The sequence below is a fragment of the Nelumbo lutea genome, chromosome 2 (genome assembly GCF_056320005.1).
Source record: "Nelumbo lutea isolate HS-2025 chromosome 2, American lotus-T2T, whole genome shotgun sequence".
NCBI classification, from domain to species: Eukaryota; Viridiplantae; Streptophyta; class Magnoliopsida; order Proteales; family Nelumbonaceae; genus Nelumbo; species Nelumbo lutea.
In genome coordinates, this window is record NC_142685.1 from 16,207,198 (window position 1) to 16,279,286 (window position 72,089).

Sequence of the window (72,089 nt, forward strand, 5' to 3'; positions counted from 1 at the left end):
ATGTATACCGATTGGTTCAATTAACCACTAGTTTTTTATATTGGTTACCAAAACCAAATTGGTACCTTCTAATTTTTTAAAATATCAAACTGAAATCGAACCAACCAGTTCAATTAACTAGATTTTCGGTTTAATTTCAATCGGTTTTTCAGTTTTTCTTGCTCACCCTTAGGCTGTTTTATAAGCCCAAAAGATTCCAATATTTCAATTAAATTAACTAAAAGACTTCAATGTAAAGCTAAGCATATGTTTGGCATCGATGCTGCAGATACAACACTATTTTCTGTGTGGGTTAGAAGCACCACTTTCTAAGAAAATTGTCTTTTTTTGTTTGAAAACGTTGGTGCTAAGTGAACATTTCCCAGAGAAAGAGCAACATTTTCTGTTTGATACCAATGTTCTAAGAAACATTTTCAACACCGGTACTTATTATCCAATGCCACATCATGTCTTTGTCACTGCCACCTCATGTCTCTATTGGCAACGACAAGTTGCAACTCCAGGAAACGCCAAATTCGGCATTGCTCCAAGCCAAACAAACGCTAAATAAGCAAAGTTGTCATCTATGATTAGGCAACATAGGGGACTGTATATGGATTGATCCCACCTGAGCGTTTGAGATCTGGGCGATGAAGATTCAAAAACAACGAACCTCCTTTGTCAACTTGTTTCGATGCTAGTGAAGTTTCTTTGGTTTTTTATCCAATTTATCAAATAGATGCTAACTTAGGTTTTTTTTTTTATACAATTTCAGATATTCTCTTGCTTGTACCTTCTTCAGGTTTGTACAAATTGGAATGCATGTGTATATTTATACTGGTCAAATATGTATTTACACTGTATATATTTAGGTATTTCAATAATACCCGAAAATCTAAGGCTAGACCCGACATTTAACCCAATTATCTTGGACTCATGTGATGTATTTATGTAATTTGATCGGATTGGAATGTTATAATCTATTAATCGGATTAAGATTGGATTCAAATTTGACCCCATCATATCCGATTAAAATCCGAATATGATTATATTATAATATTTATTAATTTCAATATATAAATTTCATACAATTATATTTAAAATTATAAAAATAATATATATATATATATTTAGTTTGTTATGTTTATATTAATTTATTATATATAGAAATTGAAAAATAAATAAATTTTTAATTTTTTGTATTTTAGAAAATTTATAGCGGAGCCGGGTTAAATTTGAATATGATCCGAGTCTATCAGGATTCAAATTCGAATATGAGAATTTAAGTCAAACTGGATTTGGATGTAAGTTCTCATTAATCGGATCGAATGCAAATTTATATATATATATATATATATATATATATATATATATATATATATATTACACAAATATAGATTTCCCTTTTCCTTCAAACCAAACATAACATAAGTGTAAATTCCATATACCTTATACCCGTTTGGTTCACAGTTAGAATCGGAATCAGAACGGAAATCTTTCGGAATTGAAATCGGAATAATCTATTCCCATAGTCTGTTTGGTTCAAACAGGAATGAGAATGAGAATTGGAATAAGCTGGAATAAGAGTTCATTCTCAAAGGAGGAGTAGGGAATAGCCATTCTCTCAAATGGGGGAATGCCATTCCAGCAAGAATGGGATTGAGATTCCAATTCTACTCTACCCAACCAAACAGTTGGAATGGGAATAACCCATTCCGATTCCAATTCCAGACTCCTATTCCTGTAACCAAACGGGGCCTTAAACTTCATTTTGTGCTAGATTCCGGGATTTTCCACCTAAAGTATCTCAAATTGAGCAAGTAAAACCTCCTTTTGTATTTTGTTTTGTAAAATGGGTGGAAAATGCCACATTTTAAATGCCCAACTTACTCTTCTTAGATGATTTTGTCCTCATCATCTTCATTTCATATTTCAAGAAAAAAACACAATTCTAACAAAAGGTGTTTATTTGCTTAACTTGTGATAGTTGGAGCACTAATATGCTACTTGTGATGTGTGTAATAACCTATTAACCCATCGCTAGCGAACACTGCATCTTTCATCATGCTTGGTTATTTGGCATATTATAACATATTGTGAGCAGCAAATGGATACTCTTGTATGAAGTTTGTCCACCTTTTAAATAAGTTTGTTCTAATTTATCTTGATTTGTTGAAACTTGACTTGTAGATATTGGTTGAAATGCGCTAATCACAATCCTCACTAGACACTACAGGGTTTCAGTCCCATACACAAGATTTTCATCTGTTCTATTTGGTGTAGACAGTTCGTATCCGCAAAATATGATGGAAAGGGAAATCCACATAGCAAATGTAGTGCTTGGGGCCGGTCTATGGTGTGGACAACCGTGGATATGATTCGGTGCAATCCATCATTATTACAACACCTCAATTATGAACCCTAAAACTCTTAATTTCAGTTTTTTTAGCTTATTTTGAATATTTTATCATCATTTTTGTTAATTAGGGCTGTTCAAGGGTCGGGTTGGGTCAGTTTATTGAGGTTTTTCCAATCGACCCGATCTGGTCGGGTTATTTGAACTTGAAACCGAAACCGACTTAGTGTTAAGCAAAACCGACCTACTCGGTTTGAGTCAGGTTGGGTTGATTTGGGTCGGTTTTGGCTCCAAGTTCAACCATGGTTGACAGAAATTCAACTGCAATATATATGTGGGGACTGTGGCACCACATTATGTGAGGTAGTGAATGCAGAAAAAGCCTTGTTTTTTATAAACAGGATATACCTCTAGTCCACAGTTTGGACTTTGGAGAGGAGAAGAAGAGCAAAACCGATATATAATAATAATGCCTATTATAGAGGTATATATGTTATATATCTTTTCAGTAATTAAGTTTTTATGTTTTATCTCCAAAACGACCAACCTATCCCTTTGATTATATATTCATTTTGAATTTTAATTGTCTTAATTGGGATTTGGGTGAATTCTGTAGGGAGACTTCAAGACAATTAATTACAATCATTAATCTAGCCAATGTAATAGATTTGAAGAGGGACAATTAGTTATGGGGGCTTAATTAATTTAAACTTCATAAAGGGACAATTAATCGGTTCGGTTCAGGTCGGTTTCAATTTTCACACAAGAAAATCGAATCCGACATGAACCATCGGTTTATGATGTTTTACAACCCGAAATGGACCGGTGCTGAAGATAACCCAACCGACTCGGGTTGGGTCAATCTGGGTTAGTCGGTTTGATCGGGTTGGGCCTTCTTATGAACAAACCTATTGTTAATAAAATTTATTTTATATTAGTACATTAATTTCATATTCTATACATTTTATCCTCTAATATTTGACATATATGGTAAAAATATTTTTTGATAAATTGTTTGAAACCTCCCCTAAGATTTGGTAATTGCGTTCATCTCCCCCGAACTCAGTTTCAAGTGGACCCCTTTTCGTCAGAATCCTCTAACAAGAGACATAAAAAATGTCCAAAATACGCATGTAGTTGAGACATATTTCCATAAAGAAAAAACAATACACACTTTATGAAAAACTAAAAATAGAGTTTAAAATTGCAAATTTACCATTAAGCGATTGATATAAAGGGTGAAATTGGAAAATAAATCAATTTTGGAAAAGGGATTAGAAGGGCTTGCCGCAACAATCGAAACAAAGAAAAATGTTGAGGATTTAATCAGTTCTGTGTAGATTTAGTAGTAATCTTTTATATGTATATTGTTTAGATAAGAAGTAGGGACCATAGCACTCTTGTTGGGTCCTTTATTGATTGCCTTTTAAGAGTTTTATGTACTTTTGGATGCTTGCAGCCCTATAAGGGCATATTTGTCATTTTACTCCACTTTATACTTTTAATATAAATACTAGTGAAGGGGGCTTTTCTCTCTTAAACCTCTTCCTCTTCTTCTTTTTATTCTCTCCTCTTCTTCAAGAAAACATATTTTCTTTTACAATTTTTTTAATTGACCAAGATTTCTACTTGGTATCAAACTGTCTAGTTCTTAGATTTTTTGGTGTATTTCAGTCATTAAGAAGGTGATCTATGTTTTGGCATCAAAAATAGGAAGAACAAGAGTGTGGAGAAGAATCCTAGAAAAGTTGGACTCTTCATTCTTGTTCCGACCTTGGGTGCTTGGACCTTGTTGGACTTTTTAAAGGTTTTTAGAGTAGGCGGTTGGGTATTTTGTACTTTTAAGCTTTCTAGAGTGATCAAATCACTCTTCTCTCCAGTGGGAGACGGTGGGAGAAGAGGGTTTTCTCCTTCCAAAAAGATCAGCCGCCACTGTGAGTGAAATCGATATGATCTTAGAGACTTTCTACCTAAGAGTTTTGCTTGTTTTGAGTTGCTTGAAGACAAGATGGAGGGCTAGAGTACTGAGTAGAAGTCCATCGGTAACATGGTTTAGGTGTTGGAGGTACAAGTGATATGTTTGGGTTTGGAATTATTATCACAGTTAAATAAGATGTACAATTTATTTAGAATGGGCACAATCAGCCAAAATGGCCATTGGTGCACGTAGAAAATAGGGTACATAAATGGGGAGGAAAATAAACCTATTACATATTCCTCGTAGAAGGTACAAGAGAATCAGATGATGGTGGTGTCTCGATTATGTAATTATATGTTACCCCACATTGACAAAAAATTTTTATGGACTAATACAGAAAAGGAGATTTGGGATGGAGTAACTGAAATCTATTCGTATAAATAGAATGAAGCCAGAAGGTAGAAGCCAGATCCTATTAGTTAAGGAATCATATGATTAGTATAAAATAGGGAGATAAACCTCTTGCCATGTATTTCTCCATATTGAAAACCCTTTGGTAGGAGTTAGATCACTTATAAATTGTTGTTTGGAAAAATGTGAATGAGCAGCAACCTATCAGAAGTTGGTAGAGAAGAATAGGTTTTTTAGTTTTTGGTTAGGTTAGACCCTGAATTCAACATATCAGGCAACATATCTTTTCTAGTGAAGGTGTAACACTTTTTTCAAGCCTATGCCTTTGTTTCTGGAGAGGAGAGTACGAAGAATGTCATGTTTAGATAACCTGTGATTGATCATTCTAATATGGTTAGTAAAACCAGACCCAAGCCAAATAGAGATAGGGGAGTAGTGAGACTAAGATGGAGGACAAGAAGGACTTGGTGTGTAATTATTGTAAGAAGACTAAGCATATTAGAGACACTTGTTGGAAGCTCTATCCACACTTCATACCAACTTGGGTCAATAACAAGAAAGGAAATGCAAATGTGGCAATTACAGATGATTCTTTAGGACCCCTTACCCAAGCTGATTGGGAGACCATTAAAATAACAGCAATCAGAACCAAATTGGAGAAGTTTGGATAGTTTATGAGTAAGAAGGATTCAACTGGTTCTAGTTTTTCAAATGGATAGTAAAGTGCAGAAGTCGCTAACCACACCACCTCTTTTATTCATACATGTAGTTCATATGAAGCTGCAAATTATGCGTCCACCTCAGGTAATGAGGGACTTCCCTGGATTATAGACTCAAGAGCATCTAAGCATGTGACTAATATACTTACCATTTTCATCTCTTAGCAGTTGTTCTTCGATAAAGATAGAGTTTCTACAATAGACGATTCACATATTTCCAATGCTGTGAAAGGGATAGTTAGAGTGACCAATAATATTACTTTATCTTCTGTCTTACATGTCCTTAGACTTCATACTAACCTTCTTTATATTAGTTCTTTGACAAAAAATTCAAACTATTCAGTGACCTTTCTCCCTATTAATAGTGTTTTGCAAGATCTGGAGTCAAAGAGAACGATTGGGAGTGGTCATGAGGTGAATGGAGGTGTACCTTTTGGGCAAGATACCAAGACGTCGAAACCACCATCTTAGTATCAGTAGTAGTAGTGGATCAAAGTCAATAAGTCGGATTATGCTTTGGCATAATCAGACGGGTCATTAAAGTTATTGTTTCCAAAGTTGTTTGAGATTGTCCAATTATCTAGTTTAGAGTGTGAAAATTTTCAGCCGGGAATGCATTGTAGACATTCTTTTAGAAAAAGTAATAAAAGTAGTACATTTGCTTTTGATGTTGTTCACACTAATGTATGGGGGTTGTATCATATTCCTTTCATGGGTGATTCATTATTTCCTCTTGTTTTTGGATGATTACACACAGTTTTGTTGGACATATTTGATGAGATCTCGTGATGAGGTACCTAATTTGGTATGTTAGTTCTAGCAGATGGTTCTTACACAACTTGGAGTGAGAACTGAGATATTCAGATCAGATAATGCCAAAGAATACTTTGATAAGGATTTGGCCACATACTTTTTGAGCAAGGTGTAATTCATTAGAATAGTTGTGCATATAAACCACAATATATTAGAGTAGCACATAAGGAAAAATAGACAAATTGTGGAGGTGGCTAGAAGTCTTATGGTGTGTGATTTAGTTTCTATTCGTTTTGTGTTTTTTTTTGGGGGGGTGGGGGGGGATGTAGTTGTCACAGCTGTGCATTTGATTAATCATGTTCCTTCACGTACTTTAGGGTTTAAGGTGACATTCAATCTTCTTTTTTTATATAGGGAGGTGTTTCATATGCTTTTGAGGGGTTTTGGGTGTGTTTCCTTTGTTCACATTCTTGGCCCTCATCGCAAAAAATTGGATCATAAGGCCAAGAAATGTGTTTTCCTTGGGTTTGCTCAAAACCAAAAGGGGTGTGTTTTCTTTGTTCACATTTTTTAGTATACTTTCTTTTTTTTTTTTCTATTGTAGTTCTCCTCAGGGGGAGAGTCTTAGGGAGAACTCACAGTAAGTTCCTCATCCTATTCCATTTGTGCCTCCTCCATCAGTTTTATCATCAGCACCTCAGTTACTTCCATTACCTGATCCATTACAAGCAGCAACACAACATTATTAGCGCCACAAGGAGAGGGTTGACGCCACACATGCTCAACTAGAAGAACCTACACCACTCTCTATTAGTCCTTCTGAGGTTCCAGATTCGGCAAATACAATTCTAAGTTTTCCCCTTGAGCCTGAACCTGCTATTTTTTCAGGACGATAATGCTCATGTTCCTAACACTATTGTTGTAGCCGATCCTATTGACTTTGATCTCTCATTGCACTTCTCAAAGGGAAGAGAAAGTGCATTGCCCATTGCATCTCACACCATTTCTCCTATAATGCTTTATCATCCTCCCATCGAGCCTTTTCTTTCTTCCTTGTATTATGTGTCTTTACCAAGGAATGTTATTGATGTTGTCTCCAAACCCGAGTGGAAAATAGCTATGCAAGAGGAAATGGAAGCCTTGGTTAAGAATCAGACTTGGGAGATAATTGATCTTCCTCCAAACAAGGAGACAGTCAGATGTAGATTGGTGTTCACTGTAAAGTACATGACTAATGGCAGTATAGATACATACAAGGCAAGGTTGGTTGCAAAAGGATATACATAGACCTATGGTGTTGATTACCTGGAGACCTTTGCACCAGTTGTTAAGATGAATTCCGTTCAAATACTCTTGTCTCTAGCAGCCACCTATTCATCACCCCTATTTTCAGCTTGATGTTAAAAATGCATTCTTTAATGGTGATTTGTAGGAGGTATATATGGACATCTCAACTGATTTTTTATGAAAATGTTGGTAAAGGAATGATTTGTAAGCTGAAAAAAATCATTGTAAGCTCTGAAACAGTCACCTATGGGCTGATCACACTCTCTTTGTGAAAAGGAGAGATGCACTTGTGTTCATTTTGATAATGTATGTGGATGATATAGTAATTACAGGATATGATCTGAATGAGATTGATGCTCTTAATAAATCATTACAATAAGAGTTTGGCATCAAAGATCTTGGTGAGCTAAAAAACTTCTTGGGGATTGAGGTTGCAAGATCCAAGCATGGGATTTTCATCTCTCAGAGAAATTATATATTGGACCTACTATATGAGACTGAGAAGTTAGGAACCAAACCAACTGATACTCCTATTGAGCCAAATCATAGAATTACTGTTGTGGATGGAGTTGGTTAAGGATATGGGGAGATATGAGAGAATGGTAGGTCAACTATTATATTTGTGTATGACATGTCCAGATATCTCCTATACTATCAGTGTTGCGAGTAAGTATATGCATGCACATTAGGTTCAACACTGAAAAGCCATTGAAAGAATACTTGCATACCCGAATAAGCACCACGGTAGAGGTATTTTTTTTTTCTCAAACCATCAAAATTTGACACTGGAGTCCTATACATCTATAGATAGGGAAGGTTGTTTAGATAAAGGTTTTTAAAAACGACTCAGAAACAAAACCGATCAGGGGTCAAGTTTCCGGTTAAGCGGTTTAATCATCCGAGTCGAACGGTTCGGCCCGTGATATCATAAATAAATTAAAAATAAAAAATCTATTTATAAATAATAAAAAATAGCATAAAACTAAATAAAAAACAAAAAAAATAAAACAATCTAAATACAATAATAATACAATACAAAGAACAAAGAAAATATATAAATAAAATACATAAAATTTCTAAAAAATATAGAAAAAGAAAAACACAAAAAATTCAAAAAATACAAAAAAAAAATAAAACTATCTAAATACAAAAGTAAAAAAGTATATAACAAATAGAAAATACAAAAAAAAAAACTACAGAAACATTCTAAAAAATACAAAAAAATAAATAAAAATTAGGAGGCATTTAGTCATGCTCATACATGTGCGGAAAATACAAAAAAAATTAAAAAAAAAACTACATAAAAACAAAGAAATTTTTAAAAAATAGAAAAAAATAGAAATTTGTAAATAAATACAGAAAAAAGTACAAAAGAAAAGTGCAATTAAATGCAGAAAAATACAAAAAAAAAGAAATTTGCAAATAAATACACAAAAATACAAAAAATTGCAAATAAATACAGAAAATTACAATAAAAATACAGAAAAGTAAAATAGAATAGTGCAAATAAATACAGAAAAGTGCAAGTAGATACAAAAAATATACAGAAACAAAAATAGAAAAATAAAACAAAAACTACAAATAAATACAGAAAATTGCAAATAAATACAAAAAAAAATAATGTAAAGAAAAAACATAAAAGTGCAAATAAATACAGAAAAATAGAAAAATAAAACAAAAATTGCAAATAAGTACAGAAAATACTGAAAATTACAAAAACAAAAATAGAAAAGTGCAAATAATTAATCAAATAACTAAGTAATTTTTATGAACCATGATAATCTACATATGAAAATCAATCATGATGGTGTTGTTTTATCATATTAAGTTTTCCAATAAAAATTAAGCAAATTTCTTGAATCATGATAATCTCCGTAAAAAATCCAATATGATGTTGGTTTATCATATGAAAACCAATATGATAATTTGCATATGAAAATTTTTATCATATTGAGTTTTGCAATAAAAATTAAGCAATATTAGTTATTTAATTAAACAAAAAATAAAAAGCTCACTGCCAGCCGTTGCTACAAATTTGTCAACCGCTACTACAAAATCGCCAACCGTCGTTGCTCCTTGTTGCTCCTTCTTGCTGTTGATTACAAGAAGAAATCCGTTGTAGATGAAGCCCTTCTGTGAGCAAGGTAGGCTATAATCGCAAGTTGCGTTGCTGGTCACCATAGATGAAGCCCTTCTGTGAGGAAGGAAGGTCGTAGTTGCCTGTCACCATAGATGAAGCCCTTTTGAGGAAGGTAATCCGTCGTAGTTGCCGATCGTCGTGGTTCAACATTGGTCGACGTCGGTCGTGGCTGCCGCAGGTCATCGGTCATGTCGTCGGAGTATGAGGTCTGAGAGGAAGGAATGTTGGAAGGGTAAGGATGGAATCAGGGGACATGAATGCCATTTTTTTTGTTTTTTTAGTTGAATGAAATTGAATTTTGCTACATGTGAACTATTGCCCGGGTTGAACAGTTTAGTGGTTCGATCGCATGGGTCAGCGATTTTTTAACCTTTTTAAGAAATAGCAGTTACAATATAACCGGTTCGGCCCGTATAGATACATGACTAATGGCAGTATAGATACATACAAGGCAAGGTTGGTTGCAAAAGGATATACATAGACCTATGGTGTTGATTACCTGGAGACCTTTGCACCAGTTGTTAAGATGAATTCCGTTCAAATACTCTTGTCTCTAGCAGCCACCTATTCATCACCCCTATTTTCAGCTTGATGTTAAAAATGCATTCTTTAATGGTGATTTGTAGGAGGTATATATGGACATCTCAACTGATTTTTTATGAAAATGTTGGTAAAGGAATGATTTGTAAGCTGAAAAAAATCATTGTAAGCTCTGAAACAGTCACCTATGGGCTGATCACACTCTCTTTGTGAAAAGGAGAGATGCACTTGTGTTCATTTTGATAATGTATGTGGATGATATAGTAATTACAGGATATGATCTGAATGAGATTGATGCTCTTAATAAATCATTACAATAAGAGTTTGGCATCAAAGATCTTGGTGAGCTAAAAAACTTCTTGGGGATTGAGGTTGCAAGATCCAAGCATGGGATTTTCATCTCTCAGAGAAATTATATATTGGACCTACTATATGAGACTGAGAAGTTAGGAACCAAACCAACTGATACTCCTATTGAGCCAAATCATAGAATTACTGTTGTGGATGGAGTTGGTTAAGGATATGGGGAGATATGAGAGAATGGTAGGTCAACTATTATATTTGTGTATGACATGTCCAGATATCTCCTATACTATCAGTGTTGCGAGTAAGTATATGCATGCACATTAGGTTCAACACTGAAAAGCCATTGAAAGAATACTTGCATACCCGAATAAGCACCACGGTAGAGGTATTTTTTTTTTCTCAAACCATCAAAATTTGACACTGGAGTCCTATACATCTATAGATAGGGAAGGTTGTTTAGATAAAGGTTTTTAAAAACGACTCAGAAACAAAACCGATCAGGGGTCTAGTTTCCGGTTAAGCGGTTTAATCATCCGAGTCGAACGGTTCGGCCCGTGATATCATAAATAAATTAAAAATAAAAAATCTATTTATAAATAATAAAAAATAGCACAAAACTAAATAAAAAACAAAAAAAAATAAAACAATCTAAATACAATAATAATACAATACAAAGAACAAAGAAAATATATAAATAAAATACATAAAATTTCTAAAAAAATATAGAAAAAGAAAAACACAAAAAATTCAAAAAATACAAAAAAAAAATAAAACTATCTAAATACAAAAGTAAAAAAGTATATAACAAATAGAAAATACAAAAAAAAAACTACAGAAACATTCTAAAAAATACAAAAAAATAAAGAAAAATTAGGAGGCATTTAGTCATGCTCATACATGTGCAGAAAATACAAAAAATTAAAAAAAAACTACATAAAAACAAAGAAATTTTTAAAAAATAGAAAAAGCATAGAAATTTGTAAATAAATACAGAAAAAGTACAAAAAAAGTGCAATTAAATGCAGAAAAATACAAAAAAAAAAGAAATTTGCAAATAAATAAACAAAAATACAAAAAATTGCAAATAAATACAGAAAATTACGATAAAAATACAGAAAAGTAAAATAGAATAGTGCAAATAAATACAGAAAAGTGCAAGTAGATACAAAAAATATACAGAAACAAAAATAGAAAAATAAAACAAAAACTACAAATAAATACAGAAAATTGCAAATAAATACAAAAAAAAATAATGTAAAGAAAAAACATAAAAGTGCAAATAAATACAGAAAAATAGAAAAATAAAACAAAAATTGCAAATAAGTACAGAAAATACTGAAAATTACAAAAACAAAAATAGAAAAGTGCAAATAATTAATCAAATAACTAAGTAATTTTTATGAATCATGATAATCTACATATGAAAATCAATCAGGATGGTGTTGTTTTATCATATTAAGTTTTCCAAAAAAAATTAAGCAAATTTCTTGAATCATGATAATCTGCGTAAAATATCCAATATGATGTTGGTTTATCATATGAAAACCAATATGATAATTTGCATATGAAAATTTTTATCATATTGAGTTTTCCAATAAAAATTAAGCAATATTAGTTATTTAATTAAACAAAAAATAAAAAGCTCACTGCCAGCCGTTGCTACAAAATTGTCTACCGCTACTACAAAATCGCCAACCGTCGTTGCTCCTTCTTGCTGCTGATTACAAGAAGAAATCCGTCGTAGATGAAGCCCTTCTGTGAGCAAGGTAGGCTATAATCGCAAATTGCGTTGTTGGTCACCATAGATGAAGCCCTTCTGTGAGGAAGGAAGGTCGTAGTTGCCTATCACCATAGATGAAGCCCTTTTGAGGAAGGTAATCCGTCGTAGTTGCCGATCGTCGTGGTTCAACATTGGTCGACGTCGGTCGTGGCTGCCGCAGGTCATCGGTCATGTCGTCGGAGTATGAGGTCTGAGAGGAAGGAATGTTGGAAGGGTAAGGATGGAATCAGGGGACATGAATGCCATTTTTTTTTGTTTTTTTAGTTGAATGAAATTGAATTTTGCTACATGTGAACTATTGCCCGGGTTGAACAGTTTAGTGGTTCGACCGCATGGGTCAGCAATTTTTTAACCTTTTTAAGAAATAGCAGTTACAATATAACCGGACCCGGGGGCTGAACGGTTACCAGTTTTTTCGGTCTGATCGTCCGGTCTGGTCCAGTTTCGAAAACCATTGTTTAGATGATAGGAGATCTACATTAGGTGTATGTACTTTTGTGGGTGGAAACTAGATTTAATGAAAGAGTAAAGACAGACAATTGTGGTTATATCAAGTGCAAAGGCTAAAAATAGATCTATGGGTCATGGTGTCTGATAACTACTTTGGATTAAGTCCCTATTGAGTGAGATTGGGATAGAAGAAGAGGAACCTATGATGATATATTGTGACAACCAAGTCACAATTAATATTGCCCACAATCCAATTCAGCATGACAAGACAAAACACATTGAAATTTATAAGCATTTTCATAAGAGAAAGGCTTACAACCGGAGAAATTTGCTTGCCTTATGTCTCTTTGGAATTGCAGTTGGCTGTTGTCTTCACTAAAAGGGTTGCAAAGAACATGTTTGAAAATAATCTATGCAAATTGGGAATGTGTGACATTACTCCCAACTTGAGGGGGGTGTTGAGGATTTAATCAGTTTTTTGCAGATTTAGTAGTAATCTTTTTTATGTTTATTGTTTGGATTGGAAGTGGAGACCACAACACTCTTGTTGGGTCCTTTGTTGATGGTATTTTAAGTGTTTTATACAGTTTTAGATGCTTGCCACCGTATAAGGGAATATTTATCATTTTACTCCACTTTCTATTTTAATATAAATACTAGTGAAGGGGGCGGCCAAATTATGAGCTCTCTTTTCTCTTTTAAACCTCTTCCTGATCTTCTTTCTTCTCTTCTTGAAGAAAAAATCTTTTCTTTTACAGATTTTTTAATTCAGCAAGATTTCTACTAAAAAAGTTGGAAAATAAGCATTTTGGTCAAATGTTGTTGCATGGGTATTTTGGATATTTTCATTCCTCAATGTTTAAGGATTCTTAGAGGAAGGGTTTACTTGCATCTGTGTCAAAACGTTTGAGGGAGGTGATTGCAATTACCAAACTTCAAGGGAGGTTTTGGCAATTTACCGTATATATTTTTATGTTTATTGGTAGTTATGTATTTGTGTTTTATTTTTACCCATTATTAATTTGTATTATAGTTCCAAATTATTTTGGGCTCAAAGTAAAATAAATTTCATATATGATTGAATGTATAGATTATCTCACAAGATATATTTGAGATGTATGGAATTAATAGGTACCAAATCTACAAATGCCCCTTGTAGGTGTGGACAGTTTAGTTAGGGATGGAATCAAATTGGGCTTTTTATGAGCTATTCGAGCTCAACTCGTAAAAAGATCAATTCAACTTGGTTTAAATCGAGCTTTGAGTCGAGATTGAGCCCAGTATGTAGCTCATTTGCTAATTTAGCTAAGCTTGACTCGTAAGGCTCGCGAACCTAATTAAGCTTAATACGTACGTACGTACATACATACATAAATACATACATACAAACATACATACATACATACATACATACATACATACATATTGTTCGGGTCATGGCTAAGCTAGTCCTGAAAGAGACATGGACGCCCATTCATTGCCCGGTCAGCCCGGTCGCGTTGACAAAGCTCGGCTAGTTCCGAGGCATACATGGCCTCCGTGACCTAGGTCGGGCTATGCTATTACTGTAGCCCCCCATCTTATCCTCTCAGCCACGTCAGCTACATGCCACACGGATGAGCATAACTACTGATGAAGGAATATTTGGCCCGACCTCGCAAATCACGCCACATGGCAAAAAACAAGTAGCTCGGCACTTAAAACAGCGTACTGAGGGTACAAACAGCAAAGGGGGGAGACCAGCGGTCCGAACTCCCTACAAGGTGCCGAAACTCCATACTTAGAGCTCGAACTCCCTACGAGGAGCCCGAACTCCCTGCAAGGTGCCCGAACTCCCTACTTAGAGTTCGAACTCCCCACGAGGAGCCCAAACTCTCCCTTTGGCCCCGAGTCACACAAAGCAGAGACCCGAATTGCCCCGTCTTATGACAGTTCCGAACCTCCCCCCTTATCCGAACTCAAGACCGCCTCACGCACCGCTCCAGGCACTTCGCTTCCAGAGCATTGAACTGGACGAACCACACCGTACCTAACACCGAAGGAGTCCGTATCCAGGGGCTGCGCACCTGATTGACTTGGGATCTGACGCTTGACGGCCACACTACAAACGACCACTTGCCACCGTCACCTGTCACCGCTACCTCCAGTTACAGAGACGGCTCCGACAAAAAGAGCAGTGATGGTTCTACCCCAGCAGAGGCGAGGACGCCCGAACTGGTAGAAGCACGGAAATAATCATTCCCGACCTGACAGGAGTCTAGGAGTGAGTGCGCGAGGTGGTTATAAAAGGCTTTCCACTCCCCCAAAGAGGAGGTATGCAAACTTTGCGCTATCTGGTTTCATCTTGCCTTTGAAGGATTCTAACTTAAGCTTCAGAGCCTTTACACCGGGTTCCCCCCGAAGCTTCCTCATCTCCTCCGTTTTAGGTTCCCTGCTACTCAGTTCAGAAGCAAGGTCGTTGACAGCTAAGACCGGCTGGATTACGCATCATCAATTAGCGCCGTCTGTGGGAACGCTTCAAAAAGCCTCCCTCCAAACTCCCATAACCCCTTTTCTTCAAAAAACCCAACACTCATGGCCTCCTCCAGCAACGCCGGACGTGGCATGGAGACAAACACCATCGGGGAACAACTTCAAGTCCTCGTGGTGTGCGTTGGACAGTTCATCATCCCCCTTTCGGTGGATGGGATCCCCAGCTTGAATGCGCCACAAGCAGTGGCGCCCGTAAACCTTTCTGCCATAAGCATCCCCTTTCCTCCCCCTATTGAGACAACCTTTACTGAACCGATTGTCGTCCCCCTAGAAGCCAGCCAAAACCGGTTGGACGACCTGATGCAGTGCATGCGGGCAATGCAAGCCCAAATGCAACAGTTCCAGTAGCACCAACACCAAGTGCTGCACAACATCTCCCAGTATCACTATCAACAGCAGTTCCCCCAACTGCCACTGAACCAACCACTACTTCCACCTCGCCACCCCGCTCCGAGGCTGGTCAAGGCCTCCCGGCCCCAGAACCCCCCTAACAGCCAGGCCTTGTCCCCAGGCCGAAGAGAAAAAAAAATCATCCCCACCTCGCAGCTCGCAGGCGGGTCGGGAACCTCGCCCGCGAGATCGGCACCTCGGCGCTCCAAGCCTGAGTTCCCGCTCACGAAAAACCGATTCGGCGCCCTGGCGGCAGACTACTAGCATTCCGGGCCCATCGAGCTTGGCAACACGGAGGCCAACAGCTTCAGTACAAGGCCCACTCAACAACGAAGGCGCCGGCGAAGTCGCCGAACCGCCACCCGTGTCTTGTCAGAGCTTAGAGGCAAAGAAGAGACGAGCTCAGATGAGGTAGGAGCTGCCCCGATTCCCTCGGTTCCTTCCCCCCTCGCATCAGAACTCCTAGCGGTCCTCTTACCCAGAAATTTCAAGCTCCCACCTCTGGACAAGTACGACGGGTCCTTCGACCCCAACGACCACGTTGATGCTTTCCAGTTCCAAATGCACCTCACCAGGGCCAGCGAATCGTGCATGTGCGTGGCCTTCACCACCACCTTTAGGGGGTAGCCCGCACTTGGTACAGGAACCTGGCCCCCGGGTCGATAAAGTGCTGGGCCCAGTTCGTGCAGGTCTTCACCGCACACTTTATCACCAGCAAACGGTGCCCCAGAACAGAGGAAAGCATCTTCGGAGTAGTCCAAAGGGAAGGAGAATCCATCCGGGGCTACATCAAGCGATTCAATGAAGCATGCTTGCATATACCACGGTTGGACCCTGCGGTGCAGCTCGCGGTGGCCAAAAGAGGGGTAACGCACAAAGAATTCAAATGGCACATGGTAGCTAACCAGCCCGCAACCGTGGCCGAATTTCTCAAGCTCGCGGACAAGTTCATGAGGACAAAGGAAGAAATCAACCAATGAACCGAAGGCAGGAACGAGAAAAGAAAGAGGGAAGGCGAGCCCTCCAACCCAATCGACCGAAAAAACCCAGCCTGGGAGCCGAAGCCGAACCAGTCGCTCCGAGCTCCCATAGCAGTTTGAACGGATTACACGCCGTTAAACACAAGGTGGACCGAGATCTTAATGACGATCAAGGACGCCCCATACGTGAAGTGGCCAACTCGCCTAAAGGGAAATCCGAACGAGAGAAATAAGAATTTGTATTGTAGTTTCCATAGAGACCATGGCCATAGTACCGAGCAGTGTAATAATCTCCGGGACGAGATAGAGGGTCTCATCCGTTGCGGATACTTGAGAAACTTTGTACAGCACAACAATAATAACAATAAGGCAGGTCGGCAAGGGGAGCACGAAAAGGATGCCCCCGAATCTAGTAGCAGACCTGCCGAACCATTGCAGTGACAGCCTCCGGAAGAAAGGCCAGTTCGGGGAACCATCCATGTAATTGTGAGAGGTTCGGTGGTAGTAGGGTGTACCTCGACAGCGGCCCGGACATCAGTTCGCAAAGCGGTCCTCGAGGAATGGAACCCCCCAAAGAGACCAAAGACCGAAGAACCAATCTTCTTCACGGAGGATGACGTGCAAGGGCTCCGCTACCCCCATGATGACGCGCTTGTCATTAAACTAAGGATCAGTGACTTCGAGGTCAGACGCGTACTCGTAGATTCGGGTAGCTGAGCGGACATTCTCTTTAAATCAGCATTTGACCAGCTACAGTTACAGAGGAGCGAGCTGAACCCCGGAAACACTCCCCTGGTGGATTTTAGCGGAGAGGAAGTCAGGCCCCTCGGAAAAATAGCAGTACTTGTGGAAGTCAGCACATGGCCTTGTGCGGTCAGACTCAACCATGATTTCCTGGTGGTCACGACTCCCTCCCCATACAATGCCATAATAGGGCGGCCGATCACGCATATCCTACGGGCGGTGGTCTCCACCTACTATTTGGCCATGAAGTTCCCTACGGACTTCGGTGTGGGGGTAGCGCGGGGCAACCAGATCGAGTCCCGCAAGTGTTATGTTGCCGCCCTGAAGGGAAAGACCAAGGCGGCCGACAACCTCGAACTAGAGCGGCCTGTGGAGCAAGGTGAGGAACGAGCTTCACCCATAGAGGAAATGGTCGCAATCCCGACTTCGACTACGGACCCGGCTCGCACACTTCAGATCGGTGTTTCCGTCGAGGAACCCCTACGAACCGAACTAGTGAGTTTTTTACTTCAAAATTTAGATATTTTTGCCTGGTCTACGGCTGACATGCCCGGCATTAGCCCCAGCCTGATAACTCACAAACTTAATACTGACCATGTAGTCAGACCCGTTAGACAGAAGAAACGCAACTTACCCCCAGAACGCTGGAGGGCGGTCGACGAGGAGGTTGAGAAGCTCCTCGCAACAGACTTTATAAGGGAAGTCCATTACCCGAGCTGGGTGGCCAACCTCGTGCTGGTAAAAAAGGTGGACGGCAAGTGGCGCATGTGCGTCGACTACACCGACCTGAACCGAGCTTGCCCGAAAGATTGCTTCCCCCTCCCCAGAATTGACCGCCTAGTGGACGTGACCTCGGGACACAAGTTGCTAAGCTTCCTGGACGCCTACTTGGGCTACAACCAAATCTGGATGGACCAATCCGATGAGGAAAAAACCAGCTTCATAACCGAGTTCGGTCTATATTGCTACAATGTCATGCCCTTCGGATTAAAAAATGCCGGGGCGACTTTCCAAAGACTTGTAAATAGGTTGTTTCGGCCCCTGATTGGCATGAAGATAGAGTGCTATGTAGACGACATGGTCGTCAAGACACAGTTTTCACAAGAATTAATACAAGACTTAGATTCTGTCTTCCAAATCCTGTGTCAGTTTAGCATGAAATTGAACCCCAACAAATGTGTCTTCGGCGTCACCTCGGACAAATTCCTTGGCTACATTGTCAATCGGCGCGGTATTGAGGCCAACCCGGACAAGATAAATGCCATTCTAGATATGAGACCACCTCGGAAAGTAAAAGAAGTTCAGAGGCTAAACGGCTGCATAGCCGTTCTAAGCTGCTTCATGTCCAAATCAGCAGACTGCTGCCTACCTTTCTTCAAAGCAATCAAAGGCAAAGGGTTTGAGTGGACCCAAGACTGCCAGCTCGCGTTTGACGAGCTAAAAGGTTACCTCGCTAGTGTACCGACCTTAGCTCGGCCCGAGGAGGGCGAGGTCTTAGAACTGTACCTCTCGGCAAGCGACGAGGTGGTCAGTTCGGTACTAATAAAAGAAACAGACCGGGTCCAGCAACCCATCTATTATGTTAGTAAAATTTTGCAAGGAGCAGAGGCAAGGTACCCGCAGATAGAAAAGCTAGCATACGCACTGGTGACAGCAGCTCGAAAACTCCGCCCGTACTTCCAGGCTCACACCGTCATTGTCCTAACTCACAAACCTCTGAGACAAGTTTTACTCAAACCCGAGGTTCCCGGTCGACTGATGAAATGGGCCATCGAACTCAGCGAGTACGACCTCCAGTACAAGCCAATAACTGCTATTAAGGCCCAAGCCTTGGCAGATTTTATCACCGAGTGCACGTTTAGCCACGAAGCCCTTGAGCCAGTCGAGCCCGAGATCCCCAGTTCGGGCGAGGTCGGAGCTCCCAAGCCAATAGAGTCTGAACCCCGTGAAGTAGCAGCCAATGTAGCATCTCTCCTGGTTAGACCAAGCGCGAACTAGGATGAGGAGCCATGGATCCTTCACGTAGATGGCTCCTCGAACCAGCAGGGCAGCGGCGCTGGAATAGTGCTACGCGGCCCGAGCGGAACAAAGTTGGAATACGCACTACGCTTTGAGTTCGCGGCATCCAACAACGAGGCGGAGTACGAGGCACTGATATTCGGGCTGAACCTAGCGCACAAGGTCGGAGCAAAGCGCGTAGTTATTTGTAGTGATTCCCAGCTCGTGGTCAACCAAGTTACAGGCGAGTACGAAGGATGCGAGCTCACTATGATTGCATACTTGGCAAAAGTAAAGGAGACTCTGCTCAACTTCCAGTCACACTTCATCAAGCAAATCCCGAGGTCAGAGAACACTGAGGCTGACGCCCTGTCCCGACTAGCCAGCACGAGTCACAACGCCATGAGAACCGTGTACATAGAGGACTTACCTCGGCCCAGTATTCTCGGTGGGGCAGAAGAGGTTGCTCCTGTCTCTGAAGCAGAGCCGAGCTGGATCGACCCACTCGCGAGCTTCCTGCTAGACGGAACCCTCCCTGCGGACCACAATGTAGCCAAGAGGGTGCAGCGCCAGGCAGCCAAATACGTCATAATAGACGAACAGTTGTACCGACGATCCTACACGCTCCCCTACCTGCGATGCTTGTGATCGGCCGAAGCCGAGCTCATACTCCGTGACACTCATGAAGGCTTGTGCGGCGGACACCTGGGGGGTAGAGCCCTCGCTCAAAAGGCACTTCGACAAGGATACTACTGGCCAACGATGAAGACAGGCCATCGAGCACGTCAGAAAATGCAACAAGTGTCAAAAGCATGCCAATATCCACCATCAGCTTGCTTCCGACCTCAAGTACCTCACCAGTCCATGGCCCTTTGCACAATGGGGCATCGACCTTCTGGGGCCATTCCCACCAGCGACAGGTGGGAGAAAATTCTTAGTGGTGGCAGTAGATTACTTCACAAAGTGGTAGAAGTTGAACCTCTGGCAACGGTTACAGCCCGAAACATACAAAACTTCTTTTGGAAGAACATAGTATGTCGCTTCGGGCTACCTCGGGTACTGATCTCCGACAACAGCAAATAGTTCGAGGATATCAAGTTCCAAAATGGTGCCAAAGTATGGGAATCATTCAGAACTTCACATCGGTCGCACACCCGCAGGCAAACGGCCAAACAGAAGTAATGAACAGAGCCATCCTCCGCGGACTGAAAGCACGACTAGACCGAGCTAAAGGTTTGTGGGCGGACGAGCTACCAAGTGTTCTATGCGCTCACCGAACCACGGAAAAAACCTCCACAGGGGAGACCCCCTTTAACCTCACCTACGGCACCGAAGCGGTAATCCCAGCGGAAATCGAAGTCCCTACGCTGCGACTAGAAGCATACGACGAGCAGACAAATGAAGACGAGTTACGCACCAACCTCGACCTACAGGACGAGGTGAGAGACCTCGCACGAATCCGAAATGCGGCCTACCAGCAAAAGGTAGCTTGGTACTACAACGCTAGAGTAAAGAAAAGGAACTTCCGCGTTGGCGACCTGGTTCTCCGTAAGGTCATGGTACCCGAACCCGGCGTAGGAAAACTCGGACGAAATTGGGAAGGACCCTACAGAGCAAAGAAAGCACTCGGGGGGGCATACGAGCTCAAAACCCCAGAGGGAAAACAAGTACCCCGAGCATGGAACATTGTCAACCTAACGCGATACTACCTATAGACCGCCAAGCAAAGTGGATAAAATCACCACCAAAGCCTACGGGCTAGGACGCCGAACTAACGAAGAAACCTCGGCACAGGCAAGCAAAGAAGAGAGCCAAAGGCGAAACGGAGACAACGAACTAATAGGGACCGGCATCTCAGGGCACCAAAACAGGCCGCGCGAGTGCGGTAACCCGGGCAGAAAACAGACCGAACGTATAGTCAGTTCGGCAAATATGCTCAGTTTGGGAGAAACAATAACCAACACTTAAACAAAAGTCATTCCATTTCAAAAGTAAGGTAGTACATAAAAAAAATTTTACAAGCCCGGAGCTATTTCTTCATCATCAGAAGGCACTTCAACAAAACCCGAAGGCCCCGCCTCTCCCTCGGAGTCTGGCTCGGCATCAGCAGCATTAGCCATCTCCTGAGTTACCAAAACAGACCGCGCGAGTGCGGTAACCCGGGCAGAAAACAGACCGAACGTATAGTCAGTTCGGCAAATATGCTCAGTTTGGGAGAAACAATAACCAGCACTTAAACAAAAGTCATTCCATTTCAAAAGTAAGGTAGTACATAAAAAAAATTTTACAAGCCCGGAGCTATTTCTTCATCATCAGAAGGCACTTCAACAAAACCCGAAGGCCCCGCCTCTCCCTCGGAGTCTGGCTCGGCATCAGCAGCATTAGCCATCTCCTGAGTTATGCGCGAAGTGGATATGGCACTAGCGTCGAGCTCGGGGTACGTATTCCGGATCATCCACCGGCTTTGTTTAAAACCCCTCCTATATGAATCCACCATCAGATCATCAAAGCCCGACGAAGCAATGTACTCATCGACGGCCTTCTTCTTGGCATCATCGATACCTTGGGAAAAGATCTGCGTCCTCTCCCTGATGTCCTCCTGAAGATACTCAACCTGATGCTACAGATCCAGCCTCAAGTCCGCCATGTGCTTCACCACCACTCCCATGACCTCGGCATCTCTCTGAGACCTCGCCTGCCTGATCTGTGAAAAATGAGCACTCTTCGGCTGCACGAGCAGCCTTCTCCGCAGCTCAACGAGCCTCTTCGGCAGCTCGCACCTGCCTTGAGCTCCTCTCCACCTGAGCCGACAAGGCGTGAATAGAAAAATTCACCTACCAAAAGAGACCGAATGATCAAAAGAACCAACAAAACAAAAGCCAAAGAGCTCTAAAAAAGGAAAACACTTACCACCATGGCATGGGTAACGGCACGGCAGGCCACTTGATGTAGAGGGAGATCAGTCCACACCGCGACCTCCTCAGGGAAGATAGCCTCTTTACTCTTTTGAAGAGCATGGGTCGGCGTCAATACACTCCTGAAATCCCCCGAGGCCCCCGAGCCTGAGGGCCTAGCTCGCGTAGGAGCAGACCTGGAGTAAGCAGGAGCCTCGGAGTATGTAGGAGAAGGGCCCCAGCCGGCTCCTGCATCGGAGGGACCACCTCGGGGCTCCCTGGGCGGATCTTCTGGATGATAGCCCGGCACCTCGGGCTCCGCATCCTAAGGCATCTCGGTGCGAGTTCGCTTGGCAACCCGCTTTCTCCTCCTCATACCTTGAAATAAGTGCCCACCCCGGGTCCCTCGCGAATCCATCACACCTGTGAAAAGAAGTTCGCAACCAGTAAAAAGCAAGAAAGACAACAAGATAAGAGTCTCTAAGTGAAGAACCTACCCGAGCTCAGGTCGGCCGCAATGAGCTTGGCCTTTGTTAGATACTGTTGACACTTCAGCCCAAGCCGCGCCCATTGCCGGAGGCCCTTCACTGTCTCCTTGTCAAGCGTGACCCCGGAGTCAGGAGCGGCCATCCCCCACCCAGTCTAAAAAGGCCACCCCAGCACACTTCGCACCCTGAAATAGTCCCGCTTCCATGCTGGGACCTTGTTGGAGAGCTCGTGTAAAAGCTTAAAGCCCGGGCGAGGAGACAGGTAGTAAGCCCGCCTGCGCCTGGGGAGGGGACCCGCTTGCTTCTTAAGCATCAAGATTGAAGAAAAAATCTCCAAGTCCAACGGAAAGCTCTCGTCGTAGAATAAGGAGATTGTCCCCACCAAGTTTCGAATGGAATTCGGGTGAAGCTGGCCGACCGTCACGCCGAAGTGGTTCAAGACTTCGACAAAGAGGGGATGGAAAGGCAATCGCAGCCCCGCGGCGAGCTGCTCCCGGAATATCACGATCTCATCAGGACCATGTTCCCAAGGAAAACTACCCGAAGGTATGAAATAAGCATACTCCCGGGACAAGTTATAGTAAGTAATGAGGGATTGGAGCCCCTCGGGCGTCATGGTCGAAGGGCGGAACTTGTCTAACATCCGACCTCGACGATAGGTGGACGCCAAACTACCCGAAGCGCCACGGCCTATGAGCTCGAACTCTTCCTCGAGCTCTACCTCCGGCTCGCTAGGGCTATCGGGGGATGCAACTTGGTTCGTAGAACCTGCATTAGACCCGTTGAAAGGACTATCTGAGCCATCCAAGCTAGACATCGGGAGTGATGAGATCCAGGAAAGTACTCACCCGGACAGAAGCTGTAGGCCACAGGAGCTCGGACGAGCGGAAGACCTTGAGCGCGAACTGAAAAAACCTGGACGCGAACTGGATGCGAGCTGAAACTCAGACGCGAGCTCGAGAGAAGTGACAACAACTGGGGTCCCCCCCACTATTTATGCTCATAGTGACCGAAAGGCAACGACTTAGATCAAAGCCAGTCCGACGGCCTACAGCCACACTGATCTTACGTCCCCCGAGACCGAGACGTGATTGGCGCACGTCATTCTGAAACTGACAGCGCCGGCGCACATCTTTTCAAAACTGACGGAACGCCAGCGCACGTCTCCTCAGAAAAAACGGCAGCGGCATGTCTTTTTAAAATTTGAAAAGACGCCCACTATCGCGCCACCCAAGTGGCGCGCTTTTTTGAAATTTTGAAATAACTCGCTCGCTGCCACATCTATCAGTGTTTAGACCGGCTGGTGCACTTCCTGCCTAAATGGACACTCGAAGAAGCTCAAGAAACCCTGACAACGCACCTCAAGCCAGCAGAACCAAGATTCAAAGTGCAGTACAAATCTACCTGACACCTTGTGAACTCCCCGCGCCAGGGCAAGACCCTTAGCACGAGGAGTGGGGGGCAATTGATGAAGGAAGATTTGGCCCGACCTCGCAAATCACGTCACGTGGCAAAAAACAAGTAGCTCGGCACTTAAAACAGTGTACCGAGGGTACAAACAGCAAAGGGAAGAGACCAACGGTTTGAACTCCCTACAAGGTGCCCGAACTCCCTACTTAGAGCTCGAACTCCCTACGAGGAGCCCGAACTCCCTACGTAGAGTTCGAACTCCCCACGAGGAGCCCAAACTCTCCCTTTGGCCCCGAGTCACACAAAGTAGAGACCCGAACTGCCCCGTCTTATGACAGTTCGGAACCTCCCCCCTTATCCGAACTCAAGACCGCCTCACGCACCGCTCCAGGCACTTCGCTTCCAGAGCATTGAACTGGACGAACCACACCGTACCTGACACCGAAGGAGTCCGTATCCAGGGGCGGCGCACCTGACTGACTTGGGATCTGACGCTTGACGGCCGCACTACAAACGGCCACCTGCCACCATCACCTGCCACCACTACCTCCAGTTACAGAGACGACTCCGACAAAAAGAGCAGTGACGGTTCTGCCCCAGTAGAGGCGAGGACGCCCGAACTGGCAGAAGCACGGAAATACTCATTCCCGACCTGACAGGAGTCTAGGAGTGAGTGCGTGAGGTGGTTATAAAAGGCTTTCCACTCCCCCAAAGAGGAGGTATGCAAACTTTGCGTTATCTGGTTTCATCTTGCCTTTGAATGATTCTAACTTAAGCTTCGGAGCCTTTACACCAGGTTCCCCCCGGAGCTTCCTCATCTCCTCCATTTCAGGTTCCCTGCTACTCAGTTCAGAAGCAAGGTTGTTGACAACTAAGACCGGCCAGATTGCGCATCATCAACTACGAACAAGGATGAGTAAGGAAGACAATTCCACCGGGGAATAGGACTCTATCCCAAATACCTCGCCGGCCAACCTTATCCCGACAACCCCAGAAGCCTTATCCGACCAGGACACAGACCTTCAGCTATAAAGAGATACTCCATGCTCAAGGTAAAGGATTCCAATTCTAACACCCATATTGCTTTTCTGCCCAGATTAGCATCCTTATAGCTTGGCCCGGCCATCCATCACATCTTACTGACTTGAGTACCTACCCGGGGATAACTCCTCGGGCCTCTGACTTCTCCGTTCTTGATCACAGGTCTTGAAGCGCAGCCTCGTCCTTGTCGCTTGGCACTGCCTTGTTGGCAAGTACTATCTGGTTGATCTCCTCAGTTTGTACACCACCTTGGATTGAGCAACATCACATACATATATACATACATATAGATAATAATTTTTGTTGTTTGTATAATAATATTATATATATTATTTTTTTTTATTTTTATGTATAATAATAAATAATTCTTTACAATTCTTATTTTTTTTATAAATAACTTGGCTCACAACTGATCTCGAATCGAGTCGAGATAAGTTCGAATGTACGAGCTTTCGAGCCGAGCTAAAGTCAAACTCAAGTCTCTAACTGTAATTAAACTCAAACTTAATATAATTTTGGCGAGCCAAACTTAAATAATCAGATACTTGACTCAACTCCACTCGAATCCACTCTTAATTTTAATTTACTATAATTTACATATTTTTATCTATAATTTAAAATAACTAATTACAACGATATAATGTAGATTAATTATTTAGGGTGTGGTTTGTATCATTCTAATCCCACCAATTTATTATCCATGTTATATTTTCTTATTATGAGAATTACCGCCACACATTGAAACATCTCACTTTATCATTCATGAAAAAGCGTTCCCAATGTCAAGGTTTATTGTATTGTGTCCTTGTGGGTAAAAATGGGTAGCATTATTGTGAATAAGATATTCAAAATTGTTGTTGTCAACTTTTGGAGGAAAGCTTTACATAATCTACCTAAGAAATGGGACCAGAAGCAAATTAGTGGGGTCGAGGAACAGTGCAGGTGTTCGATGTCGCAACATTAACAAGTAGCAATCCGTCTCTCTCTCTCTCGGTTGTAGATTAAGTTTTAAAGTTGAAGTTGTTTGTGTGGGGACCTAAGGAATAAGGTTGGGTGCTCCAAAGTCCAAAGTGGAGATCTGCAAGCGCAGCATTGAGTCTCTTTCTGTCAAAAGGGAAGCTATCCTATCCTAACCGGGGTATGTTACTCACTGCACTGCCCAGTACTGCGCATTACTCGGACTGGGACTGTGACACTGATACAGTTAAATTTAGGTTATTATTAGTACGGGAAGGAAGAAGCACCTCGGCCTCCGAACACAATAGCCTACCCTGGACAAAAAGGTTATAAAAGACAAATAACAGTGTTTTTGCGTTTCGCTAATGAAGTATGTAAATCCTATTTTGACTTGATTTGACTGACGATAAATCTTATACCCATACTACAAATAAAAGAGCCAATAACTCATTTTCTACACTTTTTATTACACATTTTTACTCTTTATTTAAGTATTGTACAACAGGCATAAAAAAAGCATATAACTACTTTATTCTTATTCCAAAAACTGCTCACTTATAATAATTAAGAAATTATCTCATGAATTTTAGATAGTTTTGTTTTGAAGATGCAAAATACACGTACATGTTACTAGTTATAGTTTAAACCGGAAACCAAAGCCCTTCCCCAAGCTAATTAATACAAAGCAAGTGTTTCTCGTTCCCATTACATGCCCTTTCTTAAATTATAATGGGAAAATTACACTTTAATACCCTTGGGATAATGTTAAGTTAGTATTGAAACTTTCAAATGTGTTACTCTTATCTAAACTTTCAAAAAGTATCAACTTAGAGGTTGTTTGGTATGATGGCATTTGTAAGATAAACGCTTTGTATAATTTTGTCTTAAAAAATGAGACAATCTGCTTTTAATGTTTTGTACGGTTTTTTTACACCTCAGTGCCATTGGGCGCCATATAAGCCAAATTGTGAAAAATTGGTCTTGAAAATAAAAAACATCAAAATTGGTGTTATTTTAATAAATGATTCACACAATTTTCGAGAGAGAAATTTATTAGATAAATGGCTCAACCAAATAACTTTTTTATGCATTTTTTGTTAAACGCATCTCCAATGCTGAGCAACTAACTTTTTATGTGTTTTTTGTAAACGCATCTCCGATGTTGATCCTGGCACTGTTTCTTCAAAAAACTACATCCATACTAAACACCATCTTAGTCTCTACTGTTAATAGTCCATCAGTTATCTTATCACGTGATGCTTTGTGCAATTTAAATTTTTTTAAATGTCAAAATTATCCTTAAAAACAAAACACTATTTAAGACTGAACCCTAATAACACTTAGCCAATATTCTCAACACCATATTGAAGATATTCTCCATTTCAGACAGCAACGGGAGGCTATTATTACGGAGAAGAAAGAGAAAGGATATTTTGAATCAAAGAGGGTCTTTGTGCAGGGCATTTGGTGGGTTAACTTGCCATTACAAGTCTAGCGCTTCCGATGACGAGGATAATCAAGTGATATTGGTGAAATGGGGAGAGGTCGGATGAGCGCTACAAGGGACGTGTAGCTGCATTGGTGATCGCCCTTTACATTGTTTAGTTATTACAGGTGAAAGTTGCAGAAGTCTTTAGTAGTGTCCCCAGTGGCGGAAGCTACAGAAAAAAAAAGGAACAGAGCTAGAAGCTAAATTTGTAGGATGGTTAGACACGGTTTATTTGTTCATAGCTCCTGTTTATCATCATAAATTCCCTTGGTCGGAAGAGAAAGTAATGCTTTTGATTTCCTGATAGCTTTGGATGATTTGAAAGTCATGGGGAGATGGATTTTCGTTGCTATTTACTTAAGGTATTCAGTTTTTAATGAAGAGAGGCAAGGATATGTGACTATTCATTTTTTTGTCAATATTTGGGTGATTGAAAAAGAGAAATAGATGCAATTCGAGAGGTATTTGTATCTTTTCAAATGCCACTTGGTAATTCGTTAAGGGCATATATTGGATTGGCACGTTTTGAAAGTTTGGATACTAAATTGTTACATTTTAAAATTCGGGGATCAGAGTGGTAGTAGGCCCAATTTCCCTTTTTACAAAAGCCAATTTCGAATTTAATTAAAATAAGTATTTATTTAAATTAATACTTAAAATAAGTGTTGAAATCATATAATAGTTGAAAAATAAGCATATATTCCTCTTTGTCAAATAAGTGATTGTTTAAAATAATAACCACTTAAAAAACAAGTAATATTTGTGTTATTTTTAAGTGATTATTCAAAATATTTGGGATGAATCAATCCTTAAAAAATTTCATAATCCCCTAACTATCCCTTCGAATGGAGATCTTCTCCATTCACATAGGTTGAGTAGTGCAGTGGCGGTAGCAACGAGAAGGGCGACCAATGACTTCTTAAATGGCCAAAAAACGATAGGCGGTTGGGTCGTTTTTCCAGATTCATTCGTTCCTCTTGCATTCAAACTCCCTATTTTGTTGTTTTTTTTAACTATTTTAACATTGTTCTTTTTTACGTTTTTTTTTTTTTTCGAAATCTGTTTTTTCTTTGGACGATAAACTCACCGGAAAATTATCGGCCATTAATCGCTATACCTATTTACCTTTTTTTGTATATTTTAGTGCAACCCTTTTTTTATTTTTTATTTTTCAATGACGATGCAATGTTATATGTGTATTCGGGTGTATAATGGTATGTTTGAATAAATAGATCTTTTTGTTGGGTATTACACCAAAAATATGTAGTTGTTGAATTTTTTTTTTTACTTTTTTTTGCATATTCTGAATTTTGCTTTGATCTTTTGGAAAATTATTGAGAACAATTGGTGATATAATACTTTTAAATATTATTGCATAATGGATTGGGTAATATGTATTAGCCGAATAGACTTGTGTTCTCCGATGTTTTTTGTTTCTTGCATAATCCCTATTATTATTATTATTATTATTATTGTTATTGTATTAATGCCACGTGTATATGTTACATGTGAATTTATGTATGTCTTGAAATAGTGATGTGGCAAGTTCCTTTGAAATGAATAATATAATATGCAAAATCTAATGTTTATACGGATGTATAAAAATAGGAGATAAAAATGTAATTTCCATTAAAATAAGTACTTATTGGTGAATTGATTCGCCAATCTCACCCCAATATAAGTACTTAAAATAGGTACAAGTGGTTGGGGAAGACGTTGATCTACAACAATAACTATTTATTCAAATAAATACTTAAAAATCAATAAGTACTTATTTTTCAAACCACATAATCACCAGACAACATTAGTGCTGTTTCTTTGCCAAATCGTATTTTGCCCACTATTTTATACCCATACGGCCACACCAATGTTTTTTGAATCGTCATTCACCTAAACAGTTAGACCATTTGACCCTATGAACCATATGGGCAATGAGTTCTGTTTCACCCTTGGCTTCGTCCTTGACGAAAAAAAGAATTGATTTGATCAGCGACCCACTGAACCATATCTGCCGCGCATTGCAATCCTGCATTGAGAGATGTGCGGCTGCTGTTTACTGTGGGTGGGGCGCGGGTATAGAAAGTGAATGGGTTCCTGTTTCGCGCCTTCGCTCCTTTTAACTGTTCCTCCAAATTAAATTAGCTGGCCCGCCCGTGTGAATCGGTCTAGTTCTCTTATCGTTAAGTCTGACTGTTCAGTCTTTTACGGTCATAGCAGTGAGGCAGCGAGTTACCACAAATGCTAACACCAAAACGAGAGCATTTTTGCTGCCACGTCAGTAATTTGAGATTCACAAGTTTTTTATCTATACCACCAAAAAAAGGTGTTTTATATACGTGACGGGATTGTTCCTCACAAATGGGCGCTTTATAGGCTCATCTACCGTGCATTGAGAACATCTGCCGTGAATAATAATTTATAAAGACGGGAGATGTTTCCGATGAATGATAGAAGGTGCGTGTGAAGCGCCCTCTGTAAGAAGTAGATCCGGTCTCTCCATTCCCATGGTTCTCCATAACTTCCTCAATCGTGCGTGACGTGGGACCCATTATCAATTTATGATTATATGTAAAAGTAATTTTTTTTCATGTAAAAAATAAAACTGTAAATAAGTAATAGTAAGCGTAAAGTAAAATTGTGAAGTAAAGATGGTAATGGGTATTATAATTTAGGAAAAAATACCAATCAATTCAGATCAAAATTTACTAGGCGCAAAGTAAAGGAATGCATCCTGACCGTCGGCACGATGTGATTTATTGGGGGAGAGGGCTATTTATAAAGGGGCTGGAATTTAGAATTCTGCATTTTGTGTATCCGTATTTTTCCTATAATTTATGCGTGGGATTCGTATACAAGCCATGTGGCGGCACAGAAGGACAAATGTCCGTTTCAACCTTCCAGGGTTTGTGCACATATCTTTATTTGTTTTATATGTATGTATGTATGAAACTATGAACGTATTGAAGTATGTATTTCAGTCTGCGTATAAATATTTGCGGAGAGTTGGCCCAGACCCACTCTCTCTCCTCGTCTCCCCATCTATTTTCGAAATCCAAACTATCCATTCCCTGCACAACCCTACAACGAAATGATACCCATCCAAACTGTCCTTGGAAAACTTTGGAATCCTTAACACAGTTATTTGTCTTCTACAGTTTCCATCCTCTCTGGTGAGTGCGGTGGCTTGGTCCTGGCCTTCTCTCTCTCTTTTTCTCTCGGGTGCCTTTTCCTTTTACTTGTAAGTTTTCCCCCTCTTTAGAAGCGGGGCCCTGGGCCTGCAAAATCCAGCAAACCCAACTGGGTTATTATTAAATCTTCGCGACGCAGCAATCGCCATTACTCACGCCTTCAAAACCTATCCCGACTTTTTCGTGTTTTTCAGTCTCTATCTTCTCCCTCTCGGGCCTTCTGTAATGGCGGAGGATTTGGACGACGGCGAGTTCTGGCTTCCTTCTCAGTTTCTCACTGACGACGACATACTCATGGAGAAAACCAACTACAATAACGGTAGCAAGGGCTTTTCCTCTGAGACCGAAGCTGGGTCCTTCTTTCCTTTTGAGTTCCCCTACGCCTTTGCATGCTATGGATCTCCGTCGGCTCTCAGCTCCCCGGTTGAGTCAGTCGTGGGTTCCACCGAAACCGAGAGTGACGAGGAGGACTACTTGGCTGGGCTAACTACGCAGATGGCTCATTCCATGCTGCAAGATGAGGAGAAATCTGCTGCCCCTTTTGCCACCGACAACCATAAGGTATGCCATCTCTGATTCATTTACCTCCGAGGTCCGTCAATTTCCTCCTTCCATCTCCGTGTTTTTTTTTGCTTGCTACGATCTCTGTTGTGAGCTTCTTCTGATTTTGGGGTTATTTACTGATTTTCAAGACATGGGCTATGGCTGGCTCCCCGCAATCAACGTTGTGCGCAGTTGGAAGCTGGTCGGGTCGTAGTGGGGGCTCGAGCCGTGGAAGTCCCAACGGCCCTTCACAGGTTTCTTCGCCACCGTCCACGCCGTTGAATGGGAAAGAAGATGCGTGGGATCTGCTTTCCGCTGCTGCGGGGCAGGTAGTGAGGATGAGGATGAACGATGAGATGCCACAGAACCACCAAGCACGTGGGCTCCTGGGTCTTCCCCGGAAGCACTCTCCAGTCCCTGTTCCGGTGAAGAATCCCAATGTCAGTGCCGGCTTGTACTCAGACCCGGCTCTTAACCACCAGCACCTGCAGTCGAATCAAGTAAACATTCTCCGCCTTTCTTGTTAAATGGGCACCGAACGCCTGCCGTCTTAATTCACTTAACTGATATTAGTCTTGGGTGTGCCTTTTTTTTTCTCAAAAATACAGTTCCACCAGCTGAGGCAGCAACACTTGTTGAAGCAACAGTGCCCTACCGTTTGGGGAAGACCTGGGAAGATAGCTGGGACCACTCAGCAACCTCAGAATACGCATCAACAGCCGCAAAATAGAGCAAGAACTGCTCCTGGTTTTGGTAACGGTAGATGTGGGCGGCCTTTGGGCTTATCTTCATCTGCATGGCCGCCTCTGCGGCAGCAGCCACAACAAGCAGGTTCCGGTATGAGAGCGGTTTTCCTTGGGACCTCCGGTACAAGAAGGGAGTCCAGTGGAACCGGTGTTTTCTTGCCTCGCAGAATAGGTAGCCCTGCCGACTCCCGGAAAAAAGCAGGTAACCCATTTTGTTCATTCGATCATGTTGGTCATCTTGTCCTTTTTGTTGCAGTAATGTTTGGTTTGTTTGCTCTAGATTAGAAATGTTTTATAGGATCTTGGAATTGGTTCTTGTCTGGGGCTATGGTAAAATATTACGATACTGGGTCTGGGTGTTTCTCTTATGGCCTTTCGTGTGATTTGTTTCTGCCGTCTCTTTTTTCTGTTATTCCGAAATTTTGGAGGTGTATTTTGACGAGAGGGATATTCAATCTTTTCTTCTTTGGCTTGAGGCGTCGAATGTTATTTTCGTAATACAAGTTCTTGATTATTCCTTGTTTTGTGTGCATCAGCATGTTCTACGGTTCTACTTCCAGCCAGAGTTGTTCAGGCCTTGAAATTGAATTTCGACGACATTGGTGCTCATCGGCGTTTCAACGGAGTTTTCGCTGCTCCTGAACATGGTAATCACTTGTGGTCTGTGTGTAATGGGTTTTAATAATTTGTTGAGATATGGAAATGGAACTAACATCCCCTGTTTTTGTGGTGGGAAGTTGCAGATCCGGTGATTACTCGGAGTAATGCCCATCTCCCTCAACCGAAGCGGAGCTTCCGCTCCCAGGGAACAGCCATAAACCATGATATACGTCTCCCCCAAGAGTGGACGTATTGACGTGTCAGCATTTCGTCGCATCTACTAATCTACTGATAGTGTTTGTGTTTTCTGTTTGAAAGGGGTCAAACAACTAAAAGAAAAAGCAATTGAAGATTTGAAGCAACAGATTTTAAGAAGGGCGAGAGAAGTTGGTAGTTTAGGAGTTAGTTGGTTATAGTGAAATCTTTAAATTTGATTGGGAAGAGAAAACTAATGCAGAAATGTTTTTGAAATAAGTTGAGTCCTGTTTTGTAATACAAGTAAAGATATACAGCGTTTTCGTTGTTTGGCTAGTTCCAATTACCGGGGTGGAGGAAAATGGCCTTGGGGCTTTTTTTGTCCTATAAAATTTTCGAGTAATAAGTCAGTTGATGCCATCTAAACCGGTTTGGTGGGAAGTGGTTTATAGTCCGTCGTTCTGAAGTTGTGTTTTTGGTTGTAAAATCATAGTTGGGAAGAGAGCGGAAGACAATGGGCCTCTATTTTTTTTGTAGAAGGATGTCGATGCGTGAACTTCATCCCACGCCTTGGCTATGGCTACCATTTCCGGAAAATTTGATAATAATACGAATATGTGTCCATTTGTATTCTTGTCTGGTCTTTTAGTATAATAAGATAGATTTTACTGCCAGTTCCGCAATTGGCCAAGTGTGCCATTATAAATGCCTGTTCCTACTTGTGGCTGCTTCTATACTATATTCTTGCGATTAAAAAAAAATCAATCGTTTCATTTCTGGAATTTGAACCGAATATTGTAGTTGTTTACTTGTTCTATGTCTGGAATTGGTTGTTAGATTGGACGTGGACTGAGTATTTTGATAATTAACTTGCGAGGGTGATGAATTCATCGAACCTTTTCGAAAAACGGTGTCAGGTCTATCATGTTTCGTGGTGTATATTTCCGGGTCATCCAACCAGCTAGCAATTAGCAACTACTCTTTTATCTTCACCCAAAGCGGATAGATTGGACGTGGACTGAGTATTTTGATAATTAACTTGCGAGGGTGATGAATTCATCGAACCTTTTCGAAAAACGGTGTCAGGTCTATCATGTTTCGTGGTGTATATTTCCGGGTCATCCAACCAGCTAGCAAGTAGCAACTACTCTTTTATCTTCACCCAAAGCGGAATCTCCGTTAATCGACGTCCCAAACTGCCATTCGTGTTTGCATTTTTCTTTTTTCTTTGTTTTTATACGTTTTATCTTTTTTTCATTGCGTGTTAACAGTTAAGGGTTAATTTTGTAAAGGGTTTGAGAGAGGAGTGGGTAAATCGAGGCTCAGAGAGTTGTATGGGTTTGCGTAAGTATTAAGCATCTTGCGATGGGCCATGTTCATGGATGTCGACTGATTAAGAAGAATGAGTGGGGAGTGTGGCCATTATTTTTGCTATTTTCCGTAAACTTGTCTGATCTGGTCTCGTGTCTCAATGCATTGTTTGTTTGTGTAATGGATAATTACATGGGTGGTGGGTATGGCTCTCTGGAAGCCTGGGATTACGGTGTGGGTATTATGACAATAATCTTTCTGGTCGAGTCAAATAACGCTTTACGAGATGTAATTATGTTCAATGACTTTAATTGATAAAAGAACCAAATGGGGCGGGGGCCTCGGGATGTTTGTGTTTTGTTCCCAAAAGACTCCAATCGGAGTCCATCAGAAGCGTCGTCCACACACTCACCCATATTCTCTTGCCTTGGCTTTCTCGTGGAGTCAGTCAGATACTGTCTTCGTCGTTTCGTTGACTTTAAACTTGTTTGTTTAGTTCCGAAAGCGAAGCGGTGGAGTTGCGGGAACGGTGCCGTTGTTGCTGGGTCGGTATGTATTGTGGATGTTGATGTTTCTTCTTTTGTATATGGGGGGTAATCAGCGTTTTCTTCCCACTTCTTTAAAACGGGCAAAACAGGTTGGGGAGGGGGGGATGATGTTCCTTTGTCCGTTGTATGCTTATATATGGCTTCCTTGTTTCCGGAACAATCACATTTCTAAATTCTGGAAGTAATCGTCCCTCCGGCTTCGGAATGTGGTTGTATTCATTCATGTTTGGCTTGGCTTCTCTTAAATGGGGGTTCGCTTAAATTGCACCACTACAGCTTTTTGCTTAGCTGTATCCTGTATGGCTCAGGCATTGAAGCTCCCGATACGACTAATAGATTAAATAAAAGAAAGTCCCTTGCAGCAGGGGCCAGGGGAGACCGTCTCTCTCTCGGTCTCTTCAGGCTGCAGTTCTGCTGTGCTGCTTATTGGGTGGCATTTGGCAAAGTCCCGGCCACCAAAACTATGACTGTGAGCGCAGCTTATTCCTTTGGGTTTCTTGCAGATAAGGGCAATTTTTTGCCCTGAATATCGATAAAAGATTATATTTTTATAAAATGACAAAAACAAGCTAATTTTTTTTTGAAAAATATCAACGAAGGGAAATGACATTGTTCATCGTCCTCCTCTGCCCTTCCTCTGGTGATAGAGGCCGGAATTCCCTCTGCAGCTCTGGTAATGAGATTCTCGTTGAGTATATTAAGACGGCCACGGAAGCTGGAGATCACTTCCTAATCACGCAGGTTTGATTTTTCCAACTTTCTTTCATTTTCTTTGCCATTAACGAGCATTCCATCTGGTCTGTTCAGGATCCCAGCGGTTTAAGACTTGAAATCCTGTTAAATGTTTCTTCAATACATACATACGAGGGTTTCTTTATTCGTTTTCCTCCTTTTTTTTTCTAAAATACATTTGGATATGATTGATCAAAGGCAATGAAAGAATTTTATATCTCTCTGTCTATTACGACTTTGAAGAGTTTTGCCCCACTCTTTTTCAGGATTGAGTGGGTGAGTTGTGGTGTATCCTATCGGGGCGACTAGTGAACGAGTAAAACGAGTTGTCCGAGTCCGTTTAATCTCGGTGCTGACTGCTGAGCATCGTTATCCAGATGTCATACACCATTATATCGACACGTTTAAGACGTTTCGAAATGCTTTGAACACTTGTTTTTTTGGTTAATCCGGTTTGCATGAACCATGAGGATTCCGGATCTGAAACCCAATTACGAGTAAACACGTTAGTTGTTGTAATCTGAAAACAGTACGAATCGATGACGTGTTCACTTCCGATTGAATTTTTTTAGCCCGTTCTCTACTTGTTTGCAGTCACTGAAAGCTTAAGACGAATCACTAAAGTTGCAGAGTGAATTCCGGCCTCATCATGGAAGGGAAGAGGAAGACGATGTACACTGTTATTACCCTTCGTTGATATTTTTCAAAAAAAATTAGCTTGTTTTTGTTATTTTATAAAAATATTATCTTTTATTGATATTCAGAGCAAAAAGTTGCTCTTATCTGCAAGAAACCCTATTCCTTTTTACATGCATGCATATAATTGAGAGTGACAGCTGCCAATGGATTCTGTGAATTTACAGATATAACAGTCTCTGACTACCTGTGAATGTGGAGGAAAAGTAAGAACAGAAAAAAAAAGAAAAGAAAAAAGATAATATGGAGTATGGAGATGGAGTGAATGAAAGGCGGGAGTGGCACCTCCTCCAATTTTAGGCTCAGTTCAGGAGGAGTAGGAATACAAATATGTACGGTGCAAATATATACAAGTTTTGCACTCTACATGTTTGTATTTGTACTCCTTCCAAACCGAGTCTTACGGACAATTAGAAGTAGAGAGTTCATTTACATGCTTGCAGCGACCTCAGCTATACCGGCTATACCGGTCTAAAGTCTGAGTGGCATAACTAGTGGAGTACTGGAGTGGAGTGAAGCAACAAAAGGTGGTGTAGAAAATAATAAGAAATTTTGATGGAACCCGAGGCCGGGAATCAAGATACGATGCACGAGCATTCCCCACCCTGATTTGTCCGTAACAGTAAAGTGGAACAGATTCCACAAATGTGTCCACCCTCCAGCGGTTGCATTCTCCATTTTCTCCTCCTCCTCTACCTCTACACTCCACACTCCGGTGACATGCCGGCCGGTAAATGTTGAAACCGTACAAATATAGTAGGGACGGCTGATTTTGGAAAATACCTAACCGCCTAACACTCGACTCATTAAACAGTAAACGGCTTTCCCGCTCATTGTCCTGTGTTTTGGTTCTCCAAACTCGAAATCTTCGTCTTTCGTCAATCGTCTGGACAATGGGTAATTTCGTCAATTTACCAGGAATGCAATTGCTGCCTGGTGGTAAGGTACGTCCGTCATCTGTAGCCAGCTGGATACCACCGCTAATCTTGGAAAAGAGAGGCTCCAGGCTACCCTAACCCAACCCAGAAGTTAAAAGTAGAAGCTGCCCTGTACGATCCAGGGCTGATCCGGGTTGGAGAGGGACCACTTACTTTTATTGAATAAAATTCTTTGGTCAAAATAATGGTTTGAAACAATTAAAGACGATTCGAAAAGATTTTCGCGCTCCCTCTCTCTCTCTTCCCCTTGCTTGTTTAAAAGTTATTTTAACAGACGACGAGGGTATCAGTACGAGTATGAGATGTTCAAATTGAGCTTTGAGCCATGAGCGCGGCAGCAGGTTTCATTCAAAAGTAGCAGCTTAGCATCAAGAGAGAATAGAAGAGCCCCCATACTCAATCGTGCATTCCTATCGCCTGAAGCTTACTTACGTCACTTCATCCAATTCATTCAAAAGTAAGGGGCACAGCAATAATTATCAATTAGAGGGCTGTGGACCTGTGGGTTCACGGTTTTAGTTGGGGGATAGAGTTGGTAGGGTTCCAAGGGGATGGGCGGTATGCATGGCCCCCGCGGCAGTACCCATTGTAATGTATTCACGCAATTTGATCCGCAAAAAGTGGTCACTGTCCCATTCACGCAATCTTCACCTTCCGTGTTATTACTCTCTCTCTCTCTCTTATTTTTTATCACCACACGACGCCACCTGTCGAATAACTGGATGTTCCATTAACTACCACGTGGACTGTGGACCGAGTTATCCACGTCCCCCTGTTCTCTCTTCTCTCTTCCCGACTATATCTGTCTTTTCCGCCCACGGCTCACGGCAAGGGCACCTGAACTCGTATCAGATTCAATTATGATACCGAAAAATCTGATACCCTGAAAAAATGTATAATCAACGAACCGGTGTGATAAAAGTGATGATGATTCGAGATTTGGTGTTCCCTGGTGGTAGACAGTTCGGACGTTGAATTGAGTAGATTATCTAGCTAAGCTGTAAAAGAAAAATATCAGAGCTTGTGGGTTGTTTTATTCGTGTTGGGCATTTTGATGTTTACGTGAGTGATGAATTGTGAAAAATCCAAAAGCTTAAGAGCTTTTTGATTTTTCATGTGGTTTGGAGGCGAGTTGAGCCGGCTATGTTTTCGAGAAGTCATAGCCATGACAGTTTGTTAGGCATAGCCAACCGGTTTGAGAGGTCGGCCCACCTTTGTTTTCGAGAAGGCAGTGATCATTGGAGAGCCTGTCTCAATGGAGCCGAAAGGGGATGCCTTTATAGCCACGACGTTCACCGTGGTTTCAAATGTAGTCCCTCACCTTTGTTGAGAGCCATAGCCAATCGGTCTCCATAGCTAGGATGCCTTTATATAGGTAGACTCTCAGAGCTCAATGAAGTGTGTCCGAGGTCTCTAGCCCATCTACAAGAGTAGGTATTTTTTCCTTAGGTTGGTTGGTCCATGGACATCGTTTGACAACAAGAGATGAGAAAAGTTTCTGAGGTTCAGTTTAACGAAGAGTTGTGTCTTGAGGCCCAATGCCTCGTTTGGGGGCGGTTAATGATAAATTAATTCTTAGTTGATCCTATGCTTGTTTGGGTTGGCCTGAGTCATATAGGTAGGTTAGCTTGGTCATCGCTTTTTATCTTTATTTCAAAAGATATTCTTTAGCTTGGCTAATTCATGCTTTTCTCTATGTTTCCTCATAAATGGTGAGTGCTAATTCCCTCTTGGTGGTGGCCAAGAGGCCCTTAAGAAAAGAAGAGGAAGGCGGTGGATTCCTCAATTCGGTCGTCAATGGAGGGCTCATCAGCCGATGCCGAGAGGCCTGTTATGTGTATGCCTGAGGTGGTCGACCTCGAGGGGGGCAACGATCCTATGTCCGTAGAGCCCGCTCAGGTCTTTACAGGTCTAGCTGCCTCGTCACCCCAGGTCGACCTAGATGAGTGCACCATCGGCCCCTCACGCTTGGTGATACCTTGATTCATCCCTAATATTGATGTTTCGATTGCTAACTGACTAACTAATCCTCTGGTTGCTCTACGAGTGGGGAGGGGGATCCTCCTTCCTAGGGACCTCCAATACAACAATGGGCTCGATCCTGCTGACATCGCCACAAGGATGACTTGGCGCATCCTACAAGTGTGTGATCTTCATTTATGATGTTTGCTTACCTTTCCTTCCAAGCCTCACTACTATTATTTTTTCTTTATTGGCGAACTCGATGGGCCAGGTCTTGCTGAATATGGCCGCTGTGTCGAACCGTGAAAAGTAGGAGATGTAGGAGAATACAAAGGCCTTGCAAGCCCAATTAGAGGGAGCTCGCCTGAGTGCCGAGGTGGCCCATTGCAGCGCAGATGTGGACCATAAACGTGTTAGACAGTGTATGCCCTTAGCTCCAATCAAAATGATGTACATATGCAGTTATTGTAAATGAACAAAAGTACATAATTGATTCATGTTATATTTGGTATGTTTCTGCGTAATTATCCTTAAACTGGACACTTATGAGACTCGTGTTAGTTTAGAATGTTCTTAGCCGTTGGATGGATTTGGGAAAGATTATCCTGCCGTGGCTGACACTAATGTGCTGCCAAGTTGGTTGGGAAGGCTTGTCTCAACTGCTAGGGTGAGACCCGAAGCACATGTAGTGTGTGTTAGTTCGAAATACTGAACTCAGAAAATTTTCCAGTTATGCCCTAGACCTTGTAGACTTGTGGGCAAAACTGGAAATTTACACCTAACCCCTAAACTTGATTATGGTACTGCACTGGTGTGGATTTGGCTATCTTTGATATACCAATCAGTGAGATCCTTAGAGGGGGTAAAACATGGGTATGTAGGGGCAGTCTGAGAATTCACTCGAATGGGTGATTATCAGGGACTGCACTCTCTCTGATGGAAATCAAAACTGCCGGTAGTCGATTTCAAACTTGTTTGGGATTTGTTTTGCAAAATATATGTTTTAACAAAAAAGGTTTGCAAAATGTTTTAACTCCTAGGATCCATCCGAGTAGAGAGTGTAACACTACACCTTGCAGCCGAGGGAGAGGTCCTATCTTGTCAGGCAAGGTTTGATCATTATGGGTTGAGAGATTAAGTATAAGACTATTTAGTGTAAATGTTGGGCCCATTAAGAGACCATAGTGATGGACTCAAGGGTTCACTGTATCAATAGTGAATTCGGCTAGGCTTTGTTTTAGAAGCTAGGCTGAATCCATATGGACTTTTATGAGGTCAATGTTAGGGATCCCACGCCATACATAGAGAGCCAAGTTAGCCAGCGATTAACAAGGGACGTGAGCCTCCTTCTTAATGGGCCTAAATCCCAAAGATTAATTGGATTAGTGAGGGTGTCATATGACAACTTAATTAGTCATGTGACATGGCCGAATTTGGCTACAAGTATGGGTTTGGATCAGCAGATAAGGATAAGAAGATAAATCTTATCCACTTAAAGAGTCCAGATCCAAATAAAGATTTGGATCAAGAAGCTCCTAATTGAATTAGGAGAATAACTGTTTAATCTATATAAATAGAGGAGGGTGAACTGCTCCAAGTTTACTCAAAGCTCTCAGTTCTTTGTCTCTCTTTATGCTCTTGCCACCCTAACCCTAACTTGACATCCATTCTTGAACTGATTAGAGATAAGTTTTGATTCAGATTTTTTGCAAGAAAATATTAGATCAAACTCGCACTCACCTCCCTTGCTCGACCCAACCTGTTGGATGCAGTTCTTGCTGAAGGACTGCATTGCTGAACCTTCTTCATATCAAGCTACGCCATGTTTAGTGGAAGCGGGTTTTGGTACCCTCTTTGGGTGTGAACACCTACTTTGGGAACTACTTGTGTGGATTCCATATTAGGTATTCCTCTCATTTCCTTTGGTTTCATATCTATTCCAGTTTGGTGCAAGAACGATCTTTGAAAAATGCAGTTTTTCTAAAACTGGAAATACATTCCCGGACGGGAGAAAAGAAATTTTTGAAATTTCGCCCAACCATCCAACATGGTTCGGCCATCCACATGGTGGATCTCCCTTCCCTTCAGTGGTATCAGAGCCAAATGTTCAATTTGCACAATTTGCACAATTTGCAGTTTACTGAGAAATTGGTTCTTAGTCTTTGGGCGATTTGATCCGGAATTAATTTTATTTTATTCTGCAATAATTTTAGAATTGTTATATTTTTATTTCTTGAGTTTTTGGGCCGTTGGTGTGATGAGATCGAATTTTTTATTTGCACCAAGGTTTGCGCACCCTGCGATTTATTCATTTGATTTTGGTTTGTAATTATTATTTTTTATTTTTAGAAAAAATGCATATGTATTAATTTTGATGTAATTAATAGAAAATTGGGGTTTTCTATTTTTACATTGGAAGACATGCTGGAGTGTGCGGGGGGAGAAGTAGAAATTTTTGCAAAAAAAATTCTGCAATTTGTGATTAACAATTTCTTGCAGGTTTGTAGTTTGTCCAGATTAGATTCAGACTATCAGACTTTCAGAAGATTATAATTTTAGATCGAAATCTTGAGAATTGTAGCATGTTTTGGACACTGAACCCTAGGCCGAATTGACCTAGTTTGGTCCAAACTAGTTGGACCGAACCCATGGTTCAATAGGGTATGATCTCAACCCCATGAGTCATGTTTTAGGTGGCTCAAATTCGGTTATGGGCCAAGGGTTTGACGGCCCATCACATGATACAATTCAGCCATGTACTTCGCGCTATTTAATGAAGAGATTAGTTTTTCTTGGATATGATGGGCCTCCTTTCGTGCCTTTTATTTTCCATTTCTAGAAAATAGGCCATGTGTAAAATGTGAGCCGAGGTATCGAGCTGTACACCTCCTCGACTAAGTCTTGTGATTTTGGCTAAGTCAAAAATGCTTCCGCTTGTTCATTTAGCAGTTTGACCAGGTCACCGTAGTAAGTTGTCTATACTCTTGCACTTAGTATAATTTACAATTGTCGTCGGTGCAGCTCGAAACTCCAAACTCCTCATAAGTCATAATCTTTAAGTTGTCAAAATTCCACGCACGAGGTACCTATCTCCCCTCTAGCGTACCGAGCTAGTATGTACCCTCACCGACCGCCCTCAAGACTCAATAGGTGCCTTCCCACGTCGGACCTAGCTTTTCGATACCGGGTTCAGGTATCGTAACCTTCTTGAGTACCAGGTCGCTAACTCAAAACTAGTCTCTTAACTTGGCCGTTATAGTACCGAGATACTCATTGTTGGTATGTCGTGCTCCGAATGTAGGCTAAGTCGCAAACTTCCTCCACCAAGTCGAGGTTAGTCTATAGCTCCTCCTCGTTAGCCTCCTCGTCATACTTTTCAGACCTCAGGGTTGGCACTTTGATATCGGTTGGGATGGCGACTTCTGTCTCATACATCAAGTTGAAGTGAGTTTTCACTGGTCATCGTCTTGGTGGTAGTTCGGTAGGCCAATTGGACACTGGGTAGCTTGTCCACCCACAAACGCTTAGCTCGGGAAAGCCAAGCTTTGAGTTTGCGCAGTATCACCCTGTTCGTCACTTTAGCTGGACCGTTCGCCTTTGGGTGGGTTACCGCAGTGAAATTTTGTTGGATCCCCATCTCAACACATAAATTGTTGAATTTGATGTCCTCGAACTGCTTCCCGTTATCTGATGTCAAAACCCTGGGTAGTCCAAATATACAAACGATGTTCCTCTAGAAGAAATTTTGGACTTTGCAAGCTGTGATGGATACCAATGGCTCAACTTTCGACCACTTAGTAAAATAGTCCATTGCGACCACCAATAACCACCTCTGTCTAGTAAGGTACCTCGGGTTTGTGGCATTTTGGTGTGGTATGATGGTGTGTCGTTGCACTACCAAACGAACTCCACTCCGTTCACCTTCATTGTGGGCCAGTAGTAGCCTTTTTGTAGGGTTTTCTGGGCGAGTGCCTTACCCCAGAAGTCCTCCGCAAAGACCTTCGTGGATCTCGTGTAACTCTTAGTTTGCATATATTGGATGCAAGCAATGCAAGTAGGGGAGCATGAATGACATGTGATACAACTGCTCTTAGTTTGCATATATTGGATGTAACTCTTAGTTTGCATATATTGGGCGAGTGCCTTACCCCAGAGGTCAGCCGCTCTACCCTTTGAGATGTGTTGCATTCTATTGGTAGGGTCCCATGGCGTAGGTAGTCAATGAACAAATCTATCTAGCTCGATTTTGTTGCCATGACGGGAGTGACCTCTTCTGCCACCCCTTTTATGTTAGGTTGTTGTAGGTTTTCAATGTAAATTGTCTTCTTCCTAATGCCTGTTACACTGGCCAGCTTTGTGAGTGCATCGACTTAGTCTTCTTACACCTCGAAAAGTGTTGGATGTACCAAAAGCGGAAGTTTGGCAACAATTCTCTAACCTTGGACAAATAATCCAACATGGCAGGCTCTTGGGCATCATTCTGCCCGTTCACCGCTAGTTGTGAGTTGTTATAGACGACGAGATGTATTGTGCCGACCTCCTTTGCTAGTGACAACCTGGCTATCAATGGCTCGAACTTGGCTTCATTATTCGATGCTCCGAATGTGAATAGGAGGGCATACTCCCATTTGTCCTCTCTAGGTCCATAGAGAATTAGTCCGTCAGCGCTTCCTCTCTAGTTGGATGCGCCGTCTACATGGAGGATACAGGGATCTTTGTCCCAAGTCGGGACGAGTGCCTCACTAGTTGAAACCTCCAAGGTGTTAACGAGCTGTCCCCTAGGGTTGATGTGTTGAACTTGCACTCAACAATGAAATCAGGCAAGACCTAGGCCTATTGCAGGATGCGGCTTAAACTGAATGTTGTATTCATTGACATCAATCACTCACTTCATTAGCCACCCTAACACCTCGGGTTTTTGCAAAACTTGTGAGCTGCCAATACTACCGAGAAGGCCATCTTCTCAATGTTAGGGTACATTGTCTCAACGACGTGCAGGGCCTTGCTTCAAGGGTTTAACGAGGTCTACTACGAGGTGCTTTCCTACCTCCTCGTCCACTACCCTCCATCGCTCCTGGGCGAAGTTCCTTTTCCTCTGTTGGACTAGTCTGACTAATAGGTCAACATTCAACCTACAAGTTATGACGGAGGGGTCTATGCTGGGCATTAGTACTACCGACCAAGCAAAAGCATCTAAATTATGAATTAAAAAACTTAGCAACTTAGATCGCAGTGGCTCCTTGAGGCGGGCTCCAACCTGCACCATTTGAGCAAGGTCAGTATCTAAGATTGGCACCCGAATGGTGTCCTCCATGGGGTGATCTCTCTTGTCATCGTTCTTCAGTGGTGGGTTCAAGTTGACGTCGACGGCCAGTTTGGCTTTTCCCATCTAGTGTTGCCATGTAACACTTTTGAGACTCGAGCTGGTCACCTCACACCACTCTAACTCCATAATCTATTAGTAATTTCATCAACAAATGGTAGGTCGACACCATTGTTCTAAGGGCATGCAAGGTCGGTTGACCCAAGATGGCATTGTAGGGTGTGGGAGTTTCTACCACTAAGAAGTCCTGGTCGAAGTGTACCTAGTTTGGTGGCAAACCCGTTGTCTCTAGAACCTTAATTTTGCCTAGAGGCTATACTACCTCTCCTCTAAAGCTGACCAAGGGGATGTTGGATAGGAGCAGGTCCTTCCTCTCCAACTCCCTCGATTCGAAAACCTTTAGGAAGTTGATGTTTGCCGAACTAGTGGAGTTGACTAGAATTCACTTTACATCGAAGTCGTTTATCATTAATTTGACCACACGATGTCATCATTTGGATACTGGATCCCACGGGCATCATCCTCGGTGATGTAGATCACCTCCTCCACTCGAGGGTTACTCGACAGGTTCTCGTCCTTGTGCACGATTTCTCGACTTGAGTTCTTCCTAGTTGACATGATGCATCCTGCTATAATGGACCCACCTATGATCATGTTGATTATGCTTCGGATGGGCCGCTCTACTGGTGGTGGGTCTCATTGGGGCTGGTCCTTGTTCTGGTCCCTGCTCGACTGTTGCACTTCTCTTGGCTAGTCGATAGGTCGACTTTGGTCTTCCTACTTGATGAATTTGTTCTGGTAATTTTGGCGGATCAACTCCTCCATCTCATCCTTAAGGTTATGGTAGTTCTCTGTATCGTGACTGATATCTCGGTGGAAGTGGCAGTACTTGTTTGGGTTCCTGTTGGCGGGGTCCACTCTCATCAAAGGTGGCTATCTGATGTAATCAACTATCTTGATTTGGATAAGGATTTGCCCCCTTTTCGCGCTTAGTGCGATGTAGTTCTGGTTTTGAATGGGAGCGGTGCAAGAGTGCCAGTTTGAAGATCTGTTGCTCTGGTCTGCTTCTTCTACTTGGCGACCTACTTTGCTGGTTGCGTGGGGACTTGCTGCGCCTCGGTGACCTGGCTTTCTTCCTTTGTTTTCTTCTTCGTAACTCATCCTCTGATCTTTTCCACTTTCTGCTTAGTTTTAACTGAGACCTGAGTACTTCTTCAGCCTTTGTAAACTCGGTGGCCTGGTTAAGGAACTTCTCCATGGTGGCTGGAGGGTTGAACATGACCTCTCGACACAGTTAAGATGTCAGACACTGTTAACTGCCGCATTGATTTGGACATTCGAGTGAAGATTTGGCATCTACAACTGTTCCAAGTTGAACCTCTTGATGTAATCCCACAGGTTCTCATCGGGTCACTGCACCACGTTTAGGAGGCAAGTTGCTGACTTTTGACACCGCTTGCTTTTCGTGAAGGGGGTGGTGAAGAGAACCGTGAACTCGCTCTAACTCTTAATTGGGCCATCGACCTATCCCGAGTACCACATCCGAGCTGTGCCCCAGAAGGTGGTTGAAAAGGCCATGCAAAGGCTCACGTCATTGGCTCCATGAAGTTGCATTAAGGTCTGAAAGCTGTCGCGGTGGTTGATTGGGTTTGTTGCTCCATCGTAGGACTCCAGACTGGGGCCTTGAAATCATTTGGCCGTGGGGCCATGAGGATTTCAGTGGCCAATGGCGAGGTGCGGGTCACCGACTGTGCTGATGTGGTGGTGATCTGACTTGCGTCTTTCTTCTCTTCTTCCTTCTTTGCCTCCTTGATACCATTTGGGGCGAGGCGGCTTGTCCCTATGTTACGATGTGTACGTCTACGATGCTTGGCTCTATTCAATTCCTCAACCTGGACTTGGCTCATCTCGTCATGGTGGCAAGGTGGATCTGGTACTTGGTTCTTGTTTTGGTTTTGGCCGTCGAGCTGTAGATTTTGGTTCATGTTTTGACTGTTGACATGAGTTGATGCTATTGATGCTCGTGTTGTTGCTGCGCCACAACCATTGTTGCAAAACTAGCCACCGACGTTCTCATCTACATGTCTAACTCATAGATGAACCACACTAGCTTGTAAAACTAATTGGTGGCCATCAACCCTAACAAGAACCGCAGAGGGCTTGGCCATTAGGAGAGGCATGTTTACAACGGACAAAGGAACACTTGTGCTCTACATGGCATGGATACCAGATAGGGTTAGGGTCACGGTGAACTTCCTGATAGTAACAGAAGGGACCTTAGTGTGCATCATGGGCTAGTCCTGTTCCCTGTGATTGCACCGTGTCAACTCGTGTGTTGTTGTTTCTTGAAGATGCCACTAAGCTTAGGATTTTCAAGAGGTGAGAACTAGGCTTTTGTGTAGCGAGTTTGCATAGACGATGCCAATTTATGAGGCACAATGTGGTGTTCTTTGCTGAGATTAGAGTATCCGGGTTGCTTTACCAATGGTGGGCACTTTGATGCTCAAGTCAACAAAGAATTGTGAAAAATGAAAAGCTTGAGAGCAAGAGAGGTGTTAGTGCTGAATTGTGTGTACCTCTTTTGTGAAAGGGGATCCCTTTATATAGGCAGGCTGTGCTGAGCTCCATGAAGTATGCCCGAAATCTTTGGCCCTTCTGATTTGGAGGTGTTTTTACGCCTAGAGATTGACTCCACGTAAATGGAAAATACTTATCCAATCGCACCTATAACGGGCAATGTGGTAGTTAACTCCAAGGATGTGGCATTGTTATCTTGGAAAGGCCAGAAGCGGTTGCTCCACCGAGGAGGTCGCTCGTTGCCTCACATAGTTCACTAGGTCGGCGGAGTCAGGTCACCTCCCATGCCGACCTATCATTGACCAACCTATTTCCAGTCCGGCCTGCGAGGCTGGGCCATGTATATATTAGGTCGACGGAGGCAAATCACCTAATACGCCGAGCTGACACCGGCTGATCTATCTGCAGGCCGACCTTCCGAGGTGGAGCTGAGGAGTCAGTGATGGATACAAAGTGTTTGTCAAGCCTGCTTACGTGGAGTTGAGTTATCGTTTGTGGAGCCATGTATATCGACCCTCACCAAGCGAGCAATGCTATTCATAAAAAATCGGGAGGGGTTTTGATTGCTCTGAACTCATAACGTATCATAACTTTTGAGCGTCATAGATTTTTCCCAAAAGAGAGAAAGCAAAAGATCATAACATTGTAAAAGATTAATTAGTTATTTTTAAGAAAAACCTTAATTTTTTTTTGGTTGTTATTAGTTAGTTGGGCTTTAAATATCAAAATATCATAACTAACATTTAATTATTTGAACTTGATAGTGAAAATAAACTGGATTTTTTAGCTATAATAACCCTTGAATTTTACTAAAAATCCAATTTAGACCCTAAAGAAATGCGAGGACTATTTTCTTTTTCATTTAAACTAATTGCGATTTCAAGGCAAAAAATAGACATGTTATAGATGTCGTTGACGAATCCATCGACAATGTATAAAATAATAAAAGCATGTTTATCTAACACAGGTCAAGTTTGAAATGGCTATTGTAGACCCCAAAGTTTGAAAGGCCACTTTAGATATTGAAAATCTTTCAGTTAACCCAATAATTGGTCAATGTTTGGTTTCATTTTATGCTTGTCTCAGAATATTTTGAAAAAGCGTTGACATAGTCAACAATCCACTGATGGATGTTAGAATTGCCAAGTTGTTCGACCCGGTGAATGGTTTTGGGTCATTTATATTTTAGTTAATTTTTAATTTTTAAATTTTCATAATGGCACGAGCTAACAAACCAACTACTGTCTTAGAAATTGGTGACAAAAATGGTTTCGTTTTAAGGTCAGTTTTAAAACCTTGTTTAGTTTGCTTGATTTACTTATTACTTTATTAGATCAATTAGCCCTATTTATTAAATTTACTTTATTAACTTAGATTCCTAAACTATTTTAACTTATTTATTCATTTGCTTAATTTACATTGTTGGCTTTATTTACTTAATTATTTTGATTAGTGTGATTTATTTAATTTACTTAATTGACTTTATACCACCATAGAACCTAAATGTTAAAGTGACTTTTTCAAAATTTAAGCCTGGAGTGGCCATTCCAAAAGTTGAGGAGTGTTACATAATTATTTTTTTATTCATTGTCTAATGAATTTGCCAGTAGTGTCTAATGCCATCTATTTTCCACTTAAAATGGTCTTTTGTCATGGTTCGAGGACAAAAATGTCCATTACAGTTTTTTTGTTTTTCTGTTTTTTCTTTTGCAAAGTTTAAGAATTATCAGAGCCAAAACTCCAAATAAAATATATACCAGATGAAATGACTACTTGAGATTTGATAACCTCACTCCAGGTCCGCCTAATAGGCTCAGTTTGGAAGCTGTACAAATACAAATATGTACAGCATAAATACATACAAAATAATATAAAATATAAGGTTTTGCATTCTACAACTCCTTCCAAATTCAGCCATAGAGTTAATGAAACTTCCAATCACGTGATATAACCAAATGAGAAAAAAAATCATTTTTCACAACCAAAAATCTAGAAAAGTGTTACCATGGATGGAAGTAGTGTAGAGGGCGATCATGTGGTAAGACATGGGCCTTTTTGGACCCACAATTATGGAGTCACATGCAAGATTCTTAGTCATTTAGGATTAATTTTGGCTGTTGGGCAATGCTATTGGGACAGTTTCTGGTCTGGGCACGTTTTGGGCAGTTCACCTATTCATGTCGGTGTTTTTGTTTTTAGTCAAAATAAATTAATATGTAATTACTAGTTTACCCATTCTCATGGTAATGTGGCATTCCCAGAAATTTTCTCAACAGCATAGGCTATTGCCCCCCAACAGCTAAAGTTTTTCCGGTCATTTAGACTTTCTCTAAACTATTCTTCTTGAGAATGTGAGTACCTGCTTATTATAATAAAATTATGGGAAAACTCCCGATCAGTACCCTATATTTTGGCTCGAGTGACAATTTGGTCCCCAGACTTTAAAATGCGACAATTCAGTACCCAAACTTTCAAAATGTGACGATCAAGTACCCGAACTTCCAAAATGTGACAATTCAATACCTGCATTTAATCAGTCCGTTAATCAGCCATTAAGTGACATTTGAAAAGCCAAAAATGTCTTTCGAATGCCATCTAATTCTCTTTATCAACCATCCAAACATTGACAATAAAATGAACAGTCCCAAATTCTAGATTTTTCTAAACATTCACCAACTCTTTTTGAATAGAAGAGGCTAGGATTTGTGATTGTTCAGTTTTTTATCAACATTTGGATAGTTGTTAAAGAGAATTAGATGGCATTGTAGAGCATTTTTAACTTTTCAAATGTCACTTAATGGCTAACTAATGGATTGGTTAACGCCAGATATTAGATTGTTACATTTTGAAAGTTCGGATATTGAATTGTCACATCTTGAAAGTTCAGATTATGGATTATCGCATTTTAAACTTCGGAAACCAAATTATCACTCGAACCAAAATACAGAGTACTGATTGGAAATTTTCCCTAAAATTATTGACAGCCAAAACAATATTATCAAAATTTGACAGTCCTGATTTATTTTGCACCTAACGATAATGAGACTGGCCCATTGACTAAAATTACAAACCTTTTTTTTTCCTGTAAGTTGGCAACCTCCCTAATTCGACAACTGTTTTGAACCCGCATTGATCAGAACAATCAAATCGTTCAAACCGATATTTGGACATGATTTTGGGTCTCGTTTGTCTATTGGCTTTTGGCCAAAATTCATTGATTTGGTAAAAAAACCATCAGATCTAGGCAGTTGAATTTAGAGGCCATTACATTATATTTGGTTGTTTTTTTTATAACTAATTTGATTGTATATTTAAGGTGATCTTTATATTCATTTGAGATGATTTTTTGAGATCTAAGTGTCCTAATGGCCTGAAGGTACCTTGTTTTGTCTTGCTATTTTTGCCAAACCTCTATTTTGGTTTTAGATCCCAAATTTTAGTTTTTTATAAATTAAAAATTAAAACTGAAATAAATAAATAAATAAATAAATAAATAAATATATATATATATATTGATTACATGCTTTTTGACCAACCGAATTGATTTAGCTGGATTTGTATATAAAGAACTGAATTGACCGCCCATGAAGGAAAAATGACTCAAACATAAACGACCCATTAGCAGGGTGTTTGGTTTTGTTTATGTTTATTGATGGTGTCATATAGGCACCATCTCAATATTTTCTCTCTCTTGCTTTTTTGCATACATTGAAAATGTAAAAAATGAAATTTGGTTTATGTGCATGTCAGTTGTTTGTAGAAGTTATTTTTTGAAGTTTCCACAAACAGCCAAGCATTTATTCACTATTAAGCTGAAGTGGCGCCTAGTTGTTAAAAACGGTTGCAATTATTGTATTTTTCGGTTTTATCAGCAAATAAAGTACAAACATTTATTCGATAAACATAAATGGAACCAAACACATACTAGATTGGTTTCTGAATTTGATTATTTGGTCATCGATTTGGGAAATAACCATTCAAATAAGCAAAAACCTACCTACATTGTAAGAAAACTAAAGATATAATGAAGGAATTTGAGTCAAACACTTTATAATAGGCGATTTTGTAGGTTGTGTCTATATATTCTGGCTGTATAAACAATTCAACCAAGTTTGAAGTTTCTGTTCTGTTGTACGACTTTCCAACTTGAAAACTAATGCAGCAAAAAGTATGTAAACTAAAGTTCAAACGTCCTAACCTAAATAGCCTATATATTAAACCATAGTTGGTTCAGGTCAGTTCGATTTCAGTCTATAAACTTATAAACCGAAGCTAACCGGATCACTTGGGTTGTATATTTTACTGACCCGAAATCGGTCAACCAGTTTGGAAAACCGATTAGATCGGGGTGGATGTGGTGATTCCAGAATCATGAGATGTACCCCAAATAATTGCCGTAGGCCCGTAGACACGGGGTCAAATGTGGGCTCTTATCCACGAATCGGATCTCTTATCCACTAGTAACCAGTAGTTTGTATCTAATGCTGGATCCCCAATTAAACCATGACACTCATCCCGTACCCATGTGTGACATAATAAGCATTTGAATTATTGACCCATTATGGTCGAAGACCAGTACTGTTCTGTATTCAAGTCCAGTGTTATGCACTCCCTCTAGGCCTCTACAACCTCCCTAACTTTCATAAAAGATAACTTGATTTGCTTGCATTGCCAACATTTCAGATTCCCTACTCTGCTGGTTTTTCACATGTCGTTGAAATTTGCCCTGGTTAGGTTACATCTGGCCCGTTCCATCAAGTTGCCACCATTGCATATACCATAGATGAGAGATACATCTGAGATCTGACACTTGTTGTTCATTATAGTCCTATCTAAATACATTGCTCATGAGTTCGATTCTTACTTAAGTTTATGATATTAGAAAGTACATCTTTTTATTTTATTTTATTGTTAAAGATCATCAAAGGGCAAACTTTCTGGCACAATGGAACTTGTGGCATAAATGCTATAGTGGTTGGCAGGGGTAGGGCAGAATATGAAAAGTTAGAAATTGCTGAGGGAAAGAATGATGAAAAAGAGGGAATAGGAGTTGGGATTTTCATATGTTTCAATTTTTATTAGAAAATTATTCAAAACGAAAAGTAAAAGTACTTAACCTATGTTTGGTTTGAAGGAAAATGTAGGGAAATGAAAAAAAAAGGTAGAGAGGTCTTTACAAATCTTGTATTAGTTTCTCTGGCTTTTCCTTACTTTTCCTACCTTTTCCTTTAAGTCAAACACAGCCTTATTGTCTCATGAAACCACACCTCAAAAGCATAGACACCTTAAAAACTTTATCCGATAAGAAATCCATGCGTGTGAAAATCCTCTACTGGCTTAATGAGTTGGGGATCCTCTACTTTTCGAATGATATCATGTCAACTCACTAAAAGAATGTTGTTTGTGGGTACGAAAATAACTGCTAATACTGGAGAGACATGATGCAATAACAACTTTAATCCCGCCTCCCATATGAATTTTGATAAATACCACCTTATAAAATTCAGATTTTTTTGCTATAAGACCATTAGAAGATTCGGATTTCAGAACCAGAATGGACACCTGTTGATTTTGGTAACCAATTGGATGATATTGGTAGGTTGGTTGGACTTATAGGTATGATACCATTTATGTGGAATTAATGATAAGATGGTAAAGCTAGATCCAAATATTCTTGCTGGAATATAATTAACTTGTTCTCTCCAACCCAATTAACCTGAGAGGGTGTAATGTGGTCAAGTCCTCCCGAAATAAGGCAAGCTCTGGCTACAACTTAGTACATTTGCTAGAGGCCCAGAGTGAAGAAGTGGAAAACCATGGGTATGAATATGGCCATTGATAAAGCGTGGTACTTGAGAAATAACAAGTAGTCTTCGTTAGTTTGAGGAACAAGGAATTAAGGGGTTCACATACCAGCACAACAAGAGTGCACATAAAGTTTGTTCCACACTGAAGAAACATTTAAGTAGAATTTGGTGTATTTAATTGCTTGGTGGGGAGAACTTAATGAAAGGGATCCTACCTTCCTAACCAAACTGCATGAGCAATATATCATCAATTCTACAACAAAAATAGAAAAATGATGGATTCCAACTGAACTGAGAAAGAAAAAGATGTGGTTGACGAGAGATTACATTTACGGATGGTGACATTTATAAATCCTTGTCAATTTCCAACAGGTTTGATTGACAAATGATGTCATTAGTTGGCTTGCTGTTTTCTACTGTCAGACCATGCAAACAAGTGCTTTTTTTTTTTTTTCTCTGAGATAGACAGAGAGAAGCAGTTACATTAGCGGTTTAATTGCGTAATATTCGGATGTAGGTCGGATGTGTTTGGTACCATTAACGATATCTGAAACATTTTGGGTTTATAAATACAAATTAATTATCCAACATACGTTGATTCAGGTCGTTAATAGTTGAAACATGCATATTGTTGCTGTCAAATTCGAAGCCGAGGGCAATAATATAGTTTCAGGTGTTTGATGTTCATGAGTCCAACTTGCTGAGAAAAAGATGTCAGAGACCCTGGGAGTTACTCCAGGGGCATAAATTTTGATGATCAAATTAGCTGAGAGCTGAGGGATTGGACCAACCAAGAGAGAAAACTTAGAGTTAAGTCTATGTATTTAGTTATTTACCTCAATGTGTGAGTCCCTTTTATAGCCAAAACTGCCTTAAAAGAAGAATAATTGGAGACAAGTGGCGGCAGTTGGTTGTGATTGATGATGGATGGCCAAGATGTATCCAACTGATGCCATGTGTCAAGATCCATGAGTGAGTCGGTGAAATATTCCTACATCACATATATATTTTGTATTATTCGACATGTATTCGCACTGTATATATTTATATTTGTAATCTTTTTAAACTGAGCCTTAAATGGAAACATAGCCTTATCAATGGGAAGAAAAAAGGAAGGGCTTATCTGTTGCGCACATGACCAAGGACAACACGGATATGTGAATTAATAAAAGTTGAGCAGATGGAGTAAATGCAAATTTAAGAAGTAAAGAAAACAGGGAAATAATATACGGACACCAATTGTCTAGCTCGTAATTCTCAGGAATGGACAACACATGGTCATTAGTGGTTTCCTTTTTAGTGTTTGTTAAAACTTTCCATATTCTATTGTGGAGTGTGGAACCGACTTGATTTCTAATGCGTACATGATACTTGGATGTAGTTGGGTTTTTCTTACACAACCCTCTCTCAGCATAACTTTAGCAACATAGATAACGTCCACGCCAATAGGCCCAAAACAATGGAGGCTTTCCTTAAGGCCTAAGTTGGGCTAATTTCGGGTTTAGAAATAGGCCGGATGTGTAGTCAATTACCATACCTTTAAGCCTTAATTAGTACTATTTGCCTAATGCATCCAATCTCAGTTTCTTGTTATAGTTGAGATGTAGCAAATGGGCAACCTGTTCCATGGTCGATGTCGATGTCCACCATAAGGTTTGGTTCAACTACTCGACCGGTTGCCTTATGTATCAGTAAAATAGATTTTGCTTCCCATATGTCAGACCTTGCACTTAGCTGGTCAACATGATTCAATTATTTCGGTCAGTAAGCCTCCCGTCACATGGGATGGGCCCTAGCCCAGCTATCATTTCAATCCCATTACACCAATTCAGGTGCAGATGGACATTCTTGGTTCTTAAAACTTTACAGCTGTGTTTGATTTTAAGGAAAAATGCAGGCAAAGGTAGAGAAATTATAACGGTTTCCCTACCTTTTTCTTCAAACCAAACATAACCTACATGCCTTAGTTGAAAAAAAGCCTATCATCTTAGTTATGACCCAAGGTAAAAGGATTTTGTGCTTGGCCATTTTTTTTTTAATTTTTTGGATTTGTACTGCTTTTTGGGGAAAGAAGAATTCCAACCATAAAGTGGCCGGTGGCCCAGAAAGTAGAAGTATAAAGCACATGGGAGAACTAAGACTTAATTTATGCTTCGTTTTTAGTTGTGAGTTGTCACGCATATTAGGCTCGCAATTTTACTTTCATCAGAAAATAATTCCTCAGTTCGGAAAGCGGACAAATGTAAATATAAATATGTACAATACAAATATATACAGCATAATACAACATATAAGATTTTACACTCTACATATTTACATTACATTTGTATTCCTTCCAAACTGAGCCTAAATTATAAAACTCATTGTTTGTTTGCATCGTAAATCTGAACCAGAAATTCAATGTTTTTATTAATAATTATATTCACATAATGATGCATCGGACCTTCTGTGAGTGTGAGTTTTTCTCGTATAGGCATGAATTCGTGTCGAGCTGACCCGAATACTACCAGGCTCGAGACTGTTCTACAAGGCTTGAGCTCGAGCTTGGTTCAAGTAAAAAATTCATAAGCTTGAACTCGAGTTTTGTGAAAAATACTTTATAAAAATAAAAAAATATATATAAAAATATTTTTTATTTGATATTTAAAAATTAAAAATTATAATAATTAATAATTACAATATTTTTATTATATATTATACATACTAAATATATATTTAATATATATAATATAATATAATAATATATATTATTATCACGAGCCAAGATCTAATAGGCTCAAGCTCGACCTCAGTTGAAACCGAGCTGAGCTCGAGCAGCTTATGAAAAACTTGGCTCAATGCAACCCCTACTCCTGCGTAGACATCTCAAATGTACTTCTTCTTCTTCTTTTTCTTCTTTTTCTTCTTCTTATTATTATTATTTAAATTTATTCGCTATATAAATCCACCGTCAACAGGTCAATGTATCATTGGATAAACACATAACTTCAATCATTTAACCTTACAATCAAGAGCATTTATTCATTTGTTCAACATGCCAAGCAGCTAAATCATATATCCTTAGTTTGGTTTTTCTTCAGGCTTTGTGTATTGGTTTGCCAAGGTGCAACAATGGGTTGGCCCACTAGATTATAGAAAAGTGGGCCACCTCTCCATTTTGTTCACCATTCATCACAATTGTTCTGCCCCCCTCCCACCCAACAGAAGACCACAAGAAACATGGGGAGGGAAGACAACCGAATGTTTCTACGCATTATATATATAGTTTGTGTGGATGTCTTGGTATAAGTGGGTTCCACTGTTGAGTTCTTAATAATCTTCATGTGTCCTTCCTCTTCCTCTGATGCGACTTAAGGTGTGATAATTGTATGTCACTTCCCTCCCCAGTCCCCATTCTAAACTCACATCTTCTCCGTCAACTAAACTTTACCAGCTAAGTTAAACCAGCTTTTAAGGGTACTTGATATTTGTATCTACATATTACACATGTAGGGAGGGTAACGAGGTTTGGGTTGGGCTCGTCTTAATCCAACCCAAATCCACACGAACCCGTGAATTGAGCTGGACGGTGTTGTTGTAGAAGAAGGCAAACCCCAAGTCATAGATAAGAGAGGGCATATAGACCTGTCGCAACGAGTTCGATTTCAGTCAGGGCAAAGCCCATTCTAACAGTTTTTACCGTCTTACATTGAGATTATCCCATATTTCATAGGGAGATGTTCCCAATGAAAGGTTGCAAAAAACTGTTAGAAGATGTGAATACAGATTTGCCCTGATAGAAGAAACCGATCTCTGTCGCAACACAGTCCGGATTATTTGAACAGGTCATCCATGCATGGAATGAACGTGGAAGATATTACAAACCTCCTTCCACAAAATTTTAATGGTAAAACTATTCCATGTTAGCAATAACTTATTGTCTACGTGGGAAAAAACTGCAATTTTACGTTGTTTTCCTTTGCGTGGTCCCCCCGGCTCCTTGGCCTTGGTTTCTTTATCCATTTTAAAATTCTTATGTAATTCGTGAGAACATTAACTTCTCTGTCATCAACCACATTTTCAAGTTATACAACTCTACGGTTGGACCTTGGTATTTTTTCTTAACAATTTGTGTGTTGCAATACTACGAACAACTAGATAAATTGAATGCTGATCTTGATAAGTTTTGTGCTTGGTCGGTCAGCAAGTAAGTTTTGAAAAATCGTCCATCTTTTTTTAGCAAAAATGTGCATCGTAGAAGCCGTACTCGAATGACTCGTTACTTGGGGGGGGGGGGGGGTCAAATTGATGACTGGCAACGAAATTTGTTTGGGTTGCAGTTTTCATGAGATCCGTGGTTGCAAGGAAGATGCCAAGAAAGTAATTGAAAAGGTTAAATCTCGTTTAGATAATTGGAAATGCAGATTGTTATCTCATGCAGGTAGATGAATTCTGATTCACAGCACACTCAATTCTCTGCCTACTTATGTTATGTCCACAAAATTGTTCACTCAAAATCACTGTGATCAATTAACTGCTCTTACTCGAAAGTTTTGGTGGGGTTTTCTGGATGATAATTAACAGACATATTTATATAAAAAACTAGGCTTCTTTTTGTGTTACAAAATCTCAGGGTGGCCTTGGATTTAAGGATTTTAAGCTACTTAACTTAGCATTACTTATGAAGCTTTGCTAGCGTTTTCTAACACTCAGTGACCAAATGTGGGTTAAGGTTTTGACATCCAAATATTTATCTTCCTCTTGCAACTTTTGGTCAGTTAATGCTAATTCATGCCGCTCTCATATCTGGGCAAGTATGTTAAAATGTCGGCCTTTCTTGAAGCAAGGCTGTCGATGGTTGGTCTATTAATTGGTTATGTGACCCCTGGTTACCTTTAGAAACTACTCCGGAGCCCCTGCCTTCTGCGCCACAAGGCTCTACTTACTTTGATGACCGATTGGTGAGGTTGATCTGTTCTATACAGCTCCCTCTACATCTTAGAGATGTGGAAGATGTGTTCGTTTGGACATATACTCCACATGGAAACCTTACCACTTCTTCAGCTTAACTTTGCTTTGAACTTGGCTCAGTCATCATCATCTATATATGCTTTTGGACATTTAACTTGGAAGGCATTTTGGAGGTTTAAAAATCTATCTCCCAGAATTCATATTTTTCTGGGACCCAGAGGGTTTGGTTTGTGATGGTGCGCGATCTAGATATTCCTATCTGAAAGATGATCCGAGCTCCAGTTGCGCACCGAGCTGGACCAAGCTACAAAAGAATAGATCAGAGAACCCAGGGTGGATAATCCAGCGAGGTCACTCCGATGCTTAAGTCAGTTCTATACTGTGGATGCGAGATGAATAATTGAATGCTAGTGGAGTTGTCGTGGGCCATTCGAATGAGCTATGGGATTTCCGAGCTGTGCGGATATGATCTGTTCCGCTTTTGAAGGAGAGCAATGTGTTGATAAGGTTTATCATTTTACCTCCGATTTAGGCGGAGCTAGGATGAGTCTCGTCATGATCCCGAGAAATTCGAGGTCCATTGGGGAGGCATTTGGAGTCGATTACATGGTGTTTCGGATCTTTAGCTCTGAACTGGTATTTCAGTTCTTTAGTCTCGAACTGGATTGGGTGTCGATATGTCTCTACGACGAGGTGGCTTTTGGGCCGAGGAGACTGGATATCCGAGCTTCGAATGTTGTGAACTGGATTCGCTTGGCTGAGTTGTCACCCCTCAAGCAGATCGCGTCTACATGACCCCTTCTTACTAGGTCGTGCCAAATTACCCTTCATCAATTGCCCCCACTCCTCGTGCCAGGGGTCCTGACCCGGTGCAGGGAGTTCATGACGAGTCCAAGTGGATTTGGCACGAAGTCTAAGCGACTTGGAGGGCAAACCATTGGTCAGACCTATTCAATCATCTGACTCAACGATGAAATGACCCAGATCGTGTCTCGGCCACGTGCGGACATCACACTGTTTATAAATTCTGTGGGCGCCAAAGGGCGTGCTCAACCGATTTCGTCCTCGGGTAGCATGTAGACGATTTTCATGGGAGCCATTGGATCACACAAATTTCAACCGTTGATTGCCGGATGTGGTGGACTATAAATTGGGGGCTAAAGGGCCCATTGTCCACTCCATAAATCGTGTAATTGAGCTTTCTTGAGGTCACGTCGGAGTCCTTCAGCTCGCCATTCTCTCCCTTGTGTCTGAGGTCGTTATCGTCTTCTTTGGTGAGTTTGTCTTATTTCCCTAGTTGTTACCTTTTCCTTTTCCTGTCCAACATGTCTAGTGCTAGCATAGATAGGTTACTTAGTGATTCTAGTGAGCCCAGGGGTGCCAAGGTGTGGTCCTCAGCTCCCATTGGCGAGGCCAGCTCTTCGCTAGAGAGCTACTCTTTAAACCTTTTAGGAGAAATTCCTTTACCTGACGTTGGGCCATCTCGGGTTGAGGGACTTGAACCTCAGGTAGAGCAGCCGACCTACGGAGAGGGGGTCCCATCTTCTACTTGATGTCAGGATCCAAACAACTTTGGCCCTTCCATGATGACCTCGGATAGGTTGTTGTCCCGGGTAGCTCATTACTGTCTCCCTCACACTCTTGTCTTCAACATTCCTTTGGGTCAGTACCCTTGGGTTCACGATCATTATGAACTCGCTGTTTTTGAGGAGCAGCTCGTAGCTGGGCTACGCTTCCCGCTCCACCCCTTTATTGTAGAAATCATTAAGTTTTTTAATGTCACTATTGACCAGCTACACCCGAACTCCATCCATACCATTGTTGGTATGATCTCACTCTTCCACGAGTATAACCGACCTCTTACCCTAGACATCTTTAACTCAATCTGTTCTATTAAGAAGAACTCTTCTTTCCTGAACAGGGACACCCGACATAGCTACTATATCTCACCTCACCCCGGGTTCAAGGTCCTATTCGGTAACCTGAACAAGGTATCGGCCTAGAGGAGGAGATACTTCTTTGTTCGGAAGCTTGAAGGATGGCCATTCCCGACTCACTGGCGAGTGGCCATTAAGGACCCCAGGGTGAGGTCAGATGCAGAGACTAGGGCGGACGTCAATTCTTGGAGGGACCTTGGCCTTGAGATGGAAGATTTCCTGGCCGAGGAGAAGCTTGTACGACCTGGGCTGATTCCTCTTGGTAGGCCTCCACCTCGGCACACACACACTACTTCTCCTTTTCCCCTTTTGCACTTCAGTTCACAGCTAACTCTTTTTCTTTTCTTTTGCAGAAGTTATGATGGGTATCGACGCCGCTAAGTTTTTAAAGGGTGTTCAGAAGGGGAAGAAGAGAAAGGCCTTGAAGAGGACTCTTCGAAAGGAGGGCACCTCTTTGGTTTTTGCCGAACCTGAGGTCGTAGCACTAGAGCCACCCTCTACCGAGCTCCCAAGAGAGGAGGTTCACTCCCAACCTCCGGTTGTTGACCTGGACGAGGATCAGGATGAGGGGACCCCACCTCACGAGCTTGAAGTTACTTCGATGCCCGAGCCTCAGCCCCCCACAGTGAAGGATAGCATAATGACTTTGAGGCTCGGGCTTCTTACGAGCAAATATGTCGTGTTTCTTGCGGAGGTCGCGGATTGGGCTAACATGCCAACAAGTTAGCTCGGAGGGAGGGCAACTAGCTACTGTATGGTGGTAAGTAACCTGTCCCTTTGTTTATTTTCTTATTCTTATGTCAATGATACTTACACTTGCTTTTTGTTTTTAGGTGAACTCCACTATCCACACGCTGGCCTATCAATCTGAGATCTGCTTGAAGCGAGCTCGGGAGGTCAAAGAGAACGCTCAGAGGCTTTACCGTGAGTTGGATTTAGCTTAGGATGAAATTCTTAGAATAAAAAATGGAGCTTGAAGCCAAGAGGAGATGATCCTAGTGCTAACGGAGGAAAAGAAGAAGCTCAAGGGGGAGAAGGAAGCTCTTCTGGAGAATGAAAACCTTGAGGCGATGATCAAGGAGCGCATTGAAATCTTCGACACCGCCATTCAAGAGGCGAGGATTTAGGAAAGAGATCATGCCATCAAGGAGTTCAAAGAGTCCCCCGAGTTTCACGACCTCCAGGTCGAGTATGGCTCTGGCTCGTACCGATCGGGCTTCAAGCTCTACAAGTGGTTGATGCAGCAGAAGTTCCGCAAGCTTGATTTTGGATCCATCTCCTTGTCTACCATTACTCCGGAGATGGCGAATGAGGCTGACGAGGAACCTGACTCCTCCAAGGGAGAAAGCGATGACGAACTTCTCGAAGCGAGACCGTTAGGGGAGGCAGGTTGAGACGATGTGGAGGAGGACCACATGGAGACCGACCTACTTGTTGAAGGAGATTCTGGCAGATTTGATGTTTAAACATGCCTCTTTTCTGGGACCCCCCCCCCCCCCCCCCCATATAGTGTATGTCCCTGGCTTCCGAACCTAGTTATAGTAACCATGTATTCTAAAGCTTTTTGTTAATGAAATATAATGATTCAAAAAGTCTTATATGTGCAAAAAATCTTTCTAAGTAAAAGTTTTTCTAAGTGTTGGTTATCCCAAAGTGCTTGACTAGCAAGCTGGGCTCCCGGTGGGATTAACCTTATGTTGTTCTACATCGAGGTGGATAGACACTGTAGGGTATATACCCGAGTTGTCTATGCATGGGCTACTTAGAGGTGATTGGTTATCCCGAAGTGCCAGACTAGCGAGCTGGGCTCCAGGTAGGATCAACCTTGTGTTTGTTGTACGCTGAGGTGGATAAACACTGTAGGGTATATATCCGACTTGTCTATGCATGGGCTATTTACTTTCCCAAGCCGAAAAGGCGATTGGGGATCATTACGCCTATGCTGAGGAGGCGATTAAGACTTATCTAGCTATGCCGAAGAGGCGACTAAGACTTGTTTGCCTATGCCGAAGAGGTGGCTAGGACTTATTGTAGCGCCGAGGTCTTTTTGTCAGCTCGACACCATAGTCGTTTGGCTTCTGGGAGTGACTCACAGTCCTCTCTCTAGTCGGTCGTCTTTCTTGACTAGTTCGGTGGTCGCATAGACTCAGAGAAATTTTGCCTTGGAGTCACGGGCTCATAAATAGTACCTTCTTAGGTTATCGATGTTCCATGCTCGAGGTAGCTACTTCCCTTCCAAATTCTCAAGCTCGTATGTGCCTTCCCCGCATACCCGCTTTACATGGCACGGACCTTCCCAGTTCGGTCCGAGCTTACCTATGCCGGACTCAGGTACCATAACTTTCCAAAGAACTAGGTCCTCGACATGGAATTGTCATTTTATGACCAGGGCATTATAGTACCAAGCTACTCTCTACTGGTAGGCTACGGTTCGAATGTAGGCCAGGTCTCGCACCTCCTCTATCATGTCTAGGTTGGTATGGAGCTCGTCATTGTTTGTTTCCTCATCATATGCCTCCAATCGTAATGTGGGGGTACCTTAATTTCTGTTGGGATCGCCACCTTTGTGCCATACATGAGGTTGAAGGGGGTCTCACCTGTCGCAGTCTTGATAGTAGTTCGGTAGGCCCAATGAACACTAGGTAGTTTGTCCATCCACAATCCCTATTATTTACTTATGCTTGTCTGTTCGCTTGGGGGTGTGCCACCGAGGTAAAGTTTTGTTGAATTCCCATCTCGGCTCACTAGTTTTGAATTGTTTTCCATTGTCGAATATCAGCACCTAGGGTAGTTCGAAGCGGCAAACTATGCTTTTCCAGAAGAAATTCTGTTTGTTTCAGGATGTGATCGTTACCAGGGGACTTCCACCCACTTCATAAAATAACCTACTGCCACAACCAAGAACCTCCTCTACCATGTTGTTGGCGGGAAAGGACCAAGGATGTCGATTCCCCACTATGCGAAGGGCCACGGGCTGGTGAGGTATTTCAAATCAGCAACAGGTTGGTGGTGGATGCTGGCATGCCTTTGACACTTGTCACACTTTTTGATGAGCTCGAGTGCATCTGCCTTCATTGTGGGCCAATAATAGCCTTGCCTTATCACTTTCTATGCAAGGGCTTTGCCCCCAAGTTTCCACCGCACAAGCCTTCATGGGTGTTGCGAAGTATGTGCTTAGCTTCTGAGTGCCGCAGGCAGCGCAGATAAGGGAGCGTGAAGGATTTTCTATACAGTTGTTCGCCTATGAGGATGTACTTAGCTGACTAACGCTCTACCCTCTGAGTCGCATTGCTTTTGTAGGGAGGGTCCTGTGGAGCAGATAACCAACGAGTGGGTCGATCTAGCTCGGTTGCGCTTGTGACACGGTAGCGGCCTCTTCTGGCCCCCAAGAATGCTAGGCCAAGGTAAGTCCTCTATATACACAGTTTACATAGTGTTGTTTGTTGTGCTTGCTAGACGTGACAAGGCATCGACCTCAGCATTCTCGGACCTCGAAGTTTGCCTCACAAAGCAAGAGACGAAGCTATGCAGGATCTCTCTGACGTTGGCTAAGTAAGCTGTGATAGTTGGGTCATGGGTTTTGTACTTGCCAGTGACTTGATTGACCACTAGTTGTGAGTCGCTACATATGATGAGGTGCTTTGCTTTCATTTCCCATGCTAAGGTTAGCCTGACGATCAACGCTTCATATTCTGCCTCATTGTTCGATGCTTCGAATCCGAACTAGAGAGCAAATTCCAGTTTCACTTCGCTTAGTCTGTACAATATCAGTCCTACACTACTTCCCTACTAGTTGAACGAGTCGTCGACGTGGAGGATCCATGGCTCCTCGTCCTAGGTCGGTTCCACTTTGACTGAGGCTGGTACTGTACTGGTTCATGCTTCCATCGTGTGAACGAGCTCGGTCAACTTGGGGGTCACTGCACCGAACGTGTACTTTGCTACGAAGTTTGCCAAGACATGGGCTTTGACTACTGGTCGTGGCTCATACTGGATAATGTATTCGCTCAGCTTGATGGACCACTTCGTTAATCTTCCAGACACCTCGGGCTTGAGTAGAATCTGCCTCAGGGGTTTGTTGGTGAGAACAACGATAGTATGGGCTTGGAAGTATGGGCGAAGTTTCCGGGTTGCTATGACCAACATGTATGCTAGTTTCTCGATCTTCGGATATCTGGTCTCTACATCCTACAAAACTTTACTAACATAGTAGATGGGTCGTTGAACTCGATCTACTTCTTTGATCAGTACCGAACTAACCACTTCGTCACTCGCAAAAAGGTAAAGCTTTAACACGTCCCCTTCTTTGGGTCGAGTTAAAACTAGAGCGGTTCTTAAGTACCTTTTCAGCTCGTCAAAAGCGAGCTGGCATTCTTTAGTTCATTCGAAGTTCTTTCTCTTTTTTATAGCTTTAAAAAAGGGTAGGCACCAATCTGTCGATTTAGACATTAAGTAGCTTAGGGGGGCTATCCGGCCAGTCAGCCTCTGGACATTCCGGGGTGGTCTCATATCTAGGATTGCCTTTATTTTGTTTGGGTTGGCCTCGATGCCACGTCGATTGACTATATAGCTTAAGAATTTACTCGTAGTGACTTCGAAGACGTATTTATTCGGATTTAATTTCATGTAATATCTTCGTAAAATTTGAAAAAATCTTTTAAATCATCCAATAAAGAATTTAAAAACTGGGTCTTCATGACCATGTCATCAACATAATATTCTACTTTATTGCCGATCAACGGCTTAAAAACTTTGTTTACAAGGCGTTGAAATGTTGCCCTATCATTTTTCAATCCGAAGGGATTGACCTTGTAACAATATAAGCCGAGCTCAGTTATGAAAGCGGTTTTGAATTCGTCAGCGGGATCCATCCTAATCTGGTGTAATCGGAATAGGTGTCCAGGAAGCTCAACAACTAATGCCCTAAGGTCACGTCCACTAGGTGGTTGATCTTGAGCAGTAGAAAGCAGTCTTCGGGCAAGCTCTATTTAGGTCTATGTAGTTGATGCACATGCGCCATTTGCCATTGGCCTTTTTCACTAAAACTGGGTTGGCCACCCAGCTCGGGTAATGGACTTCCTTGATGAAGTCTGCCATGAGGAGCTTCTTGACCTCTTCATCGACTATCCTCCAACATTCTGGGGCGAGGTTGCGTTTCTTTTGTCTTACTGACCTGACTAAAGGGTTGGTATTAAGTTTGTGAGTAATAATTTTTGGATCAATCCTAGGCATCTCAGCCGCAGACCAAGCAAAAATATATAAATTTTCAAGTAAGAAACTTACTAGCTGGGTTCGAAGTAATTCGCTGATCGAAGCACCGACCTAAAGAGTTTTTGCTAGTTAGCCAACAGAGACTGGTTATGTGGACCGTTTCTTCTTCCGGGACACCTTGCTCGTCAGTATACTCCCTCGGTTGCTCGAGCTTGACGCCCTCTCCCAGTTTTACTTTTCCTAAGGCAGCCACATAGCACTTACTGGATTCAAGTTGGTCACCTCGCATGACTCCTACTTCATAATCAGTTGGGAATTTCATTACTAAGTAGTAAGTGGACACTATCGCACGTAAAACGTGCGTGATAGACTGACCTATTATCGCGTTATAGGGGAGGTCATCGTGACTACCAAGAACGTGAGCTCAAATCACTCAATGTTTGACCTCATGCTGACTTCCACGGGTATTGTGATTTAACAAAGAGGTCTGACCTCCTCGCCGCTAAACCCTATCAAAGGCGTATCTACCAGTTTCAGGTCGCATTACTCTAATTGTAATTTGATAAAGGTCTCCTTGAAGAGTATGTCTACTGAGCTGCCTGAGTCTACCAAGATGCGTTTGACCTCGAAGTTGTTAATCCTTAGCTTCACTATTAAAGTGTCTTCGTGCGGGTACTGGGTCCTGCACGCATCGTCCTCTATGAAGTAGATCGGTTCTTCAAGCCGAGGTCACTTTGGAGGGTTTTTTCCTTCATTCTCCAATTCATGGACCGAGGTCCTCCCAGCTGCCGATGTACGTCCGATAATGGTGGACCCACCGGTGATCAAGTTGATCACTCCATGGACTGGTCTTTCCTCTGGCAACTGTTGAGGTGGTTTCTCATTCTACCTGCTAGAGTCGGGGCCCTTCCTCCTTTGGTCCCCCTGTCGATCTGCCTGTCAGTCTACTTGCTCCATCTCTTCTCGTAATATGTAATTCTTTAGGTACCCGTGACAGATAAGTTCCTCGATCTCGTCATGAAAATTCCTACAATTCTTCGTGTTGTGTTCATGATCTCGATGGAAATGGTAGTAGACATTCGGGTTTCTTGTTGTCGGGTCTCCCCTTAACCTGAGAGGCCATTTGACGAAGGAGGAATCCTTAATAGCCATTAAGATCTCTCCTCGCTTAGCATTCAAAGGCATATAGCTCGTTCTCTCCATGGGTAGGGTCCTGGAGTGCCGACCTGGCTTGTGCCCATGCAAAGGGGACCGACTTCTTGACTTGCTTCTTCCCCTGCTCGGGGACTTGCTCTTCTTTCTTTTCTGTCCATCATTGCTCATCCCTTCATTCTCTCTCTTCCTCTTTATTGGCGGTGGATTGTCAATCTTTTGGTCGATCTCCTACTCAGTACCGATGAACTGATCTGCCAACTTGAACTCTTTATGGGTGATTCCTTTCTTTGCTGCAATGAGTCACACCGTTGGATCGAGGTCCGGTATCTACAGGCAAATATCGTTGAAGCACTTTATATAGCTTTTGATTGATTCTCCTTCCCTTTGAACCATGTTCAGAAGGCTTTTTTGCGACTTTGGGCATTTCTTGTTGGTAATGAAGTGCGTAGTAGATAGGTCGGCAAATTGGGATCAACTTCTGATGGAGCCCGGCGTGAGGTTCTGATACCATTTTCTGACTGCCCCCCTAAACGTAGTGGAGAAGGCCACACACATGCAAGACTCGTCAGCCCCGGCTAGGTGCATCTGAGACTGGAAGGAATCCACATGATCGTTGGGGTCAAAAGACCGTCATTCTTATCTAACGGGGGAACCTTGAAGTCTTTTGGCATCGGAGTTTCTAGGAGATTGGGAGACAGAGAAGATGACTGGCAAAGTAATGGAGGCGTAGTCTTCATTACGCCTTCATTGCCACTAAGCTCACTTCTTCCTTTTCTTTAGCTTACTTTGCTTGCAGGCTTGGCTTCGCTGGTGGACTGTTTCTACCCAAGGAGCGGCATGTCTTGCGACGTCGCCGTTCCTGCTTTTTCACCGGCTCGGCGTTGGTACTACTGATTTCGGTCTGATCTGGTATCTCGGCATCACTACGGACATTATCACGAGGTGGATCCTGGTTCCTTCTCTCTGGGTTCTCTTGGTTATGGAGTTTGCACCGAGTATCACAAGGGACAGAGGGGTCTTGCCTCGAGTTCGCACCTCAAACTCTGGGCTGGTTGTTATCTCCTCGCAAGCCATTATTTTCCTTCTAGCAATGCTGAGTCGGATTGGCCTTGTTGAGCTGACTATCCCTAGATCTTTTTCTAAAATTTCCTTCCGATACTGGAGGAGTGTGCTGACCATCTCTCTTCCCACGGGGCAAAACCTGACCCCTAGAAGGAACCGGCACCTGTGAGGTCCCCTCACCCCGATGGGGGGATAGGTTGACGTTCTGGCTAGTTCTAGGCCGATTTGGGTCCTTGCCTTGAGGCAACCCTGGGTGTCGGGGTGGAATTGGCTGCTGGTTCGGTTATAGTGGTGAGAACTGATACTGTTGGTATAGATAGTACTACTGGTACAAATACAGATAATGGATCTGTATTGTCCGGATTCACAAAACGAGGTCATGGAATTGGGAGTGCCCGATTCCAAGAGGGACCACAGATGGCTCGGAGAAAGTTACGCCCACTAGGGGGAGTGGGAAGCTCACTTGCGTAGTGCCCTGTGGTATGGACAATGATATGACTCCTGAAGCTGTAAGAGGAATAGTAAACTGGCCAATGCATACCGTAGGACCTTGGGGGAAGGTTGATTGTCAACCTTGCCCCCCGGTGATGTTCATTTCGATGCTTTTTCTAGGGTTGCTGGGAGAATCCATTGGGATAAATTGAAAGATAAAATTGGGATGGCCTTTTCATCGAATTCCCACAGATGACACCTATTGATGGTGCACGATCTAGATACTCCTAGTTGGAAGATGATCTGAGCTCCAGTTGCGTGGCAAGCTGGACCAAGATGCAAAAGAATAGATCAAAGAACCTGGGGTGGTTAACCCGACGAGGTCTCTCTGATGCTTAAGTAAGTTCTATACTATGGATGCGAGCTAAATACTTGAATGCTTGAATGCTAGTGAGTAAATGATCACACATACCTTTGCCTTGGGGTTTGATATCCTTATATAGTGGAGTAGTCGTGGCCCTTACGAAAGAGCTTCAGAATTTCCGGGCTGTGCGGATAAGATCCGTTCCATTTTTGAAGGGGAATAATGTATGGATAAGGTTTATCGTTATACCTCTGATTCAGATAGAGTTAGGATGTGTCTCATCGTAATCCCAAGAAATTCGGGGTCCATTGGTGAGGCCTTTGGAGTCGGTTATGTGGCGTTTTGGCTCTTTAGCTCCGAACTGGTACTTCGGTTCTTTAGCCCCGAACTGGATAGGGTGTTGAGGTGTTTCTACACCGAGGTGGTTTTTGGGCCTAGGTGACTGGATATCCGAGCTCTGAATGTTGCAAACTGGGTTCGTTTGGCTGAATTGTCACCCCTCGAGCTGATCACGTCTACGTGATTCTTTCTTATTATGCCGTGCCAAATCACCCTTCATCAATTTGCCTTACAATTATCTTTTCACGTGGAGATTCATACTTCTTCCTTTGTCCAAAATGGATGACCCTTTGGACACGTCTCACATTTCAGTGTTGGCACAAGGAGCAATAATTATGTGGAATGTCCGGAAGAGTAGGAGCAAGATGATCTTTGAGCATGTTACCTTTGATCCTCTATCTATGGTCTTGATGGCCCATTCTCGGATAGATGAATTTTTTTCCTATCTTAATATATTGCCAGTAACCAGTCATCTGCAAATCAGGTTCAGTCACATATTGGTTGGAGCAAACCTCCTGCTCCTTCTCTCAAGTTAAGCTTTGATGGGGCACTGAATTCTTCTGGGGCGTTGGTCTCTTAGTTCGGGACTCCAATGGGTGTTTTTGTTATAGTAGAGTATCTAAAATTCCTCTGGAATCTCCTTAGGAAGTAGAAGCCAAGGCAGCTCTTACTGCTATCCAGTTTGCTGTAGATCTTGGTGTTGACGTTTCATCAGTCATTATTGAGGGTGATTGCCAAACAGTTTTTTCGAGTTTGTTGGAATCTGATTCTTCCCCTCCTTGGCGAATCATACATACTATTTCAGATTTCAAACCCATGTCGCAAATCCCTCACCGCTCGGTTCGCTGGTCCTCTCGTTCTTGTAACAAGGCGGCCCATCTTTTGGCCAAGCATGCACTCAAACTTGCTCGTTCTTACACCCCTCCATCCTTTTTATTGAAAACTCTTGATGGATTGTAATTCCGAGCAGTTCTGTTAATGAATTTGGTTTCCGGCATTCTGGTGGTAGATCTTTAGCCTTGACAAAAAAGAGAGAGATGAAATGGAGAGGAAGGCGCAAAACAAAGTAAAAGTGGAAAAAAAAAAAAAAGGAAAGGGAACTCTGAGGCTCAGTATACTTTTTTGCACACTGGGCTCAGTTTGGAAAGAGTACAAACTGTTTTTTGATAGGAACCCTTGGGTTGGACTTTTCCCTCTCATTCAAACTCCCCTCCAACCTGCTCTCATGCGAACCCTATCTAGTACGAGACCATCGACGACAAACATCAACTGATGTGCGACAGCAAGGACTGAGTTGTTCCATTCTTGGGGGAAGGAGATGAGAACTATATCTCATCTTAAGCACGGTTTGAGGTTCTACATTCGAAACTCCTGAGCCCTCATCCTAGAAAGTCACCTGTATTGGCTAGGTTTGTGTCAAGACGAAGAAACAGGGAAGAAGATGAGAACAATGTCAGAACGAGAGTTTCAAAAGAATAGATCCAACCCTGGACGGGATTCATCAGCAACCACATCAGTATTGTCTATAAGAAATAGAGATGGGTTCATCTGCTTGTAATGATTTGCAAAGCTCTGAGAGCCTTTGAGGCCGAATTTAACCATTTCCTTCCTTGCCGGTCTTCGTGTACTTCAACGGATGAGAGACAAAAGGCGGTAAGGGTGCGGACTTCACGAGAGTTTAACTATTCATCTTCTTCGACGAAGAACAGAGTGACGAGAGCAGAGGATTCTGGTGGCCCGTCATCTTTGTTAGCTCAGGAACTCAACGGAGGGTTGATCTTGATAAGAATGTTGATTTGGGAGATCATTGTTGACGGAGAAGAATCTCTATTTTTTAGCTCGGGAGCTCAACGGAGGGTTGAAAGAATGTTGATTTGGGAATCGATCTGGTATTGATAGAGATAGTTGGAGGAAGATAGAGGAGAGAGAGAGAGGGTTGGAGGAGGAAGGGGTGCCGGGTTGAGAGGAAGGGGGATTGGATTTTAAAAAATTTTAAACGTCACATGTGTATGGAATTTGACGAAATATTAACTGATGCCAACTATAAGGGTAGAGTTAGACAATTGTCAAAAACAGTAGAGGTATTAACTAAATCATAAGGGTATTTTAAGAAATAATTCTTTAATTTTATTAGCTTAAATTGTAAACCCAAATGATGTGTGAGAACATTTCAATAGTTGTATTTTTTTTATACATGGGAGATATTCCCAATGCTGCTGCAATTGTCCTGAGTATAAATTTTATAAAGAAGTATGGATTTTCCCAATGCAGATTTCTGATTTATGCTGTAGAATTATAAACATTCAAAAGGACTACAACCCACACTTTATGCACTAAGGCCTGCCCATGAATTAGGATCAATTCCAAATTGGCACTTACCCCAACAGTACTTTGAGCCTACAAATTCTGACCCTGGGCTGATTGGTCATTCTACCCCGAATTCATGATAAAATCAGCTCTGAATTTCGATTTTTTTAATTTAAGAATGCCCTAAAAAAGGGCTTATTTTGACCACGTTACAGGGTTGCTTATGCTTAAAATTTGCCTTGTGATATCAGAGGCCAAAAAGAGGAACATGTAAGGCCTTTCTGGGATCCGAACCACATAACCATATGGGATATTCCTGACCCAACAGCTACACTCCCTCTCGTGTGACGCATGTGATAGTTTGTAATGGAAGATCATTTGACCACACACATGTTCCGAAAAGAATGGTGCACTTGAGGACAGGTATGTAATTTCAAAATCGGGGAAGAGAACTAGAAAATGATGCCTAATTTCGACTGGTGTTTCTGTTGGGAGGTTACATTGTCATCTAAGCATTTTTTTTCGTCTAACTAAATGACTTCACTAGCAAATTCATTTGTTTTTAATATTTTATAAGTTTTTAATAACAAGTGCGCGGCCCAAGTCCAAGTCGATTCTAAGCCCAAAATTGATCAGACATTAGTTAGATTGGGCCATTTCAAATTGCAAATGCTAAGGCCTTGAAACAAGATGCCCGATATTGTTCAAACTACAAACCTTGAGACTGGGTTGTGCTGATTCATAGCGGAGTACGGTTGTTAAGAAGATTCTGATTCTATCTTATGCAACCTTTCGGGAATCAAATCCCAAAGTTTTAAATTAGATTTTAAATCCTATCGCCATTGCCTTTTCCTCTTATTTTTCCAATCATTTCTTGAGTTAACAGCAATATTATCTAGGATGTTAGCAATGATAAAAGCAAATTGGTTAAGATATATGTATTTTCCAAAAATAAATTTTAACTTATTAATTAATTTTTTTGCAATTATTTTATACAATACGTTGTAAAACTTGTAGGCTTATAATAAATTACACATAAAAAGTTTTAGTCATTAAAGTAATAAAGGAACCTAAGAATATTCTTATTAACAAAAAAAATCACACACAAAATAAAAATAAAAAAATATCGTAATACGTAATCTACTAACTAAACCTTTTGGTAAATAAGAATTGGTATATCATCAATAAACCTGAACTGACGTCTAATCTAGATTCTTACATGAATCTGCACCGATCGAATGGTGGGTGCCATTTCCACTTTACCCATATACTCATCTTGTATTACATATCTTTCGAATCTAAAAGGGGTTATAACAGATAAGGGCAATTTTCGGGTCCTAATATCAATAAAAGTAATGCCATTTCCGTCTTCGGTTGTCATCTCCGACAGCCGCTGCCGATTGTCGTCTCCAACGATCGAGAAAGCGTTGCTGATAGTCGGACACCGACAAGAATCCACCACTCCTTGTGATGTGCAAACCAAGTACAATCAGCAATCCAAATCGTCTGATTCAAGGATTTACGACGAAGACAAGCCACTGCTCTCTCCAATGGCTGATAAGAGGTTCGTTTTGATACTGGAAGCAGACGAGAACGAGGATGAA

At 41.7% G+C, this 72,089-nt stretch overlaps 1 protein-coding gene and 1 long non-coding RNA gene across 3 annotated transcripts; both read left to right on the forward strand.

Annotated features, from left to right (window-relative positions):
- The first annotated feature begins 30,513 nt into the window (after window positions 1–30,513).
- Window positions 30,514–33,540, forward strand: LOC148868831 (uncharacterized). Of its 2 annotated transcripts, none has more exons than XM_088970533.1 (5): window positions 30,514–31,311; window positions 31,443–31,793; window positions 31,902–32,241; window positions 32,576–32,686; window positions 32,783–33,540. In XM_088970533.1, the coding sequence occupies exons 1-5, from the start codon at window positions 30,976–30,978 to the stop codon at window positions 32,893–32,895; spliced, it is 1,251 nt and encodes a 416-aa protein (XP_088826659.1). In that variant the 5' UTR covers window positions 30,514–30,975; the 3' UTR covers window positions 32,896–33,540. The 2 variants fall into 2 exon arrangements, with proteins under 2 accessions (XP_088826659.1, XP_088826658.1); XM_088970532.1 differs by having other exon boundaries at window positions 30,579–31,311; window positions 32,777–33,540.
- A 1,207-nt stretch (window positions 33,541–34,747) lies between these two features.
- Window positions 34,748–36,218, forward strand: LOC148868832 (uncharacterized). Its single transcript, XR_016106910.1, has 2 exons — window positions 34,748–35,434; window positions 35,692–36,218. It is a non-coding gene; the product is annotated as an uncharacterized LOC148868832 (long non-coding RNA).
- The last annotated feature ends 35,871 nt before the right edge of the window (window positions 36,219–72,089 follow it).

Excerpts from the sequence above, each read along its gene's own strand:
- LOC148868831 (XM_088970532.1), top strand. The coding sequence starts at position 30,976 with ATGGCGGAGGATTTGGACGACGGCGAGTTCTGGCTTCCTTCTCAGTTT. Across the intron at positions 31,312-31,442 it reads TTGCCACCGACAACCATAAG|ACATGGGCTATGGCTGGCTC; the intron begins GTATGCCATCTC and ends CTGATTTTCAAG. Across the intron at positions 31,794-31,901 it reads AGCACCTGCAGTCGAATCAA|TTCCACCAGCTGAGGCAGCA; the intron begins GTAAACATTCTC and ends TCAAAAATACAG.